This window comes from Onychomys torridus, chromosome 13 (genome assembly GCF_903995425.1).
Source record: "Onychomys torridus chromosome 13, mOncTor1.1, whole genome shotgun sequence".
NCBI classification, from domain to species: Eukaryota; Metazoa; Chordata; class Mammalia; order Rodentia; family Cricetidae; genus Onychomys; species Onychomys torridus.
This window is the reverse complement of record NC_050455.1, coordinates 35,398,042-35,470,130: the sequence shown is the minus strand read 5'-3', so window position 1 is coordinate 35,470,130 and position 72,089 is coordinate 35,398,042. Positions and strand designations below refer to the sequence as shown.

The 72,089-nt window shown below is 41.8% G+C and overlaps 1 protein-coding gene across 1 annotated transcript; it reads left to right on the top strand.

Annotated features, from left to right (window-relative positions):
- Positions 1 to 23,076: 23,076 nt before the first annotated feature.
- Positions 23,077 to 50,416, top strand: Fem1c (fem-1 homolog C). Its single transcript, XM_036205049.1, has 3 exons — positions 23,077 to 23,441; positions 24,246 to 24,977; positions 47,085 to 50,416. The coding sequence occupies exons 2-3, from the start codon at positions 24,434 to 24,436 to the stop codon at positions 48,392 to 48,394; spliced, it is 1,854 nt and encodes a 617-aa protein (XP_036060942.1). The 5' UTR covers positions 23,077 to 23,441; positions 24,246 to 24,433; the 3' UTR covers positions 48,395 to 50,416.
- Positions 50,417 to 72,089: the final 21,673 nt, after the last annotated feature.

Below are 72,089 nucleotides of genomic sequence, written 5' to 3'. Positions count from 1 at the left end.
CAGACAGACAGCCCGCCCAAGCTCTGAGTTTGAAATTAGAGGCTCTTTGCTTTTACATATGGGATTCAGTCTCCATGGTAGTCTTTTGGGGGTCCCCGAGACCTGGGCATGACAAAAGCTAATCTGTCCTAGTCCTGTTCATTTGTATAATTCTACTCTATTATACTTGGCTTTTCACTATTGCATGTGAATGCTATTAATTTAAATACAGTAATATTCAAATATGCTGTGGTTGCTATGAAAATCTTTTTATTGTATTCAGGAGCTAGAGAGATTGGCTAAGTGGTTAAGGGCACGTGTTGCTCTTGCAGAGGGCCCGACCTCAATTCCCAATGCCTACATAGGGGCTAACAACCACCTGTGACTCTAGTCCCCTGTGATCTGACACCCTGTTCTGGCCTCTGCAGGCACTGCACATACGTGATAGACAGACATACACACAGACAAAATGGCCCTTTACTAAAATTAAAATAAATAGCCAGGGGGTGGTGGCTCACACCTTTAATCCCAGCACTTGGAAGGCAGAGCCAGGTGGATCTCTGTGAGTTCTAGGCCAGACTGGTCTACAGAGTGAGGACAGGCTTCAAAGCTACAGAGAAACCCTGTCTCGAAAAAACCAATAAATAAATAAATAAAATCTAAAAAGAAGAAGAAGAAGAAGAAGAAGAAGAAGAAGAAGAAGAAGAAGAAGAAGAAGAAGAAGAAGAAGAAGAAGAAGAAGAAGAAGAAATTATTTAGATCCAGGCTTAGTGGTGCTTTCCTTTAATCCCAACACTTGGAAGCAGAGGCAAGAGGATCTCTGTGAGTTCAAGGCCAGCCTGAACTCAACACAATGAGTTTCATACACAGGGTCCCACTCTGTACTTTAGATGCACCTTGTCTTTTTTTTTTCCAGAGCTGAGGACCGAACCCAGGGCCTTGCACTTGCTAGGCAAGCGCTCTACCACTGAGCTAAATCCCCAACCCCTGCACCTTGTCTTTTTAATCAGTACCTCAATGCAAATAAAACAGGAAACCCAACATTCTTTTTACAAATAAGGAAACAAGGCTGTGGATGACAAGAGACAGTGCTACATTTCTATACTAACACCATGCCGTCTAATTGTTAGTAAACTGCTGACCCTCTGGAAGTGGCAGCTTTCTTCCTGAAGGGGGAATAGAAAAATACCCATGTGTGATGCTGCCTGCTTCTTCCCCAATAACTACCCCCTTTTTCTCTCCTTCTGAGGAGTCTACTGTTTGTTACAGCAGCAAATTCCAGACCCTGGTATACTGTAGAATATTATTTTAAGATGTGATACATTTGTTTATACTGTGGAACATTTGTTTAATGACGCAAAGATGTGTTACATTCTTTTTGTTTGTTTGTTTGTTTTTCGAGACAGAGTTTCTCTGTGTAGCTTTGTGCCTTCCCTGGAACTCACTTTGTAGACCAGGCTGGCCTCGAACTCACAGAGATCCACCTGGCTCTGCCTCCCGAGTGCTGGGATTAAAGGCGAGCGCCACCACCGCCCTGTGTGTTGCATTCTTTTATGTGGCATTTATTTAAGTCTGTGATGCTGTGTTACTTTTTGCCTGTGTAAAACACCTGATTGGTCTAATAAAGAGCTGAATGGAAGCTCTGAAAGCTCGGAAAGGCAGGAAAAGGAAAGGCAGGGCTGGCAGGCAGAGGGAATAAATAAGAGGAGAAGTCTGGGAAAAAGGAGAATGAAGGAGTGAGAAAAGAAGGGGCCAGCCACACAGCCACACAGCCACACAGCCAGCCAAGGGGTAAGATGGAAAGAAAAGATATACAGAAATAGAGAAAGGCAAAAGCCCAGAGGGAAAAGGTAGATGGGATAATTTAAGAAAAGCTGGCTTGGGCTGAAGAGATGGCTCAGAGGTTAAGAGCACCGACTATTCTTTCAGAGGTCCTGAGTTCAATTCCCAGCACCCACATGGTGGCTCACAACCATCTGTAATGAAATCTGGCACCCTTTTCTATGTACATAATAAATAAATAAACCTTAAAAAAAAAAAAAGAGGGTTGGGGATTTAGCTCAGTGGTAGAGCACTTGCCTAGCAAGTGCAAGGCCCTGGGTTCGATCCTCAGCTCAAAAAAGAAAAGAAAAGAAAGAAAGAAAAGCTGGCTAGCAACAAGCCAAGCTAAGGCTGGACATTTATAATTAAGAATAAGCCTCTGTGTATGTGTATTTATTTGGGAGCCAGGCAGCGGGCCCCCAAAACAGTCAAAGAGTAAAAAACACTGGTCCTCTCAATTGCTCATGCAGTAACACAAGACTTAGTCAAGGCCACTGGAAGCCAAGCGGGGCATCAGAGAGAGGAGCGTTTCTTTCACAGTGAGAATTAGTAAGAGGAGAAGCTGGGAATCTGCTTTCCTCACATAAGCTGCTCAGAAACCTGATACTACTGATGTGGAAGAAGTATGTCCTGGACACTGAGGGCAGCTTCAGAAGGACAGGAGTGACTGAGCCAAGGACATCACAGAATTATGAAATGGTAAATTCTCCTTATTTCTTAAGCCACATTTAATTGATCATTGAGGGCTGGAGAGATGGCTCAGAGGTTAAGAGCACTGACTGCTCTTCCAGAGGTCTTGAGTTCAATTCCCAGCACCCACATGGTGGCTCACAACCATCTGTAATGAGATTTTGGTGCCCTCTTCTGGCCTGCAGTCATATATGCTGTATACATAATAAATAAATAAATAAATCTTTAAAAAAAAAATAAATAAAAATTAATTGGTCATTGAGTTACAACTTTAGAGGCAACAAACATTACTATGAAGCCCTCTTTTGGCCTCCCCAGGCACCAGCATATAGGTAGCAAACACACATGTAAGTAATAAATAAGTTACAAATAAAATAATCACTTCTAAATTTACCAAATTGAAAGAATTAAGTACAGTCATAGTGTAACACAAATCTTAAAAGGTCTTATTAATAAAACACCTGGGGTCAGATATTAATGTTTCACACTTAGCTTTCAGCTACAAGATCAGAAACAATACAAGCCACAGCCAACCTCACCTCACACCTCCTCAGCCTTCAGAGAGAGAGCTACTTCCTGTATATTCATACCTATATACCTTTCTATGCCCTGCCATTTTACTTCCTCTCTCTGTACAGATCTCCAGACTTCTATGGTTAATTAGTGCTGGGATTAAAGGTGTCTGCCATCATGCCTGGCTCTGTTGTTCCCAGTGCGGCCTTGAACTCACAGAGATCCGGATGGATCTCTGCCTCCCAAATGCTAGGATTAAAGGCAAATGCTTCCATTTCCTGAACTCTGTGTTTAATATAGTATGGCTGGCTTTTTCCTCTGATCCCCAGGCAAGCTTTATTTGTTAGAGCACAAATAAAATATCACCACATCATGGCCTGCACACTGTTAAGGGCATTGTTTGGGTCAAAGCCTGGCCCTAACAGCCCTAAGGAGCTCTGTTCAGCCACTGATCCTCAACAGGCCAGCTACAGAGGCACATGACAATGAAATGTGAAGAGATAGTGATTCGATGTTGTCACACAGGGGAGAGGGATACATAAAGAGGTCCAGTGACACCACCACCAGGGCCACATTCTGGGTCTTAGCATGAGGTTGAGGTCTCAAGAGATGGCAAGAGGTATGCATAACTAAGCAGTGCTGGTCAAGGTGTGGGCCTGACTATCTCTGACCCACCATTGCCTCAGCTCCAATCTTGTCTACAACTTGTTGACTGTGTAAAAATCTCTTCAGGAGACTCCAGTTGGCACCAGGCTTCTGCTTTTTCCTTCACACAGCATGAGATTCCTGGGAAAACTCCAGTTCCATGGGGACCATTGTTTCAATAGTCTGATACCTGAAGGGAGAGGTGCAGGGTCTCTTTAGAGTATCTCCATTCCTGCCAGGAGAGTTAATGTCTGTGTGATGCTGATCCCCCAGGGTTGTCACAGAGGGCCAGCGAGATGATTTAGCAGGTCAAGGTGCTTGCGAAGCAAGCCTGACAACCTGCGTTCAGCATCCAAAAACCATGTGAAGGGCAGAAGGAGCAAACTGAGTACACAGTCCACCATGTTACATGTGTTCACCCCCCACACACACTCAAACAAACAAACAAACAAATAAATAAACACAAAAGAGAGTTGAAAAATTCTGATTGCCCAGTAGTATGGGGTTTGGATAGAAAGCATTTCTCCTAGATTGAGGTGCTGAAGCGTTGGTACCCAGGGTAGCACTTTCAGAGATGGGCTCTGGGGAGGTAATTGAATTGAATTTGAGGACTCTAATTTCATCAATGGATTAATCTATTAATGGATTCATAGCTGAACTGGCAGTAGAATAGTCACAGAAATTTCAAGAAAGAAGGGTCCTTTCTTGATTGGAGGCAGTATGTCCTCGTGGGCATGAAGGTTAGTCTTGATTGTCAACCTGATGGGATTTTAAATTAACATGGAGGTGATGTCTGGACCAAGGTGCTGCCAAGGCTATGTGTGAGTCCATGTTCCTGCTGCAGCTGGGGTCTGTGATGCTGTCCATGGCCTGGGTTGACAGAGGGGGTCATAGGAACCATGCGTGTTGAAATCTGTGGGCCATGCTGAACTAGCCCTGCCCCTCACTGGCCCTGGAATTGCTGGCCCTGCCCCTCGCTAGACACTGCAGTAGGAGAGCTGGCCTATCCCCCCATGGGAGAGCTGCCCCTACCCAGCACTTGTGAGAGAAGGCTCCACTCCTAACCACGGGTATAGAAGAGCTAGCCCTGGTAGTATGGGCCTAGGACAGTTGGCTCTGCCCCTCGCCTGAGGTGGTGATCCCAATGACCCAGACCGGCCAGCTCAGCTACCACCCACACCTACATCCTGGGCCTTGGGGTGGCCCACTCTAACATCTACTCCACCTATGACCTGCTGGAGTGCGTGAAGGGACTGGTCCTGTGGAACAATACCTGCAGGAGCTCCATGACTTGGGGCAACAGCAAGATAACCAAGAGGAGTTTTGGTGAGGGTCCAGCAGTGGTGGTGTGTCAGAAGCCTTGAACCAGACCAATGACTGATTGCAATGAACATGTTGTGGGTGGGCCTGACTGGACAAATAAATGGGTATACTGCTCAAACACCTCAGCTCTCGATGCCACTAGGATGAATGACAAGGAGTTGGAAAGACAGGAGCGAGGTGTGGTTTTTGTTTGTTTGTTTGTTTTTAATTAATCTGTGGAGGCATACGGCAGGGATGGGTGAGGGGTAGATATGGAGGGACTGAGAGATGAGCAGGATTGGGGGTACATGATGGTGAAATTCCCAAAGAATCAATAAAGAATTATGTTTAAAAAATTACCATGGAAACAAACCTCTGGTCATGTCTGTAAGGGAGCGTCTAGATCAGGTTAGTTGAGGTAAGAAGACATGTCTTGGGCTGGAGGGATGGCTCAGAGGTTAAGAGCACCGGCTGCCCTTCCAGAGGTCCTGAATTTAATTCCCAGCAACCACATGGTGGCTCACAACCATCTGTAATGAGATCTGGTGCTCTCTTCTGGCATGCAGGGATACATGCAGGCAGAACATTGTATACATAATAAATAAATCTTAAAAAGAAAAAGATGGGTCTTAAGTCTAGGTGGCGCCATCCGTGGGTGGGATCCTGGACTGAGGAAAAGAAGCACCGAGCTGAAGGGCAGCTCCATTGCTCTCTACTTCCTGAGTGTGGACTCAAGATAACCAGCTGCCTGATATTCCTACAACCACAACTTCTCCGCAACAATGGGTTGTCAAGCTTTCAAAGAGTGTATTTTGTCTTTGGTTCCAGTCTCCACTTCCTGGTTATCATGAGGTGAACTGTTTTCCTCTCTCACTGGTTTCTGCCATGACCTGCTGCCTTGCCTTAAAGCAACCTGACTAAATGACTACATACTAAATCTCTATAACCAAAAGTCAAAACGAACCTTTGTTGTTGTTGTTTCAAGAAAAGGTCTCACTGTGTAGCTCTTGTTGTCCTGGAACTCACTATGTAGATCAGGCTGGCCTTGAACTCACAGAGCTCCATCTGCCTCCCTAGTGCTGGGAGGAAAGGCATGCACCACCATGCCCAACTTCATAGATTTTAACATCCTTTAAGTTGTTTATCTCAGACATCTTGTCATAGTGATAGAAAGCTAATACATCTAGTGACATTGTAGTCATATCATTTTACAGTGAACTTCTCATGCTTAATGACTATGCTACCTGTAGTGCCCTGGAACTCCCAAGTTGGGTAACTGCCGCCCTGCTTGCTGACCTTGACCAGATGTCCTCCCTATGCTGATTCCCTGCCAGTCTCCATCCTCCTGAATGCTCACCCGAGGTTCTTTGTCTGTGTATCCTGCATTTGGTGTAAACAGCTTAGATGCAAGAATGTAGAACATTCAGTAGCAAACTTCTGCCCTCCAGGGGTTCTTCCATTGTGCTGTAAGCCTGTATTTAGGTTTCCTCCCTTCTTCAATAAACGGCATTCAGCATCTTCTGGCACAAATGACTGCTGTCTTTTGTCTCTGTTTTTCGATTTACAGCCCCTCGCTCAGACAGTGAATGGGTGGTGGTAGCATGGGCGCTACCACAACAGACTCTGGTTAAACCAAACTTACTCTTCTGCCAGCAGCACATACAGTTATGTATGGCACATGCTGCTTGATGGAAGGAAGCACCCATGCTTTGGGTTCTGTATGCACTATACTTCACTGTACATTCTGAGATGTTTGCACAGTGACAAAATCACCCAATGGTTCATTTATCAGAATGCATCTCTATCATTAACAATGAGCCAGGTAGTGGTGGCACACACCTTTAATCCCAGCACTCAGGAGGCAGAAACAGGCAAATCTTTATGAGTTGGAGTCCAGCCTGGTCTACAAAGTGAGAGCTCCAAAGCTACACAGAAACCCTGTCTCCAAAAAACAAAAACAAACAACAACAAAAAACCAAAAATGAGAATGATACATAGATCAAAGGGCCAATGCTGTTTGGCTCTGCAGAAATAGGGTAACGGTAAGTATAGAGGGAGCAAAACTCTTACTTCTACTGATGGTTGGTTTGATTTGGTTACAAAAGCAATTTCTTTCATTTTTCATCCCATACAAACACTTTCCTGTGAGAGGCATGAGTGACTTCAGTGTTCAAGTTAGAATCTCCCACTGCTTGTTTGTTTGTTTGTTTGTTTGTTTGTTTCCCCCTTTTCTTTAGTGAATAGACTTAGCAAATTACTTACAATGAATTTTCTCCTCTTCTGGATCATAGTCCACTGGGTCTTGTTCCTTCAGTAATAATTTATGATCGATTTTAACTGATACTCTTAAATTCTTATTAACATATGCAACTCAAAAGTAACCTGCTTTAGAATACATCTGGGATGAAAGCCAAGGTATGCAGAGTGTCAAAACTCCAGGCTGTTGGTCCAGTGACATGTCTTGTTGGAGAGACTCCCATGTGGCAATAGAAACTGGGTCTTGGATAGCCTCGTGACTCTGTGGCTCTCGGGTTGCTCATTAGCAAGCACTAAGTGTGAAAACACTGTCACTGTGGCTCTGAAATGTTATTGCATACGAAAGTGACCAACAGGGCATGTTAGGACAGAGATCACCAAGCCACGCCCCCATGGATATTTGACTCTCTAAGCTCCCTCGTGCTGCTGAGACAGCTAGAATAGTAACCACACTGGAACCATGATTCAATAGAAAAAGGAATTCTTTCATTTCTGTCCGTTGAAGCCACCCAAGGTGTGTTACGATCCTCATGTCAAGGCTGATCTTTGAACACTCTGACTTCAGTGGGCGGTGGCTAGCTTCTAGTCCCCTCTTGCCATGCAGAGATCGCTTGCTTCCTGCATCTCTGATCCTGGATCCCAGTATTCTCAGGCTGACTCCACGGTCATTTCACAAGCCCTCTCTGTCTTAGTGGGCTCACCTTGACATTTCTCTTGGCCTTCCTGCACCCATGCATCTTGTCCACACCTTCTCCTCCTGCTGCACCAACCATCCCAGTTCTGTGGTCACCTAAGTTCCTCATGAAATTAAACATGTGTGATTATTTAATTAACTCCAATGTAGTTAAGTTTCTTTGATATCGTGGGTAAAATAAATGAGTATTTCCCTTCAAGGTTAAAGGAAAACAGGAATGCTTACTGGATCAAGCTTTAAGGTTGGGCTATGTAAGTTGATAGTGGCTGAATTGTTAACAACCAATAGCACAATAAGCCATTGGTGATTTAATTAGTAAATTGGCTTCAGTTACACAAAGGCATATTGTTTTTTAAACATAGCCAATCAATGCATTTGTTTTCTCTTGCTGTGTGGATCTCACAGAGCAAGACTGCTACAGATGACTCCTTTACCCCAATGATTGACATCAGCCCCAAACTTTTGGACTATAATGATGCCCATTCATTCTTTACAGTTCTGTTGGTTCAAGTCTAGCATAGCAGGGCTGGGTCCCTTGCCTGGAGTTACAGAAGACTAAGGTCAAGCATCAGCTGGCTACATTCTCCTCTAAAGGCACGAATGAGGAAGAATCTGTTTCCAGCCTCATCTATGTTGTCCACTTAGTTCCTGTGTCCACCTCCTTGCTGTCAGTCACACACCAATTTCCACTCAAGGCCATTCCTTCTTACAGGCCTTCTTCCAACATAGTAGTATCAGAATCCTTTGACGCTAGCAGGAGTCCCTCCTTCAAGGCCAATGTCTCTCATGCTTCTACTGATTTCTGCTGTCTTTGGTGAGAGAAAACTCTACTCTCTGCTTTCCATGGCTCATTTAATTAGGTAGACAAGATAGACCTATATAATCTTATAATCTTAATAGATTGCTTATTCACAGATGACACGTGCATTTGAAAGGGGGATGACTATAAGGCTGAGTTACTGGGGTACAGTTTCAACTGCTACAGTTTACTCCTAGGCCCCAGGGATCCACAACTGTCCTCGCGTAAAATATGGATCCAAAAGATTCATGGAAATCTTTTCCTGTCATGGCATCACTTCAAAGTCCAAAATCTTCTCTAAATATCAACCAGCTCCAAATGCAGAACAGCCATCTGTATCAGGTCCAGATGAGGTCCCTCAGAAGAATGAATTCCAGGCAGATGTCCTCTCTATTCACAGGCCTAGAAACCTGAAAAGATAAGCTACCTGCCCCATACTGTTAACGTACCACAGTGAAAGAGGCATAGAAAGATGACAGGCATTTCAGTTTAAAAACAAAACAAAACAAAACAAAACAGAAAAACAAGTTTGCATGGGGCTGGAGAGATGGCTTAGTGCATAAGAGCCCTGCTGCTCTTCCAGAGGACCCAGATTCGATTCCCCGCACCCACGTGGTGGTCCACATTTGTCTATTAACTCCAGTTCCAGGGGATCCAATGCCTTTTTCTGGCCTCTTAGAGTATCAGACACATAAGTGATAAACAAACAAACCTGCAGCAGAACACACATAAAATAAGTAAATTAAAACACACACACAAAACAAGGTTATAGATAAAGTTTCAGTCTAACACAAGATGTTAATCCAGCTAGGCCAGCTCCATTAGGTTTCAAAGATCGAGACTATAGCAATTCTCCTTGACTCTGCTTCATTTATTAGGCTCCTGGCTTTTCCCATAAAGGTTTATGATCTGGCCTTGGGAAAGGTCATGGGAGGGGATGTTCATTGTGCAGCCCACATTTGCTATATCCTGAAGATCTATAGCACATGTGCAGGAATGCATGATGCAGTGACAAAGCACAATATAAATCAACATTTATAAAGTTAATGAAACAGCACCTCATTTTCAAAGCATGATAACACTAATCACCATATGCCACACTATGAATAAGTCCCTTGGTCATTTCTCCCCAGTAGTGATTTCATATCCCTAAGTGATGACTCCCCGAGGCTTGGAGCATTTAATGCTGATGGTGATCTAATAGATAATTACATCAATAAACAAGTATGAGGAAAAATCAGAGAACTAAGAAAAACATCTAAAATAAATGTTTTAAACAAAGCCCATTGGCATTTAAGTTAAGGTTTCTTGAGAATATTCAATCTCATTAACAAGAAAAAGTCTAGACAAACCTCAATTGCACTAGTCAATCGGTTTCTAACTAGAGGAAAAAGAGATTCCCAAGACCTAATCCAGGTACAATGCCCAGCACTTAAGAGTCATCTGGGAGATTTTAAATCATTCAGCCTTGGAGAGCATATCCATGCAAGGCTTTCCTGCATGGGACCTGTGGGAAAGATTGTAAGGAGATTGACTTGGGTGGAATGGAGAGGATGTCTTTAATGAATTGTAGCAGATGAGCAAAGGGAAGGGCCAGCCAGGACCAAAGCTTAGGATAAGCTTATGCACCTGATTCTGGCTCAGGGACAGCCTTTCAGATTTCTGAGCAGAGGATTAATATTGTTGGAACAGCAAGCCAGATGTAACCTTGACAATAGAGTAGTCAATGGACCAGACCAGGATAATTGCAAGAAGAGGACGGGGGAGAAATTGCAGGATAATGTGGACCTTTTGTTCTTCACACATTAAAACAACGGTTCTGGCCTACCGTCAGCACAGAGTGTTCTCTGGGGCATTTGTGAACAGCAGTCATGGGTTTGTGCTGATGTGATCACCATTGCTTGTCCAGACTTGCTTGTGAGCAAGGGCAAAGATTATAGTGGGCTATTGTTACAGTTACTACTGTGGATAGGGTTATGTACAAGTTAATATAATAAAATAGTTTTCCTAGTGATGTCTGTTGTCCAGAATGATCTTAGAAGTCATGTAGAGAGAGAGTGAGTGAAAGTTTTGTGGGCAATAGACCTATGTTGAACTGAGTTTTCTGTATGTACAGCCTGTGCTGTTTATCATCTGGCCTGATGTGCTAACTACGTAAACTCAGTAGCCATGACAACACAAAACTGAAGCTGGAGCATAATTAGGCCTGGAGAGCACACACTATTAGCAATAAAGGGGCTTTTTAGAAGATTTCATTCTCAATATTTCTTCAGAAGATTTCATTCTCAATATTCTATGATCATGGAAATTCTTCCTAATGAAGAGAAATTGGACTTCATGAAGAACACTTAGAAACTATTGTAAAAATTCTTTCTCTAATTTTCTCTGTCCTATATGAAGAACACATGGAATAATGATAGAAATTCAGCAAAAGTTAATATGTGCCTCCTATGTCCCTGGGACTATTGCTTGGCATTTGGGTACAACAAAAAAACACAGGTGCTCACGGGTTCTCAGAAAGCAAACAAGTAGTGGTGGTTTGAATGATAGATGTCCCTCATGTCATCAGGCATTTGAGTGCTTGGTCCCCGGTTGGTGGTGCTGTTTAGGGAGGCATAGGGTGTGTGGTGCCATTGGCAGGAGATTGTCGCTGGGGGCGGGCTTTGAAGTTTCAGCACCTCACACCACTCCGTTTGTTCTCTACTTTCTGCTTGCCTTTTAACAGCTCTCAGCCAGGCAGTGGTGGTGTAGGCCTTTAATTCTAACACTTGGGAGGCAGAGGCAGGAAGATCTTCGTGAGTTCAATGCTAGCTTGGTCTACAGATTAAGTTCCGGGGCAGCCAGGGTTACACAGAGAAGCCCTGTCTTGGGGTGGGTGGGGGGATGTGAGGTCTCAGCCTGTGGCTCCTGTCTGTATGCCTGCTTGCTGCTATGATTCCCTTCAGCCCATGGTGATGATAGATTTATCCCTCTGGTACAATAAGCCCAAATAAATCCTTCCTTCTGTAAATTGCCCAGGTCTTGGTGTTTTATCGCACAATGGAAACCCCAACTAAGACATAAGTCATGGCAATAGTGGGGAGCACAGGGCTGTGATACTAGGCCAGGGGCCCCACCAGATCTTTGGGGGAGAGGGGCAGACATTCCAGTAGAGCCCTGAGGTGACATGGTTAGCTAGGGTTGAGCCACCAAATTTCACAAGTAGGAAAGTCTGACACTGGAGAAGGGTGTATCACTAACAAGCAGATGAGGAAACATGGAGGAGGAGAGAAAAAAATGTCGAAAGCGTGGAGGAGGTTTAATCTGAAGCGCCACACACAAATATTTAAAAAGAAAAAGAAGCATCTTTCTCAGTGTACTTTTTATTGTTAAATAACCGGATCGGGAAAAGAATCAGTTCTCAACCATGATAGTGATCTGAGTACGAGGACTGGAGTTCAGAATCCCAGCATCCACATAAAAGTCTGCGCACATGTCAGCCATCTTGCAACCCCAACACTCAGGAGGAGGAAGGAGATCTCCGGGGCATGTGCCACAGCTAGACTAACCAAATGGTGAGCTCTGGATTCAGCAAGAGACTCTGACTCAGTGAAATAAAGTAGAGCATAATTTTGGAAAACACTAGATATCAACTTAAGCCTTCCATGTGAGTAGTTACTACACACGCACGCACGCATGCACTCACTCAGTGGTGGTTACCATCATCATGATTATTTCCATTGCGTCATATTGGTGATGGGAACAGTTGAATCTGAAGATAGTTGACAGGAGGTTGTAAACAACAAAAGCCGGGCTTCACCATTTGGCTTTCCAAGGACACCGATGGAGGGGAGCATGGCTGTAGATAGTAGAGAATCCACTGAAGACTCTAGCTCTCAACCTAAATCTTCTCATGCCAACAAAAGACTTAAAAGCTCTTACCAAAGAAGTTGCTCTAATTCTATCAAGTCCTATAAATGAGTCCAAGAAAAATGCTGAAGGACCACTGAACTCGATGTTGTATTTACATGTCTATATCTGTATAAAATGATGATTATAAATGTTTGTTTAAAAAGGTGAAGTGCAAATGTGAATTTAACAAGAAGGTGTAGATTTTCAATACTCTACACAAACTCCTTTGTTACAAATAAGTATTTATGCTTCTAAAAATATAAATAAAAAATAAATGACTCTAAGAGCAATAATAAGAGTGCCACGAGGGGTTGGGGATTTAGCTCAGTGGTAGAGCACTTGCCTAGCAAGCGCAAGGCCCTGGGTTCGGTCCTCAGCTCTGGGGAAAAAAAAAAAAAAGAGTGCCAAGAAAATCAAAGCCAACTTAGGAACCCTACATTAGGCAAAGATACTCCTCTATTGGTCTGTTTACCCCTCCAGAGAGGTTTCAAAAAATTAGACCTTTCTTTCTTTCTTTCTTTCTTTCTTTCTTTCTTTCTTTCTTTCTTTCCTTCTTTCTTTCTTCCTTCCTTTCTTCCTTTCTTTCTCTTTCTTTCATTCATTCATTCCTTCCTTCCTTCCTTCCTTTCTTTCTCTTCCTTTCTTTCATTCATTCTTTCTTTCATTCTTTCTTTCTTTCATCCTTCCTTCCTTCCTTCCATACTTTCTTTCTTCCCCAGCTATGGAAGCAGGGCACTGCCCAGAGTATTGTACTTACCCAATGTTAGTATCATTTCACTCAGAATTGTAGCATCTTGCCTGATTTCCCAGGAACAGTAGGTGGGGATTTCACACTGTGGTAACATGGGGATCCAAACTGGTGATTTTACTAAGACAAACACACCTTGAGAATTGCTGTTTATTCTAGTATCAAGATGAAGAATTGTAACAGGCAGGGCTCTTCTGGTCAGGACAAACAGGCTTCTACTGCCAGAACCTGCTGTATATACACACTGGATTAGCTGGGTGTGTACATTATTGTTTTTGTTTCAGTTTTATTTTTTGAGATCTAATAAAGGCAAATTATATATTTTTTAAAACTCTCTGTTCAAAGGCAAACTTTGAGATCTATAAAAGCTTTGTGATCTGGTGGCTGTGGAACCCATGGCTTAGCTAGGCAGATTCTAGCACTGTGTCTGCTGACTTTGAGTAAAGCGGAAAGTTGATTTTTGTGTGATGCCATCAAGGATAGCAGAAGCCAGGTGTGCCCTGCCCTGTCACTCAGGTTCAGGTGAATTCCTAAGATGTTTCATGGCCAGCCTGCTTCGAAAACTCTCTGCCTTCCATTCCCACTACTTCCCTGGTACCTAGTATTATCCAGCCATGAGTAGTGTCTTTCAGCTCTAGGGGTTTCATTTTTCTTGAGGGTGTGTGTGTGTGTGTGTGTGTGTGTGTGTGTGTGTGTGTATTTGAGACAGGGTCTCATGTAGCCCAGAACGGCCTCAAACTTACTATGTAGCCAAGGACGGCCTTGAGGTCCTGATCCACCTGACTCTACCTCCCAGTGCTGGGATTGCAGATGTGTGCTGATACACCTGCTGGGGCGTCTTTAAATTCCTAAGAGCCAGTCCCTCTCTTGCCTCGGAGCGTCCCTCTACTTCTTCCTCTCTTTTCTTTGTCAGCGAAAACATCCTTTTACCCTTCAGCTTCTGCTTAGTCAGCACTGTCTCTGGAAGCCTTCTTCCTCTACCCTAACCCAGCCCACATGCCATGCTTCAAATGCCCCAGTAGAACATGTACAGCATGATCTTGCTCACACATACTGTGTTCCCAGGCTTCTCACTGGGCGATGCACAGAGTCAGCAATCAATGTCCGTTGATAGATTGAAGTAAGGTGTGGTAGCACAGGGCTGTAATCACAGCTCCTCAGCAGGGTGAAGCAAGAGGATCACAAGTCCAAGTCCTACCTAGAACACAGAATAGGTTCAAGTTTAGTCTGGACAACTTAGTGAACTCCTGTCCTAAAGTAAATGTAAAAGGAGGAATGGGGTTATAGCCCAGTAGTAGGATACTTGCCTGCTGTGTGCAAGGCATTGAGTTCAACCCTTAACACCACACACATGCAGCTGAGTGGCTGACTGAGGAGTGAATGAACAGACAGATGGATGTGTGGATGAAAGATGCCTGACTTCCATTAATGAACAATCAAAGGGCTACTTTTAATAGGGACTCAGAAGGCAAGGGGTACTTCTAATCCTTAGATTAGATGTCTAAAGGATATGGAAAAGTGCTTTACTGTTTAGAATAGCAATAATAATGAACTGATGTAATGAAAATAAATCATGCTAACCTGACTGAACCAAGTCCACGTACGATGGATGCCCAGCAACACTCAGTTTCAAAGACACATCATCTAACCTGCTCCTGAGGATGTATTCCAGGCTTCTCAAAGGGAGCCCCTTAGGACTATTTTACAGATCTCTGTAATGTCAGTCTTTAAATGACACCTTGAGGGGCCTGCGCAAAGAATACACTCAAGATTGACTCTCCAAGTAAGAATTGTGAATTAAGACTGGACTGGATGTGTGAGAAGCTACTCTGGGCAGGAAGCAAGGACAAGACTTGGCGTGAAGCCTCCTTACTAGCCACGTAGCAGGGAACAATGGCAGGACCAGACAGGAGTTATTCTTATCCAGAGGCTCGGCAGCCTCAGGCAGAAAACAACGCGTAAGGGATTTTCCAACCAGAAATGCTAGGAGTTCAAAAATGTGTTCTGCTTGGCTTTAGCAAAAAAAAAAAAAAAAAAAAAAAAAAAGTCAAGAGGAAGTTCCCTACTATTAGGTCAGGTCTGGCATAAGAATAAAGTATGTTACAACAGCAGGAGAAAGAAGCCAGAGGCAGGTAGGGCTTGGAGGGGAGAGGAAGAGACCCTGCTGAGGTCTCAAGAGCGGTCAGCAGCAAAACCTGCTGGGTCGGTGTAGGAAGAACCTAAGACAGAACAGGAGGTACAGAATCAGGGAAATACAGGCTCTAGACCAGTGGTTCTCAACCTGAGGGTCACGACCCCCTTGGAGATCAGCTGGCCCTTTCACTGGGGTCGCCTAAGACCATTGGAAAACACAGATATTTACATTATGATTCATAACAGTAGCAAAACTACAGTTATGAAGTAGCAATGAAAATGATCTTATGCTTGGGGGGGGGGTGTCACCATAACATGAGGAACTGTATTAAAGAGTCGCAGCATTAGGAAGGTTGGGAACCCCTGTGCTAGATGCTCAGGAAATCAGAGGGACTGGGGATGAGATAGATGGAGCTGATCCTGGGCTAGAATCATCTTATAGAATTCCACACCGGAGATGTTGTGGATTCCACTGAGAGGAGGGATGGCAGGATGATCCTAGAGCTCTGAGCACCTAGGGAAGTGAAGGAGTTCTAGAATTTGGGGTAGTCATCTTGTAGAGGGCACAGCATCAATAATGATTCATCTCAACCACATGGTGGGAAGAAGGCTTTCAAGCTGAGTGTCTGAGGAGGTGGCTAGGAGTTTCTCTGTGTGTGTGGGCATCGTATTAGTGATATGTGGGAAGATAGCTCTGTTTTTTCCTTTGCTTTTTGTTTGTGTTTTTTTTGTTTTTTGTTTTTTTGTTTTTTTTTTTTTTTTTTACTTTTTAACTTTGCTTGTCTTTGCTTTTCTCAGTGCTAGAGATGACACCCAGGGCTTTGCCCATGTTAGGCAAGTGTTCTCCCACTGAGCATTTCTTCAGTCTGGGTAAGCAACTTTGAAATTAAGTATAGAATTGGAGAAGGATGTGAAAACAAAGAAGCTGAATTTTGCAAGACAAGTTGATCTGGAAGGCTCTGAAAGAAGCACCAGAGGATTGGTTGGTCAAGCAGTTAAAGATGGGCCACAGGGCCTCTGTAGCAGGCATTCTCCCCAGGACCTGGACAAGGCCTAGAAGTGTTCAAGACTCAGGGAGGGGAGGCAGTAAGTATTCATTGTGTAGGACCTCACAGACTACCTGGATAGACCACAAAAGATCTGACTCTTTTCCAACAGTCTGTTTGTAACTGATGGTAGCCTGGGCCCATCTGACATTCATCTGGGTGGTGGTCGAAAACTCATGCCTTGAGTACCACATTTAGGGTGTCTGTCAGGCCATAAGCTAATAAACTCACCGTCTCAGTCACTCTTCTATTGTTGTGAAGAGACGCCATGACCAAGGCAACTCTTTTTTTTTTTTTTTTAAAGATTTATTTATTTATTATGTATACAGAAGAGGGTGCCAGATCTCGTTACAGATGGTTGTGAGCCACCATGTGGTTGCTGGGAATTGAACTCAGGACCTCTGGAAGAGCAGACAGTGGGCTTAACCTCTAAGCCATCTCTCCAGCCCCCAAGGCAACTCTTATAAGAGAAATCATTTAATCGGGGACTTGCTTCCAGTTTCAGAGGCTTTGTCCATTGTCTTAGTGGTGGGGAGTGTGGTAGCAGGCATGGCAGGCATGGTGCTGGGGATGGACTTGAGAGCTACATCCTGATCCACAGGCAGAGAGAGTAAGACTGAGTCTGGCCAGAGCTTTGGAAATCTCAAAGCCCACCCTCAGTGACACAGTTCCTTCACCAGGACCACATCACCTAATCCTTCTAATCCTATCAAACAGTCCCACTCCCTGGTGACTAAGCATTCAAATATATGAGCCAATAGGGGATATTCTTATTCAAACCACCACACTCACTCAGGGGCAATCTCACAACATTGATGGGGTAGTCAATCATCCATAAAGCCTGTGTCTCTGAGGACAGAATAGTGAACTCTACAGCAGTCCTAGATTTTTCTCTCCTTCTCATCAGGTACTAACTTAATAAGAAGGAATCATGACTGACACCCACAGCAACCAATCAAGGGACTGGGGTTCACAGAACCGACGTCTCTTCTTTAGAAAAACAGGGGGGGGGGGCTGGAGAGATGGCTCAGAGGTTAAGAGCACTGACTGCTCTTCCAGAGGTCCCAAGTTCAATTCCAAGTAACCACATGGTGGCTCACAACTATCTGTAATGAGATCTGGTGCCCTCTTCTGATGTGCAGACATACATACAAACAGAACACTGTATACACAATAAATAAGTAAATCTTTAAAAAAAAATAGGGGCAGTGATCTTATATAGGCCATGGACCTTAAACTTAGCTGGGATAAGAATCATTTCTAGAATTTATTAAAAATGCACACTTTAACTAGTTCTATTAAAAAATGCACATTCAGAACTAGTGGGTCTGAATGTCCAGGGAGCAGTAATGCAGCAGCCAACTCTGCTGCAGGGAGTGGAGGCAGAGTTTTCTTTTCTTTTTTTTTTTTTTTTGAGCTGAGGATCGAACCCAGGGCCTTGCGCTTGCTAGGCAAGCGCTCTACCACGGAGCTAAATCCCCAACCCTCAGAGTTTTCATTTTATGAGAACTCAGCAAATAGCGGAAATGTGATTGTGAGGCATTTGTGAGAGATGTGGTCAGTCAGACTGCATAGCAAATGAGATCTGAGACTAGACAACGTCTGCCTCTCTCTTGCCAGCTAGAATGGAGCCAAGGCTATAGAATTACTGGCACGGTTGGAGTGAGCCCTGGTGGCATAGGCATGGAGGGCCAGTCAGGGTCATGGCCAGAGACCATGGAAGGAGGGATGACTGGTGTTCAAGCTGCAGCCAAGGCCAAGGACACCCAGAAATCTTTTCTAGCAGTTCTCAGTGTGCTGGCAGGTGTCTGATACTGATAGTAGCCTTGTATCTGGGAGTGGCTCTGGCTGGCTCTCTCCCCCAACTTCTCCACCTTCCCTACTTTAGGAGGCAACTCCTTTAAGCTATCAGGAACAGATCCCCAGTCACCAAGTGCATCTTCAGCCCTCTGAAGAAACCCGAGATCGGATGGCAGAAAGGCTGGACAATCTTGGGGCAGGCTGGGGGCCAAAGTTGAAGATGCTTTCTCACTGTTTACTCCTAGGAAGCTGGAGTTGGGGGTGTGGCAGCCTCGAGCAGTTAAGACAGCAAAGGAAAGAGGCCAATCCTTTTAAAACACAAGATTTCTACCCCACCATAATGAGAAAGTGATTGCACCTTACCAAAGGTAGAGTCGGTGCCAAGAGAAATTATCAGAATCTGGTGAACAACATCTGTTACATGTTTTGTCTTATAACATCCAGAGATTTAGAGACAAAAATCAAAAGCTAAAAGGGGAACCCAGATTCTCACTTCTAAAAGAATTCTGCCCTGCATATTTCTATAATTTCATGATAATTTGGGGTTCATAAATTCTTTATTCAGACTACACTCCTCAAAACTACAAGAGAGCAGCAGCATGGAGAGAATGGGATTTTGGATTAAGCCGCAGAGAGAAGAAATGGGTCAGTAGGATGTACTTGGGGCGGGGGGGGGGAGGGAGTCAGGGCTTTGGTGCATTCATAAGGTAGCTTGGGGGACCACTGCATGGAAGGAAGAAGACACGGAGAAGGGACCACATCAAGGCGTCTCTTGCTCTCTGCTTTCAGTATTGTGTCTCTTTACTTCTCCTCCTTCCTTGCAGCTGGGGCTGTCCCCACTAGTCATTTAAGGGTCAGCTTACCCATCATCACCTTCTTCCCAGATTTGCCTCAGTGCAGTTAGAAGCTTCGAATTGTAGGCTTTTACTCTTGTTTATGTACATATTTTGCATTGATTATCTATCTCTATCTGTCTATCTATCTATCTATCATCTATCTATCTAGAGACAGGGTCTTACTATGCAGCTCTGGCTGTCCTAGAACTCACTATGTAGACCAGGCTGGTGTCCAACTCACAGAGATTTGAAAGCCTCTGCCTCTCAAGTGCTGGGATTAAAGGCATACTCCACTATGCCTGGCTTGCATTGGTTTGTTTATAGCTAGAAATAGCCCACAATCAGTTTTCACTCACCCCCACCTTCCAGCTCTCCCCTCCCCCAGCTTGGTGGAGCAAAGCCAGGACCTCATGCATGCCAGGTAACTAACTGTTCCATCATTAAATTTACCCAAGCCTTCCAACTATCAATTTCTTGAAATCAGGAAAGTAGGCGCCTTTCATGTTTTTCAAAATTGGTCTGTTGCCCAGTTAGTTACTAAGAACTAGAGATATTTTTGATTCATCTGTGCTCTCCCCAGATTATACCTCGTTAACAAAGTTAAGCAGTACTGTGCAGATTGCTTCATTGAGTCTTCTGGTTCAAACAAAAGCTGCAGGAGGATCTAAATAATTGAAAATTCTCAGGATAATGTAGACAAAATATGCTACCAATTAAAGATTATATAGACCAAACAGAAAACAAAACAAAGCAGAAACCCAAAACAAAAGGATGACCAGATGAGTCTGAGAAACGTTGCTGTATCATTTTACATATACTGTGCTAGCAAGAATGAAAACAGAACAGAAACATCAAGAGACATTTTGCAGGAGGCAACATTCCCTTGTGGTATGGCACATTGACCTAACATTCTAAGAAGTAGCATGAAACTCACTTCCTGTGATTTATAACATATTGTTGAAAGCAACTATTTGGATGTCATTTAACAAGATAAGTTGTTACCCAGTTAGTAGACAATTTCTTAATTCAGCTCAATATTTTCAACTGATAAAAGAATTGACAGACTTCCTCAAGGTTCTTGCATTTCAGAGTAGTGTATCACTTTATTTATTTGTTTATTTATTTATTTTACAATTCTCAGTGAGTAAAAGGTATGCCTGTGGGTTTTTTTGTTTGTTTTTTTGTTTTGTTTTGTTTTGTTTTCTTAATGAACTGGGAAAGATGAAGCTATTGGGGAAGAGCTGGGAAGTGAACTAGCAAGATAGCACGACACATTGAATGCATTTCTCTACCAGCACATAGGTTTTAGAACACAGTATAGACATAAATTAAAGGTTCAGAAACCTGAATTGGCCTTAAAACTAAGAGTCTGCCTATCTTGTAAGAATCCTATGAGGAGCCAGACAGTGGGGGCACATGTCTTTAATTCCAGCACTTGGGAGGCAGAAGCAGGCAGATCTCTGTGAGTTCAAGGCCAGCCTGGTCTACAGAGTGAGATCCAGGACAGCCAAGGCTCCACAGAGAAACCCTGTCTCAAGAAACAAAACAAACAAAACAAAGCCCTATGGGGATATACACTCAGAGCAGCAACTATGTAAACTTTCACATCATCTTTTTTTTGGTTTTTTGAAACAGGGTTTCTCTGTAGCTTTGGAGCCTGTCCTGGAACTGCTTTGTAGACCAGGCTGGCCTCAAAGTCACAGAGATCCACCTGCCTCTGCCTCCCGAGTGCTAGGATTACAGGTGTGCGACACCACTCGGCTCACATTATCTTATTGTAAACTTATTTACATCATCTTACACGATAGAGGCTATTTCGTGAAGTTAGCCTTCATTGGGTCAAGCATATGAAACGGGGAACTATCCTCTTAATTTTTATATGTGGATCATCTGTCTTAGATTGTCTTTGTAGTAGTATTAATCACACTTGTTTTTGTTTTGTTTTTAATATAGGGTCTTATTTTGTAGTTCTTGCTGGCCTGGAACTTGCTATGGAGATCAGGCTGGCCTTGAACTCACAGAAATCTACCTGTGTCTGCTTCCCCAGTGCTGGGATTAAAGACCAGCATCACCAAGCTTGACTAACTTCACACTTGAGGATCTGATAGTAAGTATATATACCGATTCCCTTGGCCAATGTGCCCCTTTTCAAAATTAGTATTAAGACTGTCAAAACAAGATGAGACAAAAAGGCCAAAGGATCAGGAGTTCAAGGTCATCCTCAGCTTTATGGAGCTCTGGTCTTACGGAGCTCTGGTCTTACACACACACACACACACACACACACACACACACACACACACACAAGCTATATATTAAGTCCCAAAGAAAGCCAAGGCAAGTCTCCTTCAAGGACGTCTCACCCTGCCCCCTACGTCCCTTTCCCTAGTTTTCGATTCCTATATAACTCAGTCATTTTGGCCATGGGCTTTCTTGATTCTTCTCTCTCTTGGCTCAATCTTGATCTCTTGGTCCTCAGCTCTTTTATTTGGCTTGCCCTCTCTTCTCTTCCTCTCTAGCTCTTCCCACTCCCGGTGTCATGGCCAGGTTAACTCTGGACCCTTCCAGACACCTCTGCCTGAGTTCTTCCTTATACCTCTAATATAATCCTTCTCCCCAACCATACCTAGGAATGGTCATGTCCTCATTTTCATGCATATACATGTATTAAAATGTCAAAAAGGTTAACAAAAATTAAGAAGTGGAAGAGCATGAGAAACGTTTAGATTATGGCAAAGGAAAAAAGCAAAATGTATTTGTATGAAAATTATGATTGGTCATGTGAAGGTACATCAACTTCTAATAACATAAGCGACTATGTGCAAACTAAGTTGACTATTTTTTTAAAGATGTTTTTAGTTTTGCGTAGTTTCCGTGATGAAGTTTACATTGACGCTGAAGCTCAGGCTATCTACTCTAGTAATTTTCTCTTTCCCAGTGCTGCTAAGGAATTGTGTGGGTTTAAAGTCTGGCCATATAGTTAGTGTTCAAGAGGTTGAAGATCTGTTTCAATCCTGCTTTCTCATGATTCATTGCTTCTCAGGACATAGTTGAAACGCTTCTCAACTTAATACCACAGATTCCAGGTTTTAATGTCATGAATTCTGTAAGCTTATTTCTTGCTGTAATCCGTTTCATTCACTTTCCTTCGTTTTCTTTCGTATTTTGATTTTTAGTACTCAGAATTCAAGAACTCGACCTCGTTGGTTTTTGCCGGTCTTCGTACATAATATTCATGTCTCTCAGTAGCCGTGGGAAAAAAAAAAAATCATGTTTGGCCAGCTCCAGAACGAGCTTCAGTTTCGGGAACGTTTGCCTGGAGTTTGTTTTGGACAAAGCTCGGTATGTTCTCAGCTCATGGACAGATGGACAGAAAGGGTGAGTCTGATGTTCTGGTGAGTAGGCTAGTAAGACAGGGTGTTCCCAAGCTGTACTCCGAGACTTCCGGGGAGCGCTGGGGGGGAAACAGGAAAAGACTGAACACGCGAGATCCCCGTAGCTCCCCAGTCAGGGAGCCCCGCTAAAGGCTAGACGGCGCGGCCCCGCCCCTGCCCGTACCACGCAGGCGCGCCTTCGTCTCCCGCCCAGGACGCCCCGCCTCTCCCGCAGCACGCAGGCGCATTCTCTTTGGCGCTCTCGGAGGGAGGGGGGAAGGCGCCCCAGCCTCCCTTCAGGGTGCCCCGCCCCTCAACAGCACGCAGGCGCGTCTTCCGGGTAGCCCTCTCAGGTCCCCGCCCCCTCCCAGGGAGCCCCGCCCCTTCCGTAGCACGCAGGCGCATTTTCCGGAGCGCGCTCTCAGAGGGCCGCCCCCCCCCCCCGCCCGCCCCCCCCCACCTTTCCCGTAGCACGCAGGCGCATCCTTCTCGGAGCTCGCGCGGGCCCCGCCCCCTCCCCTGCCGCCCCGCCCCCGCCGCCCTGCCCTGTCCCGCCCCTAGGCGGTTGCTGGCGGCGGCCGCCGCCCTCCCTCGACCCAATGGCGCGGCTGCGGCGTCAGTAATGTGAAGCAGTGCACTGGCTTGTCCGGCCCCCCGGGCCTGCAGCCCATTACACCATCGGCCGCGGCAGCCGCTGCATCCCGAACGGCCTGGGAGGGCGGGTGCAGACAGCTCCGCGGGGCGGGGCGGAGCGAGCAGCGCGGCCGGATTCATTCCTGTGGGGCGCGGGGCATGGAGGAGCTGTGCGGCCGCAGGCGGAGCGGGGCAGCCCGGGCGACGGGGACAACGGTTTCCACTTGAAGGGGCGGCCGGAGCCGGAGCAGCGGACGGCGGGAGGACCAGCCCCGGGGCAGGTAGTGGCGGCTGCGGCCTGGGGCCCGGCGGGGAGGCCTGGGCGGGAGGAGGGCGTCGGGGCGGAAGGCGGCCGGCGGGGTCGTGTGGGCCGCGGGGCCCGGGGCCGGCGGGCGGCTGGAAGGGGTGGAGGCTTAGGGGACCGGGCGATCGCGGCCGCGGAGCAGCCGGCGGCGGGCGAAGTTAGAGGCTGGAAGGGGGCCGGATTTCCTGAGCGCCTCGCGTAGTTGGAGGGGGAAGAACGCCTTTCCGGCGAGGTTTTAGCTGGAGCGGGCCGAGGCTTGGTGCGTCTGACCTTTTTGTTCCTTGGCGAAACCCATCCTGGCCACAATGGGGCCTTCCAGCCTCGCGCCCTTGGCGGGTTCTCTGCAGACGCGAGAAAGGTTTCTGAACCCGCCGCCTCTCCGGCCTCTTTCGGTTACTCGCTGGGCGTGTGCAAAGCAAAAACCAGAACAAAGCTGGGCTGGCTAGAGCCGGACACGAGGAAACCTATTGCCTGGAGTGTCTCCCCCACCCCCCTCGCACATGGGGAGAAACTGCCTGCCACCGAAACATTCTGGTCTCTGTGTGAACCCTTTTGTATTTTACTTTCGCATCTCTTTTGAAGGAAGCGGGAGAATCGTTCCTAAAGTACGGCCTTTTCCCCGTTTCTTCCCCAAATTAGAAAATAGGGAAACCCACATCGTGTTTTTCTTTCTTTTTCTTTTCTTTTTTCTTTTTTGCCTTTACTTGTATGGAAAATCCTAAACTGCTTTTTCTTTCTTTCTTTCTTTTTTTTTTTTTTGGTTTTTGCTTTAATTCTCTAGTTTGGTGCTCTGCTTCTCCGATGTTGGAAAGCGGTAGGAGAGAACATACTCTCTCAGTGGTTTTATATCCGTTCCGGGGCGCGGTGACTAACATTGAACTTTGGCTCCTGTAACTTGCCTTCGTGGAGAGTTAAGCTGGAGCTTCGCTTTGAAGGGTATATCAAGCTCAGCCTCCCGACTGGACATAAATGGATCTAAAGACAGCCGTGTTCAACGCAGCTCGCGATGGCAAACTCCGGCTCCTCACCAAGTTGCTGGCCAGCAAATCCAAAGAGGAGGTTTCCTCCTTGATCTCGGAAAAAACAAATGGGGCCACACCACTCTTGATGGCCGCCAGGTATGGACACCTGGACATGGTGGAGTTCCTTCTAGAGCAGTGCAGCGCTTCCATCGAAGTCGGGGGCTCTGTCAATTTCGACGGGGAGACCATCGAGGGGGCCCCCCCTTTATGGGCCGCTTCAGCAGCAGGACATCTGAAGGTTGTCCAGTCTTTGTTAAATCATGGAGCATCTGTCAACAACACGACTCTAACCAACTCAACTCCTCTTCGAGCGGCCTGCTTCGATGGCCACTTGGAAATAGTGAAGTACCTTGTAGAACACAAAGCCGATTTGGAAGTGTCCAACCGACATGGCCATACATGCTTGATGATTTCATGCTACAAAGGACACAAAGAGATTGCTCAGTATTTACTGGAAAAGGGGGCAGATGTTAATAGAAAAAGTGTTAAAGGTGAGTTCAGCTTTTTTTTTTTTTTTTTTTAAAGTGACTGCCTCTTATTTTCAGGAAGTTTGATAACAATTTTTAGCATCGTGTTGAGTAGGCCTACGCTGACAGACCTGTGTTTATTAGGTAACCCTTCCAGTATTTCCTTGACTCGTTACTTGATAGTGCATTAAACAAATGTGACAAACGATCTCAGACACTGTTAAGCAGCGTTTTCTCTAAATAGCATTTTCTCTCTCTTCTCTAAAGTTACAGATCATATTAGTGGCAGATGAGCTGAACCTTTCTGTTTGGAACTATAGTGAAATGCAATACATTGTTTTGAACTTTTTTTAGAATCACTTTGGAGTAGTGAGTCACCATCTTATTTATTCTAGGTAGGCATTTATTTGTTACTCTGTTATAGAAGGCTAGACCACACAGCCTTGAAAGGATTAAATCTGAAAGGGTTATCTGTTCTCTGATTCCACTTACTTGTAGCCAATAGAAAATCCTTTTATGTAGAACATGTATTAAATGTAGCAAGACAGAAAATGGATTCTAAAGACCTGTTTAGGGCTAAAAAAAAAAAAAAGCTAAACAGGGACTTGGTTAAACCAATGTAGATTTGTTGGCAACAACTAAGGATCATTGTGAGGAAGAGCTTAGGTTTACAGACAAGTATAACTTTCACTATTGTATGAAACTAAAGACAGTAATGGGTTAGAAATCCCTCAGACTTTTAAAAGAGGCTTTTCCAGAACAGTTTTGATAACCTGAAGATTTTAAGTAAATCTGCATAGCAGCAGTAAAATAACTCACTACCGGATTTAAAAAAGCTGATAAGATTTAAAAGTGAAGAATTTTTCAAACATCATATTGGCTTGCATTGTTTACAATGAAAAATGTCTTACTACTCCTGCATTTTAGACTTCTATAGTTATAGTTTGTTTCATTCTTCTAGAGGTAGACTGCATCCCTCCCTCCCTGCTTTGCTTTTGCTGTTGATTGACAACCCCACTGGGGGGGTGGTGGTGGTGGTGGTGGTGGTGGTGGGTGTGGGTGTATGTGGGTGTTTGTGTGACTGTACACAAGTGGATCTTGATCCTAGGTTGTGTCATTCAATTTCAGCAAACATGGCTGGCTCATTCTTGTTTGATACAATTTTTCATTGATTGTATATAATTAATTGATCTAGCACTGTGCTAGGATAAACAGTCTTGCTATGAATATTCTTGTAGAAAGATGTTTATTAGCACACTCTGAGAATAACTGTAGTGTGAAGCAGAGGATGTGCTGTGGTTGTGGGCACTGTATTGTTCCTGAGCATGTTTATAACAGTAGTAGGGTTTTTTTTTCCTAAAAGAGTCTTAGGAAAATGATACAAGATCATTGAGATTTTTTTTTTGAAGTTTTTCAGAGCAAATGTAAAACTCTTTAAAAAAAAAAAAAATCCCAGTACTCAGACAACCCTTCCAAGGATACTTCTAAATTTTGTACAGATATGTGTATGCAGATTTATTTTATGTCTTGTTCTATAACCTGTTTTTTAATTAGTAAGTTATTTTTAAATTCTTAATCATAGCTCCGTAATTTCAAGAACTAAACAGTCTCTTTGTACACTAATGAGATAGATGTGCTTATTCATTTTTATAAAATAATTAAATCTTGTTAGGATAGTTGATACTACAGGATATACAGTATCTTTAATATTTTTCTTTAAAATTTTTTTCCCTTTTACTGAAAATAGATTTTTTTCTCATATACTATATATATATATATATATATATACTATATATATATATATATATATATATATATATATATCCTGACTGTCGTTTCCTTCCCTCTACACCTCCCAGTTCTTCCCCATTTCCCCTCCTGGTATTCAGATCCACTCCCTTTCTGTCTCTCAGTAGAAAACAATCAAGTTTCTAAATGAATAATAATATAATATGCTATGATAAAACAAAAACTAACACATTGGAATTGGACAAAAACCAACAAATAGAAGGAAAAGAGTCCAAGATAAAGCACAAGAAACAGAGACCCACTTGCACACTTGGGAATCCCATAAAAACACTAAACTAAAAGTCACAATATATTTGCAGAGGCCCTGGTGTAGACTTGTGCATGCTGACTCAGTCTGTCTCTGTGAGTTTATATGTGTGTTGGTCATGTTGATTTAGAGGGCCTTGTTTTCTTGCTTGTCCTCCATCTCCTCTGGCTCTTACACTTTCTGCCTCCTCATCCCTGAGGTTCCCTGATCCCTGAGGGAAAGAATTTGGTGGAGACATCCCATTTAGAACTGAGTGTTCCAAAGTCTCTCACTCTGCATATTGTTTGCTGTGAGTCTCTATTTCTTCTCATCTGCTGCAGGAGGAAGCTTCTCTGATGATGTCTGAGCAAGGTACTGATCTATGAGTATATCAGAATATCATTAGGAGTCAAAGACAGGAGTATTTGGTTTTACCCTAGGTCTTTGGGCTATCTAGTCTCAGGTTCATGGTCACCCCAGAAGTGTTGGATATGGGTTCAATCTCTTGGATTGGGTCTTAAGTCAAATCAGATATTGGTTAGTTACTTTCACAAGTTTTGTGCCACCATTGCAGTAGCATATCTTGCAGGCAGCATACCATTGCAGATCAAACTGTTAGTGGCTGCCTTGGTGTTTACGTTGTTACCCTTTTGGTAGCGTGCATAGCATCTACTGGTACTAAAGATGCTAGAACGTAGTGGTGAAAGCTTTTTTTTTTTTTTTGGAAAGCTCTCTTATAGGTACCAGCTAACTTCTCCATGTCTGGTGAATTGTGTAGGTGTGGTCTTTTAACAATGGACTCTTGCCATTTCTTTGTGGAGAGCAACATACAGTCTTGGCAACAGCCTGGGTTGTTTGGGGATTCCCATGGGACTCACTTTGACCAACAACTTAGATGTAACCCAATCCCGGTACTGGAAGCTTCATTTGGTGACAAGAGATGGTCAGTTGGGGCTGTCTCCCCAATTATTTGGCTACTTCATTTAGCTTGCCTTCATTTATGAGTATATTTTAGGAAGTTCTGCTGTATTAGGTTTCCATACTCCTCAAATGGCCCTTATCTCCTTATATTCCCCCTCATCCCCTTTTTTCTTCCCCACTTGATCCTCCTGTTCCAGCCCACCCATTCATCCATAACTATGTTCCATTCCCTTTCTTAATGAGATTTAGTGGTTTTCCCTAGTCCTTTACTCTCTGTTTCACTTCTCTGGTTCTCTAGATAGTAGTTTGGTTATCATTGATTCAACAGCCAGTGTGCACTTATAAGTAAACACATATCATATTTGTCTTTCTGTGTCTGGGTTACCTCATTAAGAATGATTTTTTTTCTAGTTCCATCCTGTGAATTTCATGGTTTTATTTAAGAGCTGATAATACTCCATTGTGGAAATGTGCCACATTTTTTAATTCATTCTTCTGTTGAGGGACATCCAAATTGTTTCCAATTTCTGGCTATTATGAATAGAGCAGCAATAAACATGGTTGAGCAAGAGTCTCTGTGGTAGGATGAAGCATCCTTTGGGTATAGGCCCAAGAGTAGTATATATAGATGGATCTTGTGATAGGTCATTTTCCATCTTCCCCAGGAACTGCTGCACTGATTTCCATCGTGACTGTACAAGTTTGCACTCCCACTACCAGTGGATGAGTGTTCCCCTTACACCACTGCCTTCTCACCAGGAGCTATCACTTATTTTATTAATTTTAGCCATTCTGATGGGTATAAGTTGAAATTTCAAAGAACTGCATACTTGCCTCTTGATGGTGGTACACACCTTTCCCCCCCCACTTCTAATTCTTTTTATTCAAATAAAAAAAAAAAAAAAGCACCCATACCAGTTGCTGTTTTTCTCTGGTTGCTCCCTGAGCTGAGTCGCTGGGTCCCCCAACCCCCATAAGGAATCCTTTCTAGGCTGCGCTGGAGGAGTCAGAATCCCAGCACTCCAGAGGCAGAGGCAAGGTGATCTCCAAGTTTTAGGCCAGCCTCATCTACAGAGCAAGTTCCAGGACAGTCAACGCTACACACAAAAACCCTGTCTCAGAGAGAGAGAGAGAGAGAGAGAGAGAGAGAGAGAGAGAGAGAGAGAGAGAGAGAGAGAACACAAACTGCATACTCCTTCTAATGGAGGTTGGAGCTTTACATTCTGAGTTTTTGATGATAAACTGTTTTTGTAAGCATTCTTCAGTATGGTTTTTTGTTTGTTCGTTCCTGATTGTCTTTGCAGGTAGGTTAATGAGTTAAAAGACTAGGCTTTTTTTAAAATCCTGGTGAAGTATGTTTAGTCATGTCAATATTGGGAATGCTTCAAGATAATTAAAAGTAGGTGATCTCTTGGTGAGGCTTTTTGATGTTTTGTTCCTTTGGTTAGGGTTTTTTATTTATTAATTTAATAATGTCTATATTTTTGATACAGTCAGACATTGAAGTCAAATGTTTTAAATTAAGTGGAGAGATGAGTACTGATACTATTTGCATTATATAAACTTGATTTAGATACCTCTGTAGATAGAAAAGGAAGGTCCCTTTTTCATCACCATTATCACAGCTTGTGTGAGGATCTGTGCACTACCTCTTTTCCTAGGTGATCTGCTAAGTCTAAGTTATGTTTTCTTTGTGTGTGAGGATCTGTGCACTACCTCTTTTCCTAGGTGATCTGCTAAGTCTAAGTTATGTTTTCTTTGTGTGTGAGGATCTGTGCACTACCTCTTTTCCTAGGTGATCTGCTAAGACTAAGTTATGTTTTCTTTGTGTGTGAGGATCTGTGCACTACTTCTTTTCCTAGGTGATCTGCTAAGTCTAAGTTATGTTTTCTTTGGTATCGACATCTGATATGTCTTTAAGACAAGTAGGGTCAGGTGATGATGGCACATGCCTTTAATCCCAGCACTTGGGGGGAGGTGGCAGGTGGATCTTTGAATTTGAGGCTGGCCTGGTCTACAGAGTGAGTTCCAGGACAGCCATGGCTACAAAGAGAAATCCTGTCTTGGACCCCCTCCCCCCCCAAATAAGACAAGTAGGGAAAGAATTATACCAAATGTTGTTTCAGATACCTTCAATTTTAAATACATACACAGAAAATTTTTATCATTTTGTGTGTACTGATTAACCTTTTTTGTGAAGCCACTTTTGGACCTTGATATTTTTTTTTAATCAATGTTGGTGACAGATTCCATTAATACACACACATTCTTGCCCTCCTGTACTCTGATCCTGAAGCTTTGATTCTTTGATAATTGTAGTTTGATTGATCCTTAGGTTCTTGGGTGAGGGCATGGGGGAAGGGGAAGAAGTCATTTGCAATCAGAAAGGAGGAACATCTAAAACTGATGTAGCGCTGGAAGAGTATCATACCTGACTTAGCAGTGAAGAAAGATTTTCTTCCAATTTGTAGCTCAGCTTTTTTTTTTCCTTTGTTTTGTTTTTTGAGACAGGTTTTTTTGTGGAGCTGAGGATTGAACCCATGGCCTTGCGCTTGCTAGGCAAGCACTCTACCACTGAGCTAAATCCCTAACCCTAGCTCAGCTTTCAATGCGACTAGGTGTAGAATTGAACAGTTCTTTTTAGTGGTGGTGGGGAATCCAGGGTCTCATGCATGCTAGGCAAGTGCTCTGCTTTGGAGCTATATCTTCAGCCCCATTTATCAGAACATATTATGTGTCATGCATTGGAAAGTATTCTGAAAAAAAAAAATACCAATAGGTTATGCTTGGTTTTACTTTAAAATGCATGTGAGTCCTTTCATTCCTTTACTTTTTAACAAGTAGTTGACAATTGACTATTACTTAAGTGTTTTCCATTACTTTTTAACAGGCTGTTGGCATTTTTTGAATATATTTAAACAGAAAGTGGAATTCATTCCTTAGTTGAGAGGGCTCTCTGTCCCTCAGTACATCACTGGGCTGTTAGACTTACTCTGTCCAAAGATGAGTACGACAAGACACCCTGATCTTGATTCCTGCCTTTAAGGTTTGATCTCAGAGACAGCCTCAGAGGCAGATACTATTAGATGTATGGGAAAAACTTTATCCCTAACAACACTCTACCTAAGGGGCAGTGGGTTCCTTCTTTTCCCAAAGCATTCCATACGGGGAGAAAATATTTCAGATACTCAGGAGTATCTCGCTAGTTTAACTTAACAATTGATTTAAAAAATTAATCTTTATTTTTGTTTTATGCATATGAGTGTTTTGTCTGCATGTATGTCTCTGCATCATGTATATGTTGTGCCTATGAAGACCAGAAGTGAGTGTCGGATCCCTCTGGGACTAGAGTTACAGACAGCTCTGAGTTGTCTGAGTTGTCATGTGGGTGCTGGGGACCAAACTCAGATCCTTTGGAAGGGCAACCAGTGCTCTTAACCACCAAGCCATCTCTCTAGCCCTGTAACAGTTGATTTTTAAGTGTATTTCATTTATTTTATGTGAAGGTGTCAGATTCCCTGGAACTGGAGAGCTGCCATGTGGGTGCTGGGAATTGAACCTGGGCCCTCTGGAAGAGGGGCTAGTGCTCTTAACCACTGAGCCATCTCTCCAGACAAGTTGGTTCCTATTTAAAACCAGTAACCTCCAAAGCTGAAGAGATTGTATTGACCCCAGAACTACCACTCAGCAGTTCATCTTTAGCTTCCTTTGCTTCTGTTTCACTTGAGGTTGGTTTTGTTTATGCTTGGAGTTTTGATTTTGCAGCTCTCAAATGAAGCTCTTCACGTCTGCTTTTAGATCCAAACTGCTGGGAATTTAGCAGGTGAGGGTGCTTGACTAGATACTGCAGACCAGCAATAGTAAATCTCCAGGTTGGCTTGGAGATTGGGCCTCGAAGACGCCAGGTAGATGTTCAGGTGCTGAAGTAAATTGGTAATAAAGTAATTATGGTGGCACTTGGGAGGCTGCTAAATTTAGTGCACTGACTAGAAGTGCTTTGTGGAGAAAGACCAAAGTGTGGGGAGATAGAGAGAGATCACTAGTTCAGAGTTGCTGCTGTGCTCCTTCAGAGGACCTGAATCTGATTCCCAGCACGTGATGGGCAGGGCACAACTACCTGATACTCCAGCTCCAAGAGATCAGATACAGTCTTCTGACCTCTGCAGGTACCTACAAACACCTCTTAGAGAGACACACACTTACTTAACTTTTTTTAAATCCTAAAGCATGAGTATAATTTATAAGGTACAGAATTTTAAAAATAAATGTCCCTTGATGTTGGGTTGAGATGTAAGGTTTGGATAGTTTTTCAGGCTTAGGAAATGATATGGAGAGGCACACTGAAAACAATGCCCCTAGAATCCAGGAGTTGGGATGTAGGTTTATGCATAAGGACCAAAAGCCACTCGGGGTTAGATTATAAAAAGAGCAGTAAATTCAGGTAAAGAAGTTTAATTTTGAGCTGGACAGGGTGGTGCATATTTTAAATCCTAGAATTCATAGCCAGGAAGGACTAAGAAACCTTGTTTCCAAAAAGGACGGGGGTGGGGGGAGGTGAAGAAAGTTAAATTTTGTTTGTCATGGAGCTGTATCATATATTGCTTTTCAGTGTTGTGGTAATCACGACCAAAAGCACCTTGGGGAGGAAAGGGTTTATTTCAGCTGATGTGTCTCCATTATAGTCCATAATGAAGGGACATTATGGCAGGAACTGAAGAAATGTGGGGTGTGCTGCTTACTTCTTACATTCATTGATGAAGAGAATATGTCAAACTACAGTGTTCCTAGCATCTTACTTTAGCAACTATATCCGTATTTTAAAAAAATGTATCTCTTCCTTTTTCCTTTTTTTTTTTTGGCTTTTCGAGACAGGGTTTCTCTGTGTAACTTTGTGCCTTTTCTGGATCTCACTCTGTATGTAGCCCAGGCTGGCCTCGAACTCACAGAAATCTGCCTGCCTCTGCCTCCTAAGTGCTGGGATTAAAGGGGTGCACCCCCCCACACACAATATATCTTTTTCATTTGTCTCAAAGCAAACCCAAGGCATTGTTTCATTCTCTCCCACAGTAAAAACATTTTAGAGTGTGGATGTAGATCCATCAGGGACTTAATTATTTTTATCTTTTTTTTTAAATAAAGCCCTAGCTGTGTGGCGGTGCATATCAGTAATCCTAGCGCTGTTGAGGCTAAGTTGGGAGGACCCTAAGTTTGAGGGTTGCCTGGCTATGTGTTGAGACTATGGGAGGAATACTTTTTCCACACCCTAATAATAGGAATCTCAACTGGTAAACGCTCTTTTGTAAATTAAAAACTGTTGAAGAGAATAGACTAGAGTAGGGCTTGTTATTGTGCTAAGTAGGTTGTTTTAGTGTACTTGAATACTGAGTTGAAAGCAGTTCTTTGTTCTTTTGAGCTGGAGGACATTTACCAGCCATTGGTTATCTTTAGCACACCTACTTGCAGAATAGAAGGACCTAAACCTTTATTCTGCCCTGGTGTGTGTGGTTTTAATTTGGTTTAGTAATGGTTAAATAATTTACTAGTTTAATTCATTAACATTTTAATACAGATCTTCAAGTTGTTCCCAACTTGCTTTTCCATTGTCCTCATGCCCCTATTATCTTCAGGAAGACTTGACATGCTACTTGAAGGGTAGCTGTAAAGCTGTGTAAATAGCTATGTGGTTAGCTTTCTCTGGAGATAGAACCTTGAACTTTGAATTCTCACAGGATTAAACTAAGCTTGGAGAGAGTGAAGAGTATGGGCTGTGTCTGCCTTTTCCCAGTTGTTGGCAGCCCCATTAACTCAAGACAGTCTTCCCAAGTTTTATGTACTTGCTTTTAGGTATATATGTGGTCCCCTCATGGTATTCATTTTGATCAGATTTTCAATGATTTGTTAAATCTTTTTGCTTTAAAATAAAATTTAGGAATTCTTGATATTTTAGAGATTTGTGCCTTTGATGTATTAGGACAATGTGTGATAGAAGACAGGTGGAAAGGCCTAGTTTAAGAAGGCACTAGGAGTGTACCTGTCTAAAACATCTGTACCTTTCCCTTCCTTTGGGAAGAGCTGTAGTTAGATAGGAGCCCATGGAACTTGGAACATGGAAAGGGAATTGTAGTGAAGTCTGGATGTAACATGGGTGTTTTCAGTCTTCCAGTGAGCTTTTTTACAATTGGGAGCTGGTTTCTGTTCTCATCCCTAAGCTCCAGGAATTTTAGTCTTGAAAACTCTACTGCATATTGAATCTTCTTCTGGAGCAGTTTCTCATTTATCCTACATCTTACATTGGCAGATAGAAACAATAAAGTACTTAATTTTGTTGTAAGCTCATTGGCTTGTGTTGTTGAGTTTCTATGTTTCTGCTCAGGGCCTCATACAAACAGTTAATGAAGGGAGGGCACACAATAATTGTGGCAGTTTGTTATTAGTTCTTTTTATTTTTATTTTTTCCTGCTCTCTGTTGTCTCCCATGATAAATATATATGGAGAAAGGGAAACACAGCAGAACCTTCTAGTACTCCTTTAATATTCTAAATCACTTGTACATTTCTCAGCTCCTTCAGTGCATGCAAATTACATAGGGCATAAAGGAATCTGTCTAGATCTCTCCTGTCTAGATCACTGCTAAAGTAGGTCCAGATACAAAATTGAGGAAGAATGAGTCGTTGGTCAACCATAGTAAGCTGAAGAAGAAAGATTTTTTTAAAAAAAGATTTTATTTATTTATTATGTATACAGAAGAGGGTGCCAGATCTTATAGATGGTTGTAAGTCACCATGTGGTTGCTGGGAATTGAACTCAGGACCTCTGGAAGAGCAGTCAGTGCTCTTAACCTCTGAGCCATCTCTCCAGCCCCAAAAGATGAATTATTTTTATGTATTTTCAGACACATTCTACAATATGGTCTTTGTTCTTGTAGATCAAAACTTATGTTTTACCAGAAAAACAAATGTTTTGATTGTTACTGGAGTTTCAAACAACTTTATTGAGATCTATTTCACATAGCATTCACTTACTTAAAGCATACAGTTCATTGGGGGTTTTTAGTGTGTTAAATGAGTTAGGTAGCTACCACTGCAATTTTTCATCCTTCTGCCCCAAACACATGTTCATTGTCTACTGCATTAGCCTCAAGTGATTACTAAGTTTCATTCTGTCCCTGTAAATCCACCTGTTAGACTTATTGTATAAGTACAGCTGGAACATATGGTTTCTCATGACTTCTTTCACTGAGTATAATGTGGTCAAGGTTCATTCAGTTGTAGCATGTAGGTTTAATTTTATAAAATAATAATGCCTTTGTATAGATCAGTGGTTCTCAACTTGTGGGTCGTGACTCTTCTGGGTTGAAGAATCCTTTCACAGGGGTCGCCTAAGACCATCAGAAAACAGATATTTACATTATGATTCATAACATTAGCAAAATTAAAGTTATGAATTAGCAACAAAACAATTTTATGGTTGGGGGTCACCACAACATGAGGAACTACCTCAAACATTAGGAAGATTGAGGACCACTGGTATAGGTACTACCACTTTTACCCCTTCAGAATTGATGAACACTTGATTGTTTTATTTTTCAGCATTATGAGTAGTGCCATTTGTATAAAAATCCCATGGTATATGTCTTCATTTCTGTCCAGTGTATGTGTTGCTAGGAGCAGAATGGGGTTAGTAATCACTGTTTAACTTTTGAGGAATTAACAAGCTGTTTTTCAGAGCAGTTGCATAGTTTATATTCCTCAGTATAGGAGGGGCCTAATTTTTCTGCACTCACCAGCACTTGTTCCTTTTATATATACCCATCCTAGGGTTGTGATTGTGGTTCGTATTTTCCCATGGCTAATAATGTTTCATATCTACTCATATGCTTACTTCATGTATTTGTTTGCCATTTCTGTGTCTTAGTGTCTTCATATATTTTCGTATGTTTTATAGTTGAGCTATTTAACTTTTGTATTAGCTTTGTTTTTTTGGTGGTTGTTTTTTTGGTGGTTTTTTTTTGTTTTTCGAGACAGGGTTTCTCTGTAGCTTTGGAGCCTATCCTGGACTATCTCTGTAGACCAGGCTGGCCTCAAACTCACAGAGATCCACCTGCCTCTACCTCATGAGTGCTGGGATTACAGGCGTGCGCCACCACCACCCGGCATGTATTACTTCTTAGCTTTAAGAGTTGTTTATATAGCTGGGCCTGGTGGAGCACGCCTTTAATCCTAGCACTTGCGGGGCAGAGGCAGGCAGTTCTCTGTGAGTTCAAGGCCAGCCTGGTTTATAAGGTGAGTTCCAGGACACCTAGGGCTGTCTTGAAAAATCAAAAAAAAAAAAAAATTGTTTATGTGTTTGATATACAAGTCTTTTATCAGATATATATTTAATATATTTACAAGTATTCCCATTTTGTGGACTTTTTTCATATTTGATGGTATTGTTTATAGCAATTTGAGTTATTTTGCAGATTTAAAATTTTTCATTGTAGATCAGTTGCATATGAACAAGATAATTTCTTACTACATTTTTACTTATTTTGCGGTGTGCTCGTGCTGTGGTATATGTGTACCCATACCATAACATACCTGTGGTAATCAGAAATAAAGCTGTAAGGTTTATTGACAGTGTTTATGGCTTAAGAACTTTTCCAAGGATGAAAATTGTGACTTAAAGACTAAATAGCAGGGCATAGTGGAACACATGTGTCTATATCTTTTATTATTATTATTATTATTATTATTATTATTATTTAGGATGGTAGTATTTATGTTTCAAAATTGCATTCTATCCAAGTAGGGGAATTATAAGTCTGTACCACCAGGCAGGGCTGAATACAGAGTATTCTTGAGCCTCAAAAATAGTTCTTCCCCAGAGTACTGGTGTATTTTGGGTTACTGACTTTGAGAAACACAGTGACTCCATGGCTTGCCTCAAACTTTCATACATCAGCATGAATTCTTTTATGTGCTTGTTATCAATTAATTATAGGAGTCTTTAAAATTTTATCAGTTAAAATGCTCCTGCCAAGTACTTCTTAAGGAATATTACCATGCTTTAACACATGAGCATACGGCAGGTTGCTGATCTTAATATTTATCCCAGAAGCATCCCACTGAACATGGCTACTATTCATTCTTCTAAATTTTTTTGCTCTGCTTTTGAAGTTTCATAGCTGAAGATTAGTCACATCACATTAACTTTCTACAGAAAGTCTTTGAGTTGATGTTTAATATTATGTTTAATATGCCATTAACTAGCTAGCTTAAATTTGAAAAGGATGCCCACTTAATAGAGGTGTATTTTGAGAAATTATAGGGTTTCCATTATGAATTTGGTGAAGGAAAATTGTTTTCCTTAAAATGAAGTTGCTCAGGCATTGGAAGTGGTGTAATACAAAGTGCTTTTCTTTTTTTCCTGTAAAGGTCAATTCATGAAATTTCAATGTCAAATACTTTTATTTTAAACCATTTCTTAAATTTTATTTTTATTTCATGTGCATTGGTGTTTTCCTTGCATATATGTCTGTGTGAAGGTGTTGGATCTTCTGGAACTGGAGTTACAGGTGGTTGTGAGCTGTCATGTAGGTGCTGGGGATTGAACCCAGGTCCTCTGGAAGAGGAACACGTGCTCTTAACTGCTGAGCCATCTCGCCAGCCCCCAAATACCTTTATTTTGAATTAGGATGCTTGGTAGCATTTATGTTTAAAAATTTCATTCTATTTTTCACTGTTTCTTAGTAACCCTGCTAAATCGTTCGGAAGTACAATCATTGTGTTGTGGGGGTGTTTAGGAGCTATAAAACACAGGAAATTCTTGAGTCGAATATGTAGTAATTAGCATATATTGTTTAAAATCAGTGATGATAACTGTCAAAAAGATGGTCTTTGGCATGTAATTGAACATGGATGACTAGAAAGAACATAATGATTTGATCTTTATAAAATTTGAGTGGAATAGTGACTTTTTATAAAACATTTAGCAGTATATTTAATACTTAAATGACTGGTAGTAACAAATAATTGTCTATCAGATTATAAAATAAAGAGTTTATGTATAGACTGATCTCAGACTGAAATAGATGGCTTTTCTTTTTTTTTTTTTTTTTCTTTTTTTTGAGACAGAGTACTGTGTAGCTCTGGCTGTCCTGGAATTCACTGTGTAGGTCATAGATCAGGCTGGCCTTGAACTTACAGAGATGACTTACCCTTTTCTTCCAGAATGCTAGAATTAAAGGCATGAGGCACAATTCCGGCCAGCTTTCATTAATTTTTAATTTTAATTTTTTTTGTTTTTTTTCAAGACAGGTTTCTCTGTAGCTTTGGAGGCTGTCCTGGAACTCGCTCTGTAGACCAGGCTGGCCTTGAACTCACAGAGATTCACCTGCCTCTGCCTTCTGAGTGCTGGGATTATAGGCGTGTGCTACCACCACCCAGCTAATTTTTTAAAAGGAGAAAAAAATTTTGTGAAACAGGATAAAATGTTCATTATTTAGGAACAGAAGTCATATAAATTAAAAAATAATTTCAGAATATAAAAGTTGAACTTACTGTGTTTTTTTTTCTCTACTTCAAATTTTAATCTTTTTATACAATGTATCTTAACCATATCTTTCGTAATTCTTGGGCAACCTGTCTCCCTCATCCTTTCATGTCCCTTCTCTCTCTCTCTCACTCTCTCCCTTGCTCCATAACCTACTGAATCTTGTTAGTACTGCCTGCTGGAGTGTTTTGTTGGGTTGGTCTTGTGTAAGCAATCGTAACCAGGGGTCCATGAGTGTAATGGCTATGGCATGTTCAGAAATCGGCATTTTGTGACATGTCTTCTCCATCCTCGGGCTCAGATGTTTTCTGAACCCTGTGAGGTTCTAGATTTCTCATTTAGGGTTGAACACTCAATAGTCATTTATTCTTAGAACTTTGACCAGTAGTTGTCTCCTGCTTTAACTACTGACTACTAATCTATGTGTATGACCATGAATGTTTAGAAGGCAGTCTGACATTTAGTAAAACAACAGTAATAGGTCCCCCCTAGGCCACATGACTTCCTGAGCCATGGGCTTGTGAGCAGCTTTTCAGGATCTGACTTAGATTCCCTCTTGGAGAGCAGGTTTCATACCTCATCAGAAAGCAGTGGTTATCCTCATACAGCAGTGCTTCTGTTGCCCCACTGTGCACGTTTGCCTGGCAGGTCAGTGTTGTAACACTCAGGCTACATTGAAGACTTTGTAGGTCCATTGATGACTTTGCTCTTCCAGCAGCCTTTATAGGACTTTCTGGCAATTGAAAGGTAGCCATCGGGGAGAAGTTTTCATGTTAGTTCCACCTTGATTTTTCTGTGTCCTACAATAAAGTGTGTTGTGTCTTCAGCAGTGGGATCTTACTATCTAGTTATTGTGGGCAACCTAGAGCAATGGCAGGAGCCTGTATTGTTTCGGGACCCTCTATAACCTCCCTGGCCAGTAACTTGTAAGGGAGGTACTGCCTTGCTAGAGATTCCGCTTTAATAGCCTATGTCTTCTAGGAGAAGCATTGTCAATACCATATAAATGTAAGAACAAAAAGTTACTACATTTCCCTTTGTAGTTCATTGTTTTTTCAGACCCCAGCCTCTGGTCATCATTGGTCTTCTGTTTACTCTGTTGTAGGCACTGTTTTAGAAGTGAAAATTTTAAAGCAACACAAATGCCTATCGACAAGGAAATGTTTATATGAATTATGGCATATCTCCTTACTTTAACTTTTATTGTAAAACCATTAAGAATAATTAAGCAATATCAATTTGATTTATAGAGGATATACAGACTTGAAACTTTGATAGAATTCCAGATCCAGGTGAAAAACAGGAATAGTTGTGTATACCAATCACAACTTTGTCAGTATAGTATTTAAAGACTTGTAGAAAGAACACAAAAATTATGGTTGCTTTCAAATTCTGCTATGGTTTTAAAATGTTCAGTAGTTGAGGAAAAGCAAATGGAACTTTAGATATGTGAAAATGAGGTCTTGTCCATTAACTTACATATTATCTATGGATTCTTTGATGCTGTGTGACAGAGTGCACAGGTTAAGGCAGTAACTCTGTGAAACCTAAACTGTTCTGGCCTTTGCTAGCTCTGCGTTTGACTCTGCCTGTCACTGAGAAACAGGGCCAGAGAAGATAGTGGGACATTACTGTCATGTAAAGTCCATATCCCATAGTGCCTGTATCCCAGTTAACAAATAAGATACTTTAATATTTAAAATAAAATAAAGCCAAGATTTTATCTGCACACAGTTGTGGTTTCAGAATCATGAAGGTTTTCTACTGTTTCTGAAGAGGAAGCATAAATTAGGGAGTGGGGTTGGTTGAACTTTTTGGGTTTTCGAGACAGGGTTTCTCTTTGTAGCTTTGGAGCCTGTCCTGGAATTCACTCTGTAGCCCAGGCTGGCCTCGAACTCACACAGACTGCCTCTGCCTCCCTAGTGCTGGGATTAAAGGCATGCGCCACCACTGCCCAGCAGGGTTGGTTGAACTTGGATGAGAATGTTTAACTTCTACTAGACACAACCTTCAAGTGTAGTATGGCTGACTTTTAAAATGAGATCTCAGAATGATGTCATTGAGGTAGCATTTGGAGCTGTGTATTTATGTTTTACCACTAAACTTTGGTTTTCTGTTGGTGTGGAGGATTGAATTTAGCTCTCTGCCTTGCATTGTTATACTTAAAGATTAAAAGTGATAACAGCTAATACATTTTAAGAAATCATACTCTTAGAATTTCTGCATTTTTTATGTGCTACTTTCTCTGGGCTTAATTCACTTCTTCATAGTTTCTGGAAATGGTTCTTTTTCACTTCTGCATATTTATGTATGCCTCCTTTCTCAGTTTAATGTGCTACTTATTTTTTTCCTCCTCTCATAATTTCTTGAGGTCAAACTTAGCTATTTTAAAACCTTTTTGTTTGTTATATGTACATCTAAAAGTATGCATTATTCTGAGCACAGTTTTGACTGTAGCTCCAAGATTTGTTATTTAGTTCTTTCATTGCAAGTCAGTTAATTTCCTTTTGACTTTCTTCTTTGATCCAGGGGTTATTTATTAAAATGAGTTTTAAAATTTAATATGTTAAAATATAATGTATATATAATTTAATATTTAAAATATATAGGATTTTTAAAGTTATTGATTTGTTTTTTGTTTTTTGAGATGGTGTTTCTCTGTAGCCGTGACTATCCTAGAACTCGCTCTGTAGTCAGGCTAGCTTCGAACTCAGTGATCTGGCTCACTCTGACTCCCAAGTTCTGGGATTAAAGGCATGTGCCACCACTGCCCATCTATATGTCAGTCTTTTGATACTCTTTAAAACTAACTTTTGGCTTAGATTATGATCAGTATTTGTATATTCCATGTATCTTTGGGGAAAAATATTTCATACCATTGTTTCCCCATTTTCAGATCTAGTATTCCTCTGTTTTTATATTTAGGGTGTGTATTGCATACATACAATGTGCCATGGATTTCTGTTTGCATTTTAGGCATTTTTTTTCTTCTAGTAGGATCATTTAATTCATTTCCATTTAATAGCATTTATTCTTGGAGTTGGATTTTCATTTGGCTCCCTTTAGGGTCTACCTGTTTGTTTTTGTTTCTTATTATTTGCCTACTTTTTGGGGGAGATTTCTGTTTTGTTTTTGCTCTTTGGATTATTCCTAATTTTCTTTTATCCCTCTATAATTTAGGAAAAGCCTTGACTCATCATTTTTTTAAAGATTTATTTATTTATTATGTACACAGAAGAGGGCACCAGATCTCATTACAGATGGTTGTGAGCCACCATGTGGTTGCTGGGAATTGAACTCAGGACTTCTGGAAGAGCAGTCGGTGCTTTTAACCTCTGAGCCATCTCTCCAGCCTCTTGACTCATCATTTTTAAAATCCTTGAACTATTTTTATAATGGTTACCCTTGTTATTGGACTTTGGCATACATTCCTCTTACTTTCCAACAGTGAGACCTTAGGATTCTACTACAGTTGTTTTCCTTATTTTTGGTGATATTGCTGTCAAGTTTTACTTCCATGTGTAGTATTTCAAGCCCACAAGATATTGTTGAGAAAGTTATATTTACTTAGATTTATACCCACAGATTTCCCCTTTTTGTGTATCTATGCCCAAGTCTCCTGGCTGCCATATACTTATTCCTTCTGCTAAAAAAATACTCCAAGATATTTAGACTCTTCCTAGTAATATATATTTTAGTTTCTTTATCTGATTTTTTTATTTATTCATGATATGGATCTAGAATTCCAATTTGATAGTTTTTTTCTGTTAAGGATTTTCACAGTGATTCCATGTCTCAGCTATGTTCCTAATGAGATTGCTGTTGATGTTATTTTCTAGCAGAGAATGAATAGGAAGCTTTCTGTGGTTTAATGCTTTTCTCTTTGACCTTAGTTGTCCTGTATATGAAACACACACACACACACACACACACACCCTTAGCGAACCCTAATACAGGTGTCCTCCTCTTAACTTTTGGAGATGAGGTCTCTCCACAGCTTTGAAGGTATTAAATAGGCTGGGCTGACTGTCTAGCTCCAGGAATCTCCTTGTCTACTCCCTTCCTAGTGCTAGGATTGCAAGTGAGTGCCACCACACTCAGCATTCTCCACTAAAGTTCTGGAATCAAAGTCATTGCCTTGATTTCAGGGCAAGCATTTTACCAACTGAGCATTCTCCTCAGCTCCCTCCAATCATTGTTTGCTGTCATCAGAGAATGCACAGAAGAGAAAGTGGAACATAGAGCTGATGGAAAAGCCCAGTAAGGCATTTAGTGAATACAGTTATTGACATAAATTTATATATGAGGTTTAGCATATTCAAAGAGATTTTAAAAAAATTGGATACTCAAAGGAAACCTGAAAACTACAAAAACCAAATAGACAGTCTAGAACTAAAAAAATTTAGTGGGTGGCATTTAAAAATGGATTAGTCATAGCAGACTAGAAAATTCATGAACTAGAAGATGGGTTAGGTGGAGATACAGAGAAAAATCACACATGAGAAAGGGCTACAGGAAGCCTTCTGTGGTTTAATGCTTTTAAACCACACACACACACACACACACACACACACACACACACACCCTTTCCCCTAGCGAACCCAAATAACAGGTGTCCTCTATTGGTGAAATTATTAAGGCCACTCCATGTAGTTAAAAGGGAGGTTTATTTTGTGGGGTAACTTACAAATGAATAGATAGGTTGTAGGGTCTGGCAAAGGTATCACACAGTCCGGCAGTGTTCTCTGGAGAACTCTCCTCGTTCTACCTCCAAGCGTCCAGCCCTCCAAGCGTCCAGCGTCCCAGCACCAAGAGAAAGCCCTCCTCCGCCCCGCCTTGTGGGCGTGGCCATCACCGAAGCCTCAGTGGGGGTTGGAACTTCCAGGCCAATGCTGGGATGGCTGTCCACTGCAGTCCTCCTCTTAAGGAGACAAAGGGAAGAGTGACAAAAGGTCAGCATGCTTAAAGCCATAGTTCAGAGAATGAAAATGAGCCACAGCAGAGTTAAGAAGAGAGTCTTAGATGTCAGTTCAGCAGTGGCTGTCTGAGTGTGCAGAGAAGTTGGTAGCTGCTCAGTCCAGGAAGCTAGATTGCCTCTGGAGTTCCAAACCATCTGGAAATGAAGGCCTGGAGGATTCCTGGAGAGCCACTGGCCTTCAGTCCCTCTTGGAAGGCTGGAGAAACTAGATTCTATCGTCAGCACAGGCTGACAGTAGCAGTGGTAGTAACAAGATAGATGTACTGATGAGCAAGGGTGAAAGCAAGCAGCAAAAATAGCCTGCTCTCCCTCCACCCTCGTATCTGGGAAGCCATCAGAAGATGCTATCTGCTCAGGGGTGGTGTGAGGATCCTGACTCCTCACTTAGACCTTCCTGGAGTACCTAAATAGACATGCTTAGAGGCACGTTGATTCTAGACCAACCAGTGACAGCCAGAATTAACCATCATAGTACTTGAAGGATGATACTTCTGGCTTCCACAGGCATGCACATTCACACACATACATGATTTGAGCTCTGCTATGACAGTCTCATCCTCCAAGTAGTATCTATATTTGCTTCTGGTTTGAGTACATGTGTAGAACCCTCAATTATTTTACTAATTTGATTTACTTTTCTGTGATGGCTTATCTATTTGTAGTTCATCTGTGCCCTGTGGAAGTGTAACCTGAAGTTAACCTCAGTCGGTAGAGCATGAGACTCCTAATCTCAGGGTCATGGGTTTGTGTCCCACATTGGGCGCCAATTGTAGACAAAATTCTAAACGATCTTATTAAATAAGAAACACAGCCAAATACAGAGTTAAAAGCCCAAGAGATCAGAGCACTAGTGAAAAGCCAAGACCACCTTATATTACCACCTGGCTGCCATGGCTTCCCCAGAGAGAAGTCCTTCTGTGTGACTTGTGTTTTATTACTTCCCTGTTCTGCCTTCTCATTGGCTCTAAGCCCAGCCGCATGACTTCCTCATCACTGCCTGTCTATACAGACCTCCAGGTCTCTATGGTTGGTACTGAGATTAAAGGCTCGGGGTCACCACACTTGGCTGTGTCCTTGACCACACTTGGCTGTGTCCTTGACCACACAGAGACTTTGCCTGCCATGTGATCGGATTAAGGGCATGTGCTACCACCGCCTGACTTCTGTTTAATGTCTATTTGACCTTTGATCTCCAGGCAACTTTATTTATTAACATACAAATAAAATCACATCTCAGCACAAATAAAATATCACCATTTGTGTGAGTTTCCAAAGCTCTCTTCCCAGTCATTTGTGACTATAGTCTTCTCTAGTCAATCAGTGCAAGGCTGTTGAGAGGCCTGGTTTTTAGCTGTCTTCTATAACCACTGAAGACCAGTGGGAAAATTTTGCCCGATTCTAGACTTTCCTAGTCTTTCTCATCCTGGATTACTCTGTTGGCTCCTAAGGGCTTTCAAGGCAGAGTTTTAGATTCACATTTGTTGTAAGGCATGATGGTCCCTACCTATAACCCCAAACTTGGGAAATAAATACAAACAGCTCAACAGTTTGAGAATAGCTTGGGCCTGTATCAAAACAAAAACAAAAATGAAGAAAGGGCAGATGGACTAAAGAAAGTGGAAAAGTATTCTGCTTTGTTTATTGGAGCATGGAGCATGCTGGCCTGGAATTTGCATTCTTCCCACTCTGCTTTCTAGGTGGTGGATTAGAGATGTGCTCATGCCTGGCTTTCCTAGTCCTTGGTCTTTGAGTGACCAGACTGCTTTGTCACTGCCATTGCTAGACAAAAGGCCTCCTTTTCTCTTTCTTTAAGCACGATTTTTTTTTTTTTTTTTTTGCCTGCACATGGGTAGATTCAGAATACACATACTCTAATTTTTTCAGTAAATACAGTGATGTCAAAACAAGACACAGCTAGATCATAAGGGTGAGGTCTAGGGAGCATGTGCAGACTTCTGTGTACTTTCTTCCTTTCATGAAGAGCACTCTTCCCAAATAATGAGAAGACATATGCTATTTTGGTATAAGACACATACTCATGGCATTCAGCACTCAAGGTTGTAATTGAGGACTGGGTCACAAAGGCATCATTTGCCTAACCATATCCCAAATTTCAAACACCTAGACAGAAAGCAGCTGTTTAACATAAAATTCATAAACTACAGTTTGGCACAATGAGCCACCCCTGTCATTTAGGGAACATTTTATGCTTGTATAGAGAACAAGTTTCCAGATGATGCCAGTCTGAGGTTAACCATGTCAGCATCTCTCTGTGAATGGCAGTTTTAGACTGCTTTGTTAACTTCCTATAAATATGCCCAGAATGATGCTCTGCGGACACTTCCTGCAAACATTGTATATACATACCAAAGAGCTGCCTGATGGCTTCACTTGTGATCAATGGTCACATGGTTATTGTTACCCTTAGATATGATATCTAATTAATGTTTATGTCATACTATTTCTATAGACTGTTAGTAATATGCTAGTGCCTTTTGTCAGTTTTAATTCATGTGTAGGGTGACAGGATAGTGTTAAAACATTTAATACATCTAAAAAATGTTTAAAAAATTAAATTATAACAGGAAATAATTTATTATGAAAACATTTTGTGTATCATATCTCCTTTGGATATTTATATTGAACCACCTGTAGCATGAATCCTAATTGATCTTAATAAAAATCTGGAGCCAGATATTGAGGTAAATGCTGAAAGATTAGTAAAGGAGCCAGCCACTAAAGAGACTTCCTACCTCTATCAAATCCTCAGACAGCTGAGTTCTTGTCTCCTCCTGCTTTATATTCCTCTCTCCGCCCATTCATATCACTTCCTGTCTCCATCTCCCTAGTGCTGCAATTAAAGGCATGAGGTTCCAAGGGCAGGGATCAAAGGTGTGTGCCACCACCCCTAGCTTTGTTTCTCTTTTAGACTGGATCAATCTTGTGTAGCCCAGGGTGGCCTTGAACTCACAGAGATTGTCTGCCTCCTGAGTGCTGGGATTAAAGCTTCCAGGCCTCTTAGTGGCTTAGTTCTGAACTCTGATCTTGAGGCAAGCTTTGTTAGATCAGAAACAAAATATCACCACAACCACAGCATATTTTTCAGATTTTAGTGGACTTATTTTTCCTATGAGAGCAATGTTTTGAATAATACTTTGTAACACATTTTGACTTTAACAGTTAAAACTCATTTGATAATCAGTCATTTTGAAAAAAAAGATTGCCCCATACTAAAATCAAGTGGAAGAATCTTAGCTCCATTTATAAATGGAGAAACTAACCCAGAAAGTTGATTGTCAGCAAAGCTACAAATGGCTTGATTTTATTTCATCCATTTTTGTTCAGAGAATATCACTTTCATTTGAATATGAATGAAAAGTGCCAATGGGCCATTGATTAAGGAGCTTTATCTAGTGATTTTGGGTGGGTTGTTTTCCTTTTCATACTCATTTTAGTCGTTTATTCAAGAATTTTTGTAAATACCTTCCGCTCTTGCTGTGTATCAGACACTTAATATTAGGTGCTGAAGGTAATTGTTTTCTTCTTTGTAATTATAGTATGTCCTACTTATGGTTGACTGGAGTTGCCTGTGCTTTTTTTTTTTTTTTTTAAAGTTACATTATAGCCTGGTCTTTCAAATTGTGTTCTTTTCCTTCTCTTTAAGGCAATACTGCATTGCATGATTGTGCAGAGTCTGGAAGCTTGGACATCATGAAGATGCTGCTTATGTATTGTGCCAAGATGGAAAAAGATGGCTATGGAATGACCCCTCTTCTCTCAGCAAGTGTGACTGGTCACACCAATATTGTGGATTTTCTCACACACCATGCCCAGACCAGCAAAACAGAACGTATCAATGCTCTAGAGCTTCTGGGAGCTACGTTTGTAGATAAAAAAAGAGATTTACTTGGGGCTTTGAAATATTGGAAAAAGGCAATGAACATGAGGTACAGTGATAGGACTAATATAATTAGTAAACCAGTTCCACAGACACTAATAATGGCTTATGATTATGCCAAGGAGGTAAACAGTGCAGAAGAGCTAGAAGGTCTTATTGCTGATCCTGATGAGATGAGAATGCAAGCCCTGTTAATTAGAGAACGTATTCTCGGTCCTTCTCATCCTGATACCTCTTACTACATTAGATATAGGGGCGCTGTCTATGCCGACTCTGGAAACTTTAAACGATGCATCAACCTATGGAAGTATGCTTTGGATATGCAGCAGAGCAATCTGGACCCTTTAAGCCCAATGACTGCCAGCAGCTTGCTGTCTTTTGCGGAACTATTTTCCTTTATGCTACAGGACAGGGCTAAAGGCTTGCTGGGTACTACTGTTACATTTGATGATCTCATGGGCATACTGTGCAAAAGCGTCCTTGAAATTGAGCGAGCTATCAAACAAACTCAGTGTCCAGCTGATCCATTGCAATTGAATAAGGCTCTTTCCATCATTTTGCACCTAATTTGCTTATTAGAAAAAGTTCCTTGTACTCTAGAACAGGATCATTTCAAAAAGCAGACTATCTACAGGTTTCTTAAGCTGCATCCAAGAGGAAAGAATAACTTCAGCCCTCTGCATCTGGCTGTGGACAAGAATACTACATGTGTAGGGCGGTACCCTGTTTGTAAGTTTCCATCTCTGCAAGTTACTGCGATACTGATAGAATGTGGTGCTGATGTGAACGTCAGGGACTCTGATGACAACAGTCCTCTACATATCGCTGCTCTGAACAACCATCCAGACATCATGAATCTCCTTATTAAATCAGGTGCACATTTTGATGCCACAAACTTACACAAACAAACAGCTAGTGACTTACTGGACGAGAAGGAGATAGCTAAAAATTTGATCCAGCCCATAAATCATACCACATTGCAGTGTCTCGCTGCTCGTGTCATCGTGAATCATAGAATATATTATAAAGGGAATATCCCAGAAAAGCTAGAGACCTTTGTTTCACTTCATAGATGATAATTCGAACTGTACGTCAGCACTGTTAAAGCACGAATTGGTAACAGTTGTTTCATAACTGAGCACTGTTGTGATAACACCAGCATTCATTTAGCTTGATATCATTGTGCTCTCACTGGCTAAAGCATTGTAAGCATCAAATTTGCAGGATTGGTTTCCCAGTATTTAATATAAATATACCGTATAATATATTGTTTGTGAATTATTGAGAAATGTGATGTCATATTCAAATTTCTAAAACTGTCTGCCAAAGGCCATTCTGGTTTTGTTTGCTGTTGGGTGTCAGGGACGGAGTTAACTGTTTTCAGTGATGTCTTTATACTTTATTAGTTTGTGAATTTTATACAGTTGAAAGTCATCCTCCCCGGCTCCCACTTCTTCAGTCTTCAAGTTTTGCCCGTTTCTCCTTTTTTTTTCTCCCCAGCCATTTCTGCTACAGTGTTCCCCGAACCTTTGGATTCATGCTAGGTCATAAACCTTATGGACTTCTTCACCATTGCAGTTACCATAAGTGCTTTATCTTCTCTATGCACCGGCTTAAACTGGACTGTTGTGTGTTGGCATATTCTCTATGCAGCAATTGGTCAACTTAACTCAAAACACTGTTTTCTTAAGTTAGGAAGTTCATTTCACAAAAGTACTCTTAGAGCATGTCAGTTTCTAGAGTTGCCGGTAAGCTATTTGAGCTCAAGCTTTTTTTAGTTTTATGTTTGATTTGGTTTTGCTTTGTTTCTTCAACATGTGAGGTTTCTTTCTTCAATCCACAGAAAGTTTTTGTATGCTAAATTTGGGAAACAAATCTCTTACAGCTCATTAGCCCAGTTGAAATTTAGGTCTGTCATCTTAGTCTGTCCTGCAGTAAAGGAAGAACTTTCTGAAGTGACCTGCCTTTCATACTGCTCCGGCGTTGTCCTGCTTGTGCTGATGGTGTGACTAGGTATAGAGAATGGCTTCACTTTAACCTCAGAGTCTGTCCACAGCTTACTGAGTCACACTGAGCTATCCAGTCATTGAACTGCAGACCACTCTTAGTTACAAAAAGGCTAAAGCATGTCAGTGGCATGATGCTTGCCCAGCCAGATCTAGGCATCTCAGATAATTAAGGTATTTTAGTATGCAATTTACTGCCATAGTATCAAAGGTCAATAACAGTGTTCTTTCTTTCTTCAAGTTTATGTATATCTTTTAAAGGAAACGTGCATGAATTATTTTGATCTCAATTATTTGTCACCCTATTAAACACAAAAAATTGCACAGTGATTTCTGTCCCCTTAATGAGAGCGCCTCCTTTCCTTCTCTCTCCCTGCCCCTTCCCCTCCTCCCAGCTCTTTCTCTCCTCTCCCACTTATTTTTTTTTTCCCTATTATAGATTTGTTTATGCCACAGAAAGGGCTTCTTTGACTTAAGATAAGTGAAAATTGAAAAGATTCAGGTAATCACTCAGCACTTTACCGTACTCAATAGAATTTACAATGGTACATTGCCCTGCAGATGTAGTAAAACAACAACAACAACAACAAAAACTGTTCTGGATGAAATGCTCCTTATTGATTCTAGAAAAACAAGTCAGTTCCCCTGTGAACTTGACGATCTGGGTCACTTGGGTTTAGGGATGACGTTTATTCTGAGGGTTGATGTAATGTTATTTAAAGAATTGTCATTGCAATCACATTCATCTTTATCCAGTAAAAATTTGTAATAAAGAGTAGTAAATAAAGAACATTAGACTTTTTCATTAAACAATTGAGGTTTAATTTTTTAAAAAGGTATCTTTACTCATTTTACTACATTTTAAATTTTACCATTGGGTAAATGGATTAGTTATCATTGGGCTCTTTTCAACTTTATGAAGATGTTTTACTGTTTTATTTACTGTGGGCAAGTCTGATAAAATATTTGAGCTGCTATACATAAGAATAATATGTCATTTAGACAGATATTCTAGAAATATCAAACTATTTTGAAATCATCTGCCTTTAACTTTATGGTATGAGAATTATATATGCTTGAACTACTTTTTTTTTTTTTTTTTTTCAAAGAAAAGAAAACTTGGCCATTTTCGTGAATCATCATTGGTTGATCTCACTTTTGGGGTAAAAGATGACAATTTGACTTTAAGGGATTTAATACTTGCATTCCCCCCTCCCCCTTTGCCTAGCAGAGTCTGGCTTACATGTTCTTAGAGCAAGGCTCATCCTAAGGCTCACTGTTGTACAAGTGGACTTGACTCTCATAACCCTGTGTGAAATAGGATATCCTCACGCAGTGGAGCAGCTAACTTGGACCTGGCCTCTAGTCTTGAAAACTGCAGTGCTGTATTGCAGGCAGGATGTGGCTCTCCCTTTTTTGTTTGTCCACTCCAGAAATGCCATTGGGAGCTCTTGAAAAGGCAGGTAAGTAGCTCAGAAGTAGCCAGAATTTTATTTTAGATAAGTTGGTTCAGGAGTGCAACCTCAGATAACTGTTAGGGCCTTCATCAGAAAATCGTGAGACTAAATAAAATACAATTCCTAAGTTTGTGGGTTTGTTTTTGTCCATGATGAGCAAATGATCTAATTGTACTCATTTGAATCAAACTAAACTGGAAACTGTAGCATGGTAGTATTAGCTGGTATTGATGTGTAAATCTCAACAATGTTTCTCCAGAAGTGCTTCTGAATTTCAAGATGTTCTACAATTTTGATCATTTTTGTAAGAGAAATGGTTATTTTATTCAGATACGAGTCTCCTTTCCAAAGGCAAATGAACTACAGGCTTACAAATGTCATTTTTTTTTTTTTTATTATTCTTAAGTCTGACAAGCATAAGACCCATCAACAAGATAACTTGGTTCCCTTTATGATTTTGAAGTTAAGTGATTGCTCATTTGCAAAGAAGTAATTTGTAATATTTTTAATATCCCCATTTACTATAAGTTGAGAAATTGTTTAGATTATATTTGGAAATTTGGCTTCTTAAAATCAAATTGCCCAGCAGAACCCCTCAGCTGAATGCACGGGTGTGTTGATCCCTGTGATAGTTCTCAGCAGGGTCTGGGTGAGGAATAGTATTCTTACACCCTACATAGCAGCACCATCACATGGAACTTGGACCACTTTAAAGTTAGGTACTAAGGAAACTTGAGTTGCTTGTCATCTTCTTTCTTTTCTTTTCCCTCTTGTGTATCACTAAACAGCTAGTTTCTCTCCCTTTTGTTGGTTCCCATTGTGTATCTTTTAAAAGAAGTACTGTAATCAGATGCCAGCCAATCAATTGTCACACAATGGAAAAACGATATGCCACAGCATTGTAAGGTTTAATAAAATTAAATTTGCACCAAACTTAAGTGTGCTCTTATTAACTCTTAATTCTTAATGAGTGTTACCTGGAAATATATTACAGTGGATTCCTGGATTCCTTTTTAGAAGACTGCCTACTTGGTAACTTAGAGCCAGTTAGAACTTACCCATGCCATTTACTAGTGGCCTGCTGTGTAAATAAGACTTGTGTACAGCTGATGGATTTTTTTTTTTTCTAGTAAATACCATAGGAACTACAGACTAGGAAGACTAGTGAAAAGCACAGAAGGACTACTTTTAAGCTTGTGCTTGTCTTTAATATTCCGTATTATTAGAAACATGTACAGTGATAATGCATACAACAAAGGTAAGTTTTCTGTACTTCTATTTCGCGTACTAAGGTATAAGTTCCTTGCCGTATGTCTTAAGTTATCTAAAACAAGATTTTTTTCTTTTTACCTTTTTAGAGCTTTATTGAGAGAGAGAGCGAGAGAGGAATAGAGGGGGGGGAGGAAGAGAGAGAGAGACCACGTGGAGGGTGGAAAGAGAGAAGGGCTAATACAAGATTTTAATTGACCTAGAAAGTTGACCATAATTCTAAACTCATGAGTATAAATTAGAATCCAGTGTCATGTCTTTTCCCTTTTGGAACATTAATGTGCCTTATTCATGACAAGTGTACATCCTTTTATAGGGGTCTTTTTGACCGTTTGTCATTATTCCCATCTGTGTGTTAACTATAGGTGTCCACATCATCACAAATATTTAAAAGAAAAATCTTACCAAACTTAAAAGGAAAAGGGTATCCTATTTTTAAGGGTTTGAATAACAAAATGTTTATGTCAAGATCCTCTAATCACAATGCCATGTTTTGTTGAAGTTTAGGCTTTGTGAGTTAAGAGGCGTAATTGGTTCCTGAGTATCATGTTACTTTATGTTTATCATAAAAGGTCCATTAAATGAGATTTTCTCATTAAATCACAGCTTTACATTATTATTATGTGAATTGAGTTTGTTTTCCTCATGAGTCTTTTTTCTTGTCAAAATATTATTATTTTTATTAATATATTTATGTTTTAATTTTACACATCTGCCATGGGTTCCCCTGTCCTCCCCCTCCCGCCCCCACCTCTACCTGCCCCCCAGCCCTTCCCCTCCATTCCCATATCCTCCAGGGCCAAGACTCCCCTGGGGATTCATTTAAACCTGGTGGATTCAGGTACTGGCCAGGGCAGGTGCTGCAAGACAAGCCAAGGTGAGACTATTGCGAGGGACATAAGAGTCCCGTATGAGGCCCACCTGTAGTAGCCCGAAGATGGGACATTTCTCTAGCACTAGGTGCGCTCGGCGAGAAAGGAGGAGCTACCACCCGATCAAAGCCACACGTGGTACTCGTCTCCTCGACAACCAAGTCTCAGTCGGTAATTCATAATGTGCTCCTTCCATGGGTCTCTACTATAAGTACTTCCTGCACACTGCCTGATCCCAAGATATCGGCGTCTCCACAAGGGCCTCCTCTAGGTTCATAATTTATGTGAGTTTGCTTATGTTGTGGTAATTGTTTCCTGTAAACTTTCTCCCCAATGCGTTGTCAGCTGTACCTACGAAGTTCCAACCTTTGAACCCCGCCACCTTGTCAAATCCTCCTTTTACAGACCACTGTGGAATGGCTTAGCCACCCTTGGGGCTGGCTGAGGTCTGGTGAGTCCGACTCTATCCCAATCGCAATGATCACAGCTAAATTGGTTTAATGAAGCATAAGCTCAGTCTTGCGGCAGCAATCTCCGGACCTGTTTTAAGTGAGGGGTGGTGGTATTGGTCGCAGACTTAGGAGTGCGAAGCAATTGTGCGTGCTTTTCCTTCCCGCTTTCCGTTACGTATTCGCACGCAACCGTTACCGCTCCCTATCAAAGAAAGCGATGAGTAATCATGGTTGAGAGAGTATCTGCGGCGAAAACAGCCCTCTCTTCGGCTCTGGCCGGAGTTTAATGTCCCGTGTCTCCTGATGTGGGCCCTTCCAGTTCTTAATTTCAGATCGAGGATTGATCTCTCATGTTCGATTCCTTGTTCCTTTCCCTTGAGTCCCACGCCAGATGCGGACCATTTCCTTGTCACCGATGATCGAGCCTACTCCTTCACCTCATCAAATCCCTGTTGGCCGCTGTTCATTTTCACTCTCCGTTAATTGTGTTCTTTTTTTGTTGGAATGTTATCTCCCTTTCTTTTCTTGATCCAGCTGGGATTTCCTGCTCCCCTAAGGTTTCTTTCCCTCAAACCTTGTCCTTCATTACTCCCACTGTCGTCTAGGTTGTTTATGTAGATCTCATCCATTTCTCTGTCATTGGGTGATCCCTGTGTCTTTCCTAGGGTCCCATTTTCTAGGTAGCCTCCCTGGAGTTGTATAGCAGTCTAGTCAAATTTGTTTTATATCTAGTATCCTCCTATGAGTGAGTACATACCGTGTTTGTCCTTCTGAGTCTGGGTTACCTCACTCAGGATGATTTCTTTCTAGATCCATCCATTTGCCTGAAAACCTCATGTCACTGTTTTTCTCTGCTGAGTAGTACTCCAATGTGTATATATACCATATTTTCTTAACCCATTCTTCAGTTGAAGGGCATCTAGGTTGTTTCCAGGTTCTGGCTATTACAAACAATGCTGATATGAACATAGCTGAGAAAATGCACTTGTGGTATGATTGGGCATTCCTTGGGTATATGCCCAAGAGTGCTACAGCTGGGTTTTGGGGGAGATGGATTCCTAATTTTCTAAGGAAGCGCCATATTGATTTCCAAAGTGGCTGTACAAGCTTGCATTCCCACCAGCAGTGGAGGAGAGTTCCCCTTGCTCCACATCCTCTCCAGCATAAGCTGTCTTCTGTGTTTTTGATCTTAGCCATTCTTACAAGTGTAAGGTGGTATCTCAGAGTCATTTTGATTCGCATTTCCTGGATAATTAGGGATGTTGAGAAATTCCTTAAATGTCTTTCAGCCATTTGAACTTCTCTGTTGAGAATTCTCTGTTTAATTCTATAGCCCATTTCTTAATTGAACTGTTGGGCATTTTGATGTCTAATTTCTTGAGTTCTTTATATATTCTGGATATCAGCCCTCTGTCAGATGTGGGGTTGGTGAAGACCTTTTCCCATTCTGTAGGCTGTCGCTTTGTCTTGTTGACTGTGTCCTTTGCTCTACAAAAGCTTCTCAGTTTCAACAGGTCCCATTGATTGATTGTTTCTCTCAGTGTCTGTACTACTGGTGTTATATTTTACAAAGTGATCTCTGGTGCCAGTGTATTCAAGACTACTTCCTACTTTCTCTTCTATCAGGTTCAGAGTAACTGGATTTATGTTGAGGTCTTTGATCCACTTGGACTTAAGTTTTGTGCATGGTGACAGATATGAATCTATTTGCAGCCTTCTACACATTGACATCCAGTTATGCCAGCACCATTTGTTAAAGATGCTTTCTTTTTTCCATTGTACATTTTTGGCTTCTTTGTCAAAAATTATATGTTCATAGGTGTGCGGGTTGATGTCAGGGTCTTCAATTCGATTCCATTGGTCCACATGTCGGTTTTTATGCCAATACCAAGCTGTTTTTATTATGGTAGCTCTATAGTAGAGCTTGAGGTCAGGGATCATGATGCCTCCAGAGGTTGTTTTATTGTACAGGATTCTTTTGGCTATCCTGGGTTTTTTGTTTTTCTATATGAAGTTGAGTGTTATTCTTTCCAGATCTGTGAAGAATTGTGTTGGTAATTTGATGGGGATTACGTTGAATCTGTAGATTGCTTTTGGTAAGATCGCCATTTTTACTATGTTAATCCTGCCTATCCATGAGCATGGGAGATCTTTCCATTTTCTGACATCTTCAATTTCTTTTTTCAGGGACTTAAAGTTCTTGTCATATAGGTCCTTCACATGCTTAGTTAGAGGCATTTTATATCATTTGTGGCTATTGTAAAGGGTGATGTATCTCTGATTTCCTTTTCAGCCTGTTTGTCTATTGTATATAGGAGGGCTACTGATTTTTTTGAGTTGATCTTGTATCCTGCTATGTTGCTGAAGGTTTTTATTAGCTGTATCAGTTCCTTGGTTGAATTTTTGGGGTCACTCATGTATACTATCATGTCATCTGCAAATAGGGAGAGCTTGACTTCTTCCTTTCCAATTTGTATCCCCTTAATCTCTTTATGTTGTGGGGGCAGGGCGTGGAGAGGGGGAACCTTCCTGATGGCTGTTGGCTTGCTGTAGATTGCCTTTATTATGTTTAGGTATGTTCCCTGTATTCCTGATCGCTCCAAGACCTTTATCATGAAGGGGTGTTGGATTTTGTCAAATGCCTTTTCTGCATCTAGTGACATGATCACGTGGTTTTTTTCTTTGAGTTTGTTTATGTGGTGTATTACATTGACGGACTTTCGTATGTTGAACCACCCTTGTGTCCCTGGGATGAAGCCTACTTGATCATGGTGGATAATTGTTTTGATGTGTTCTTGGAGTCTTTTCGCCAGAATTTTATTGAGTATTTTTGCTTCAATGTTCATTAGGGAGATCGGTCTGTAGTTCTCTTTCTTTGTTGCATCTTTGTTTGGTTTAGGAATCAGGGTAATTGTAGCCTCATAGAAGGAATATGTGGTCGATTTTAGAGAAGGTTCCATGGGGTGCTGAGAAGAAGGTATATTCGTTTTTGTTTGGGTGGAATGTTCTGTAGATATCGATTAAGTCCATTTGAGCCGTAACATCAGTTAAGACCATTATGTCTCTGTTAAGTTTCAATTTGGCCGATCTGTCCAGAGGTGAAAGTGGGGTGTTGAAGTCTCCCATTATTAATGTGTGGGGTTTTATATGTGATTTAAGCTTTAGTAATGTTTCTTTTACATATGTAGGTGCCCTTGTGTTTGGGGCATAAATGTTCAGAATTGAGACTTCATCTTGGTGGATCTTTCCTGCGATGAGTATGTAATGTCCTTCATCGTCTCTTTTGATTGATTTTAGTTTGAAGTCTATTTTGCTGGATATTAGGATGGCTACACCAGCTTGCTTCTTAAGACCATTTGATTGGAAAGTCTTTTCCCAGCCTTTTATTCTTAGGAGGTGTCTGTCTTTGAATTTGAGGTGTGTTTCTTGTATGCAGCAGAAAGATGGGTCATGTTTTCATATCTATTCTGTTAGTCTCTGTCTTTTTATAGGTGAATTAATTCCATTGATATTAAGGGATATTAATGACCAGTGATTGTTCATTCCTGTTATTATTTTTACTTTTTGGTGGTAGTGTGTGTGTACTTCTCTTCTTTGGGGTTTACTGCTGTGGTGTTATCTATTGCCTGTGTTTTTATGGGTGTATCTGCCTTCCTTAGGTTGGAATTTTCCTTCTAGTGCTTTCTGTAGGGCTGGGTTTGTGGATAAGTATTGTGTAAATCTGGTTTTGTCTTGGAAGGTCTTGTTCACTCCATCTATGATGATTGAAAGTTTTGCTGGGTATATCAGTCTAGGCTGGCATCCATAGTCTCTTAGTGTCTGCATTATATCTGTCCAGGTCCTTTTGGCTTTCAAAGTCTCCATTGAGAAATCGGGTGTTATTCTGATGGGTTTGCCTTTATATCACTTGGCCTTTTTCCCTTGCTGCCCTTAATATTCTTTCTATATTCTGTACATTTAGTTGTTTAATTATTATGTGGCGAGGGTTTTTTTGGGGGGGGTCTAGTCTGTTTGGTGTTCTATAGGCTTCTTGTATCTTCATAGGCATTTCGTTCTTTAAGTTGGGAAGGTTTTCTTCTTTTTTTTTTCTTTTTGAGCTGAGGATCGAACCCAGGGCTTTGCGCTTGCTAGGCAAGCGCTCTACCACTGAGCTAAATCCCCAACCCGGGAAAGTTTTCTTCTATGATCTTGTTAAATATATTTTCTGTGCCTTTGAGTTGATATTCTTCTCCTTCCTCTATCCCTGTTATTCATAGGTTTGGTCTTTTCATGGTGTCCCAAATTTCTTGGATATTTTGGGTCATGACTTTGTTGGTTTTAGTGTTTTCTTTGATGAGTCTATTTCTTCTAATGTATCTTCAACACCAGAGATCCTCTCTTCCATCTCTTGCATTCTGTTGGTTATACTTGCATCTGAAGTTCCTGTTTGTTTACTCAGATTTTCTATTTCCAGCATTCCTTCTGCTAGTGTCTTCTTCATTTTTTCTATTTCCCTCTTCAGGTCTTGGACTGTTTCTCTTGCTTTTTCATGATTTTCTTTCAGGGACTTATTGTTTTTTTCTGCTTTAATTGTCCTTCCCTCTAGTTTTTTATAGTGTTCTTCCCATTTTTTGTTTGTCTGTCCCTCCACTTTATTTTTGATTTCTTCTATATAAGGCTCTAGCCTCTTCATGATGTTACTTATAAGGTTGTTTTTTTCTTCTTCCATTCCGTGATGTTCAGGTCTAGCTGTTGGAGAAGGGCTAGGTTCTGGTGATGCTGTATTGCTCTTTATTTTGTTGTATGTACTTCTGCCTTGACGTCTGCCCATCTCCTCTTGGGTTCATTCTTGGTCTTATCAGTGTACTTGGTCCAGACAGAGCTGACAGATTTAGGGATCTTCTCTCTGGTCCAGATGGGAGCTCTGGTCCAGATGAGAGTGCTGGGCGGATAGGAGCTGGGGGGCTGGACTCTGAGTCTCGGAAGTCCCTGGGGTCTCCTTATCTTGTCCAGATGGGAGTTCCGGGACAGGATGGATGCTCTGGTCCAGATGGGATTTCCGAGGCAGATGGTAGCTGGGGGCTCTCTGGTCCAGATGTGTGTTCTGGGGCGGATGGGAGCTGGAGGCTGGTCTCTGAGTCTCAGGAAGTGGCTGGGGTCTCGGGCAAATGGGTGTGGGGGCAAGGTGTGGAGACTGCAGGGTCTGCCTGCAGTCTTGGAAAAGGGGAACCTTCCCGCAGGGTCTGACGAATGGCCGGAAACTGGGGCCAAGTTGGGCAGGTCCTCCCGGGGTGGTTGCCTCTCTGACTACAACCCCAGGCACTCACCTCTGGTCCAGATGGGGCAGGATGGAAGCTGGGGGCTGGTTTCTAAGTCTCAGGAAGTGGCCGGGGTCTCGGGCAGATGGGTGTGGGGGCAGGGCGTGGAGGTTGTAGGGTTCACCAGAGGGTCCTGGAGAGGGGGAACCTTCCCGATGGGGATGGGGGGTCCTGCCCTATGGCTAGAACCTGGTGCCCAGTTGTGCAGGTCTTCCCCAGAGTGGCTGGTGCCTTGGGGGCCTCTCTGGGTGTGACCCCAGGCACTCACCTCTGGTCCAGATGGGAGTTCTGTGGCAGATGGGAGCTGGGGGCTGGTCTCTCCTCCTGAGTCTTCTTAACGATTGGATGACAAGTGGTTTTGTTAGTGCATTTGGGGTGTACTTATTTTGAGTGCTGTGGTGTGAACTGAGAGGTACCCAGATTTGGCACAATGCCAAAACTAAAAATGGAAAGATCATTCAGTCTACTTCATTTATGAACCTTAAAATTTCTCTGTATTCTTTAGTGAAGAGAGTTTCTAATACAGGATGTTTGAGTTAGTTTATCATATATCTGTTTTCTTTTTCCACTGCTGAGATTACAGAAATGAGCCCAGTTAATGATTTAGTAAGGGATCTACCCTGCAGTGTACATTTCCATTAGCTATCTATGAACACTTCAGATTTAAGCACTAATGTCCTTTTGTCTGAACCCATTCTGAGATCACTTGCATTTAGTCCTTTTGTCTTCTTAACCAATCTCTATCTTTCATTTTTTCTAAAACAGTGCTTTAAAATAGTTTATAGAGCAGTCCTTAATTCAGGTTTATCTGCTGTTACACCAGGGCTGTAGTTGTCTGGAGGTGTATGTCACCCTTCTTGTTTTCTTTGTGTGTGTGTGTGTGTGTGTGTGTGTGTGTGTGTGTGTGTGTGTGTGTGTGATTTCAACCTGCCATCACTGATGATGTGAACACCATCACTTAGTTAAGAACATAAGCACCAGATCTTTATATATTTTAAAGTTACTATTTTTTCATTCCACATCCTATTTTCTGTAAGCAAGTCACTAGGTTCAAACAATGCTCAAGGGGAGAATTAAACAACTTTCTAGAAAGTGCTGTTTGCATATGTTACTTGGAATTCTAATGTGAAGGAAATTTGATCCTCATTTATTCAATCATGTTTCCATATATGTTATCAATACTTTTTGTTGTAACTCAAAAATAGTATTTTGCTGCTTAAATTGTTCCAGCTTTTGCTAAAATGAGTCACTACAAGATACTCAAGGCTGGAGTTGTGCTCAATGGTGGAATACTTGGGTTCAGTCCCCCACCCCCACAACACCAGACAGTGGGATCTCATGGTATGCAGACAGTAGAAATGAAGCCAAGCCATACTATGAACAAGACAGAGCTTCTTCACTAGGGGTTCAGTTTTTTTGTTTTTGTTTTTTTTTTTTAAGAAAGGGGTAAGGTGATTGGGCGACTCCTGTTGTTCAAGCTTACATTGGGAGCAAGGAGTGGAGACTAAGTTTGGTAAATTGTCATTATCCATGGGCTGCTTGAAAGGATGTTTTCCTTTGTAAGTATTCTGGCCTTCAATTTGTAGGGTAACTTGTGGCTGATTTAACCTAAGAACTACTGACTTACCGTTACAGATGTATCACCGTAGTACACAAACATCTTAGTCATGGTTTGGTCTGGGTCTTGTGATAAGGCTGAGGGGCTTTAGGTACTCTGGCTGCTGAGAAAGCAGTAGGGTGGAGGGAAAACATGCCAGCTCCAATCAGCAATAGGCCAAGTTTACCCCGAAGAAGAGTTTGGGATCCATATGTAGAGCCAAGTAGGATCTGAACCCGGTAAGACTTCAAAGAGGCAGATACCATATGTCAGTCACCCACCAGCATTTTCAGGTTTGAGTCAGTTCAGCGTATGTAGTGCAAGTGGCCTTGCAAAGTAACAGAGGCAACTATTACTGTAATTCAAATGTCAGGTGTGATCTACAGCAAAGCTATTGGGAAACCAGTGTCTTACTATCTATAACCTCCAAAGTCAAGGGCACTGAGTTGTGCTAGCAGACTTGACTTCTGTTTGTATGAGGGTGTATCTGGGGGCTGTTTTATGGGATGAAGCTTTTCTTCCATTCCAGTCCCTGCCTGTTTGTCTTTGTTTGCCCCATAATCTTGAGGGATTTGGTGTCTGCATGAAGTCATTTTCATGACCATTACAAATGCACCTGTTTTGCCTGGCCTGTGGCTTCTAGTCTTCAAACATTCCGGCCTACTTTGTTGATGAGTCCAAGAATGAAGACAAAAAAACACACCATGTTTTTAGTGAATAACACATTAAGAGATCAGAGTTTCTTTGCTGCATGTGGTCACTATCTCAATCCTAGCTGCTACTACCACTACCAAGTCCTTTAGGTTCATCTTGTGTTTTGTCTATGCCAGCTCTGGATTCAGTTATTGCCCCAAAGAATCATCTACCTCTCATGGGAGAACAGTCAGTCTGAGGTATATGTGCTGGATGTGCTTGTTGCCATTGGAACATCACTACTTCTTGATCTTGGTGAGCCAGTCTAGGAAAGCTAGGAGTGTGTCCTAGCACACACCTCTGAAATGTCTTTTATGTTTGGTTTGCCTTGGTTCAGTTTAGTTTTGTTGAGTACAGTTTAAACAGGGTCTGATCATGCAGTTGAGGGTGACCTGAAATTCCCAACCTCTTGCCCCAGCTCCCCCAGTGCCAAGTACTATAAGCAGCCATTATGTGCAGCTATTGATATAGATATGATAGGATGAAAGGGTAGATTAATGAACTTACTTCTAAAGAGCAACAACTCATTTGAAATGTTTTACATTGGTATAGATTTTAGTCTGTTGATACAAATTTAAAGTTAATTTTGTTATACTGTGTGTATATTTCTACTCTTGTTTAAGGTATTATGTTTGTACAGCTCATTTAAAATTGTAATGGATAATTAAAAATAGATTAATAATTGGCCATCTATGATAATCATACTCATAGCCATGTTAGTTACGTCTTCTAGGTATACACAGAGATATTTCAGATAGACAGGTAATCTTCAAACACTTCAAAGGTCTACAAAATATGACATTTAAAATATTTTTAAAATTTAGACTGGACAGTGAGACATGTCTGCTCCTGGCAGCACCGTTTTACTTCAGAGAGGAGGATGGGCATTAAAGACACTTCATATGGAGTTTATCTTCACCTTGACAAAAATAGCCATTTGGGCAAGTAACTGTTCTTACCTGGACTGCTTGATCAACTGGATGTGCAGGACCCATAGAAAGGTGACCACTAAACTTGGCTTGACAAAATGGTCCTTCAGGTTCTTGCTTTGCAGAAGAAACTGCCAGACATTCTACAGGACACTAAAAAAAAGTGACCAAGAGACTCTAGCCCTGTGGACTAAAGACAGATGCCCCAACTTTACAAAGGAACATTAGGTGACAGTTTAGGCTGCCAGCTGTCTCTGTCTACCCTGCAAGACTCCTGAAAGTTTCTTACATCCTTCTCCCGGTTCTCAGATAATATTATATCCTTCTGAGGTCTTTGATGTGGTTGAAGACTAGATAGTTATAATTTTCTCAGTTATGGTAAAAGATAAGTTAGATTTAAAACCTTGGACTCACAAATATAAGATAGATAGGATATCTTCTTTAATATTGTAACTGTAATTCTTGCTTGATAATTGTTTTGTTATATGTAATTTTACTATGTAAAAGTTAAAACCTTCCTTACAAAAAAAGAAAAGGAAAAGTGCTGTGGATATCACTCTGTATAAATAAAATGCTGTTTGGCCAGTGGCCAGGCAGGAAGTATAGATGGGACAAGAGAAAAGAGAATTCTGGGAGGTGAAAGGCTGGGGTAGAGAGACACCGCCAGCTGCTGCCATGAGAAGCAACATGTAAAGACACTGGTAAGCCACAAGCCATGTGGCAAAGTATAAACTAACAGAAATGGGTTAATTTAAGATAGAAGAAGCAGATAACAAGAAGCCTGCCAAGGCCATACAGTTTGTAAGTAATATAAGTCTCTGTGTGCTTACTTGGTTGGGTCTGAGAGACTGTGGGACTGGTGGGTGAGAGAGATTTGTCCTGACTCTGGGCCAGTCAGGAAAACTCAAGGATCGAGCTTGGCAGCAAGTACCTTTACTCACTGAGCCATTTTGCTGGCTCCATTAATGACTATTTTTAAATAGGCACCATAGGAATCAAAATGATTAACTTAAATGATAAAAAATTCCGACTACCAGCTATAATTTGATATAAAAAAACAAGGAAGCATATTAAAGACAGGTAAAGTAGAAACCTGTAGATTTTTTTTTTCTTCATTAAGAAATTTTTACTCATTTTATATACCAACCACAGATTCTCCTCTCATCCTTTCTCCTCTTTCCCCCTCCCCCCCTCCAGCAGTAAAGCCTCCCATGGGGAGTCAGCAAAGCCTGGTATATTCAGTTGAGGCAGGACCAAGCCCCTCCCCGCTGCATTGAAACCTGTTGTTTCTTAAAAATTATTCTCTTTTTCTCAGCTGGGTCTCGTGTTACCCAAATTGTCCCCCAACTTCTGTGAATAGGGCATAGTCTATTAACTGAATTTTCTTCACTTATTTTTTAGACATCATCATTATGCTCAAATCTGTGCTTTGTGTTTGTAATTTGTATTTTGTCTTAGATAAAATTGTAAGCCTTGATGGTGTGTGCCTTTAATCACAGCAATTAAGAGGTGAGGGCAGGAGGATCAGAGTTCAAAGTCATCCTCTATTATACAAGTTCAAGTCCAACCTCAGCTACATGAAACCTTGTTTCAGAATAGCAACAAAATCATAGAACTATGCTGTGAGTGTATGTTTGCAAATGACTTAAAAAAATCAACTCATTAAAACTGGTTCATCTTGTGTAGTCCTAAACTGTGTTCACTATGGCAGTTGGAAATTACTCAGATCTGTTTGTTCTTTGCAGTCTGGGATTTCAAGGAATTTATTAAGATGTGGAATTGGCTGAAGAACAAAGACAGGAAGAGATCAAAAACAAATGTTAAGGTCTTAAAGTTTTGTTAATCTTTTAAACCATCTAGAAATAATTAAAACTTTTTTTTTTTTAATCCTTGAAATTGGTCCAGGAAGAAACAGCTCCTTAGCCACTGCCTGTAAAGGAGATTTTACGCCGGTTGTGGTGGTACATGCTGGTAGGATTTGCTGAAGGAGGCGGAGGCAGGAGGATCTTGAGTTCAAGGCCAGCCTGGGCTCCACATAAATTAAAAAGATTTTACCTTCAAAAAGAGTGCTTTTCCTTTTGTAAAAATCAATTTTAAAATTTTTATTCTGTAACGTCTGTGCCCGACATTGTCACATGGTGTGTTAGTTACTTTTCTTGCTGCCATAGCCAAATACCCAGCAAGCACCTTGGAGGAAGGGTGTATTTGGGTTCTTGGTTTGAGGGTACCGTCCGTCATGGAGTAGGTAGAGAGGCTGCTTGCTTGCATCAGGGTAGACCAGGAAACAGTAGGGGATGCTGGCACTCATCTGGCTTCTTCCTTTCCCTCTACATACTCAGTTGGAGCCCTTCTATGGATTGTCCTTCCAAACAGACACATCCAGAGGTGCACAGTTAGCTCGAGGCCATCGTAACCAGAAGGTGATGGAGTTCCTCTGTCAGATAGTACACACTTCTGCTTGTTAAGCCAGGGCACTGAAGCCGACATTCAAGAAGCTGAGACCGGAGCCTTTCACTGTTGAAAGCAGCCATGCGTGTTGTTCTGCTTAGTTTTTTGTTTTGTTTTGTTTTGGTTTTTCTCTGTGTAGCTTTGCGCCTTTTCCTGGGACTCACTTGGTAGTCCAAGCTGGCCTCGAACTCACAGAGATCCGCCTGCCTCTGCCTCTCGAGTGCTGGGATTAAAGGTGTGTGCCACCACCACCTGGCTTCTGCTTAGTTTTTAATCTGACAACAATTCTATCGTAACATTTCAGGCAACTTTTAATGTATTTACAATTTGTTGCCACTATCATCCTAGCTGCCTTTATTTGGCTTTTGTTTCCTTTCCCTACCTGTAAGGAAATTGCTTTCTGTGGATGCTTTTCTTCTTCCTTCTGCTTAGAGCTTACACAGTCTCCTTTTTAGGTTTCTTACGTGCTCTCTTTGTATTTTTAATGTGAGTACTGGGATGAATTTTGTTTGGACCCTGAAGATTTGCCCACTTAGAACTTCAGAGCATGAATGTATGTGGAGATATAAACCCTAGCACCTTGGTTTGGGACTTCTGGCTTCAAGACTAGTCAACAGATTTTTTGTTGTTTTAAGCCATTGAGGTGGAGGTTGTTTGTTCTGGTGGTCCTTGGAACTTGATACCAAGCATCCTGGCTTGGCAAAGCTATGCAAGGCACCATAGAATGGCTTCACTTAACCACAACCCCCTGGTTATATAAGTCTAAGGTGTTTGTCCACTTCGTTTAAACCCCCCAACCAAGGAATGGTTCTGTTGTGGCTTGTTGGTTGTAGTTTGTTGACAGTAGTACCCATTGCTGGAGTCCTGTCCCCATGGTGAAAAGTTTTCTTCCTTCAGTGTTCTTCTGGAGGGAGGGAGTGGAGTGTTACACTGTGTTGGCCTCTTTGTGACTGTGTTTCCCCATCACTTGGAGGTTGCGAATCCATTGTCTTCTTTGTCCTGGGCATTTTGCAGTTGTGTTGTGCAATGACCAGGGTTGGTTTTGTTTATTTTGCCTGCTTGACAGTCCTTCTGTCAGCCATTTGCTTCTCTGGCCCTGTTGGTGAGGCTGTTAGTACATGCACCTCTGGTTCCCCGCAACCCCCCTCCCCCCGACTTTGGTTTTAGATATCAGCCCTCATCTCTGTGTATTGATTCTTCCTTGTTCTCTTTATTCTGTGTCTGAAACTCCTACTAGACACATTGCTAGACTTCTAAGTCTTAGCTTTTCTGGTGCCGTCCACTTCTGTTTACTGGACTCCATGACTTTCTTTAGTCTTTCTTACTTTCATAAATTCTATCTCCTACCTAGACTACTGTCTGACATATTAAGTTTCTAAATTTCATTGCTTTTGTTTTCATTTCTGGAAAGTATGATCCCTCCTTAATTTACTTGTTTTGTTTTGTTTTATGCAGGTCTGAGCATCTCATTTTAAACACCCACTACATGTCCTCTTTGCCCCCTGGCCCAGGTTCTCAGGGGACAGGAGGATCCTTTCTTATGTTGGATACACCTTTCTCACTGTATTCGGTTAATATTTTCCCTGTTTAAAGAAAAATGGTCTGTGTCCACAGGGATTTGTACATATAGATCCATCAGGGCCTAGGGATTCCCAGAATCAAAGTTTGTGTTTGGTTTGTTGGGTGGTTTGGTTTGATTTTGTTTCATTTTTGACATAGGGTCTCAAGTCACCAAGTCTCAATTGAAACTTGATATACAGCCAAGGATGACCTTCAAGTTTTGCCTCTACCTCCTGAGTGCAGAGATTACAAGCATGGTTTATGTGGTACTAGAGATTGAATTCAGGGCTTCCGAATGCTAGGAAGCACTCTACCAGCTGAACTGGTACCACCAGCTGAACCCCAACCACCAGAATCAAGTTTTCAAAAAGTTTCTACCTCAGACATCCTGTATCAAGAGAATTTTGGATTCTATCCAAGTCCAGGCCCATAGCTGTAGTTTGTCATGTGAGCATTTGGGTTTGAAACAGTCCAGAGGAATGGGTCGACAGCTTTGGTTCCTGTTCTTTTTCTAGAAGGCTAAGGTTCTCTTGGCCTCCTTTACTGAGTCTTTCCTGGCGTGGTGTGTGGATTTCAGCTCCAGCTTCTTGTCAGACAGGGACTCAAGGAGATTCCTCTTGTAAATGCTAAGCCAGCAGTCCTCCTGTCAGCCATTTGCTTCTCTGGCCCTGTTGGTGAGGCTGTTAGTACATGTACCTAAGACTCTGGCTTTGAATTCCTTTCATCTCTATAACTTAAGGCTTTTTCTTTCAAGATCAGTTACATGATTAAACTTGTTTGCATGTTTATCCAGCATCTCTATGCCTGCTTCTCTGTGATTCTCATTTCCAATTGTGTTGGGTTACTACTATTGAAGCCATTAATTGTCTCATAAATCAGAGCTGATTCAAGGCCACTCTGAACACTTACCCTGATATTCTCGCTAGAATTCAGTTCTATTTTGTGAACGTAAAAGTGAAAAATTGTAATTGTGCTGAGAATCATGCATGACCTTGGGTACACTCATGGCATTCAGTTCTGAATACGATCATTATCTTTCCTCTGCCATAGCAGAAAACAAAGTTGCTTGGAGCAACCCACATTGAGGCCAGTATTTGGAACTGAAAATACTTTGAGACACAGTCTGTCTGCATTTTTTGGTCACAGATGTAGGCTCAGCTCAACTAGACCTTCCTGCAAGGTTCAGGGTGAGGGTAAGGGGGGAGAGTTTGCATAATGCTTTTCCTTTCATTTGCTAGGAAAACTCACTCATGACTATTTTCAGGTACAAAGTACACTATTTATTCTTACTTGCTTGTGAAGATAAAAATGTTAAAAATGTTAATGTTCTGTCTCTACTAGTGAGTGAATGTTGTAAAGCAACTAAAAGAAGAGGCGTATCGTAAGTATGTCCTATCATAAGCTGTTTGTTTAATACATTGACCCCCCAATACACTCCATTTAATGCATAAGCAAATAATGTGCATATATTTTTATTCTGTATACAGGCACTATTTCACATATATGTCATGGTAAAGCGTACTGCTGGGTTGAGTATTAGAGATAGTGCATTTGCTGGGGTTCTCATGTTATGTAGGAGGTTATTAATCCATAATGGCAAGACTGCTTTTAGTCATAGAAAATGCAAGCCATTGAATGTCAGGTGTCTAGAAAGTTAAGATCCATCAGATAGGAACACACTCTAAATAATTGTTACCACATTGGTTTTGCTTGCTTGTTACCTAGTAACCCACAGGGTAGGGCATGACAGAGTTGCAGTCATGGAGAAGGTATGGTCAATTACTCTGATTATCAAATAGCTGAAAAGTTGCTTGGCTCTGGTTGGTAAGAAACTCATCTGCTCGAAAATAGCTCACAGCTCATAGGTTCATTTTTACTACATTGAATTCTTTCAAGCTGTCTTTGAAAATATACAGTAGAGCATAAAAGGACTCATTGTTAATTGTGGAAATGTTACGTTCTCTTGGATAACTACTAAAGGATGTCTTTTCTAGAAGCTTCAACTTCTGTGTAACTTTAGCTATTTGTTTAATTAGAATCAGCAAATTAAGTTGAAGGAAGTGATGGGCTGAATGCAGCACACAACTTTAAGGTGACTGGTGGAGAACGTCTCAGGAAACAAATGTGACACCATTGCTTCCTTGTCTACTAGCTGTGCGACCTTGAAGTCTCAATGTCATGTGATGAGAATGAGAGTTTTATGAGGTGTAAATAACATAGCAGATCATCTGGTGCACAATGTTTCAAGTGTGGTAGCTAGTAGAAAAGTAGATCATTAAAATATTTTAGCTACTAGATTTTTTTTTTTTTTTTTGCTTTTAACCTTTAAATGGACTTTACATTCACAAGGCACCCATTTTATATTTGGAAAGACATAAAATACTTTCTGTAGTTCAGAATATCAAACTGAAGAGTGCAGCTGGTATTTGAAGCAAGTAATTGATAGGCTTCTTTGAAAGATGAACTAGGGAGATGGTAGGAGGAAATAACTTAGAATTAGAAAAGCTTCATTCTTAATTTTGAATCATGACAGTCAAGGCCATGAGGCAACATCAAAATTCTGTAATATCTGTTAAAAAATGGCTCTCGAAACAACATAACCTAGAATGAGAAAATGAGTTAAAATTTTAAAGGCTTTCATTGAAGGGTCTTAATTGTGTTCTCTTTCATAGGTAGAGAACTGATTTGTAATTTGCATCTAAGGGGAAACTGGCCACATTTCCAGTATTATGAGCAGATTCCTAATGCCCAAAGGGAATTATGTTCTGTCTTCTATTGCCTGTGGGAAGGGTGTTGCTAAGAAACAGGATTCCTGATCCATTCTGAGGAAAGCAGCTTGTCATTTGTCAGAGCACAGGCCATGAAATGCAGCAAAGGCAATGTGTTTTCAAAAACTAAGGCTGTTAGTGGCCAGGGCATCTCTTGTTGGTTGGGTGTAATTCATCTGATTGTGAGCCTCTGTGTTGGCTCCTGGAGCACATACAGCATGCAGGCTGTTCTTTAGTGGTTGGCAACTACAGGGGAAAGAACTACAGAGTTTGAAGGCTGGAAGGAAGGGCACAAGCTATGAGTGTTTCCATGTAAGCCAAGCCCTTTAACAGCCATAGCTTAAGGACTGTCCACCATACCCTGTGAAGTAGGTGTGTTATTTCCCCCTTCGGATGGAGAAAATGAGTAACTCATCAGAAACTACAAGGCTAGAAGTGCCAGGCCAGTTAACTTTAAGCCTGTATTTTCTGAATCCAAATGCAGGGTATTTAATACTTCACTTCCCAAGCATCCACCTCCACTGTCAGAGGCTAGACCAGGGCCGAGTCAGCCCACCACTGGCCAAGAGATGAGACAGTGTGTCCTCAGTTGAATAGGCATCTTGCCAAAGATCTGCAAGATACCACAAGCCGGGGTGCTGTTGCAGTCTGGCACCCTGATGGGGACTGCCTGCAGAGAGCTGGGGTCTCCGAGGTCCCACACGGCTGCTGTTCTACCCCCTTGCTTCCTGCCTTTCATGCTCACCTTTTCAAGACTTAGATCTGCTTTCTCCATTATGATAGCTTGCTTCATAAACAGCTTGTGGGAATCATTGTTGTATTCAGAAGGAGTAGGGTTCATTCTTTTCACAGGAGTCAGTTGGGATAGGCAGCATTGCAGGAAATGAAAACTCAATGCCATTAAGACAGAGATCCCTGTTCTGATGGAAGCTTGTTCTCCCGCGGAAGACAGACACAAGACACTTTTAGCCTGGTGCTCTTTAGTCGGGTTCCTATACAGTGGAGAGGGGTGGAGAGTGAGTGGGAATGGGTTTGTAGAAAGGGTGATGAATCACCGAAGGCTGGCTGGGGACCTGCCACTTAAACTGAGACCTGAAGGAGGTAGGAAGAAGCAAGCCCTGAAGCCTTGTGTGGGCTGGGAGCGGGCAGCACAAGGAGTAGATTGAGGAACGGGAAGAACATAGCTCAAGAGTGGGGAAGGCTGGTGGGCATTATCAGGCTTCGCTGGCCATGTAGAAGAGGGTGGATTTTATCCCGAGTGTGTCAGCAAGCCTGACCCAAAAGTGGCATGTCCTGTGTTATTGAAAGATAAGTCTGAGTCCAGGCTGAGTCCATTGCTTCGACTGAAAGCTGGGAAGCCTCAGGAGAGGCTCTTACTGTGCTCCATGCCGAAGATGAAGGAGATGGAGGCTGGGAATGCTGGGAAGAATGCAGGGAAGTGCAGGGGTCAGGGCTGTGCTCAGCAGGAATTCCTAAAAGCTGCTTGGAGGATTGAATGTGAAAAGGGAGGACATGAGGAATCAGAGGTGCTAGACAGATGTCACTGTCTTCTTTGTAAGTTTTATTTTATGTATATAATATTTGGCTGCATGTGTCTCTGTGCACCACTTGGCAGAGGAGGCTGGAAGAGAACATTGAGTCCCTAGAACTGCTGTTACAGACTGTTGGAGGCTGCCCTGTGGGTGCTGGGAACTGAGCCCGAGTCCTCAGCAAGTGCTCCTAACTGCTGAGCCATCTCTCTAGTCCCAGATGTCATTTTGTTAATATTAGAAAATGTGCCTCTCTGGAACACAGCGGCAGTGTATAACCAAACCAAGATGGCTAAAAGTTGAAGAACTGAAATGCTTCATTTAAATTATTTTAATTTCGTTTCAAAAAAGCAGATATTGTGAATCACAAGATGAAAGACAAAAGAACCTTAAATAAATGAGTTCTATGTGTGAGTGTTCACGTGGAACACAGAAGTCAACCTCACAATAAAGTGTGGGTCTGAGCCCGCACGCCTTTAATCCCAGCACTTGGGAGGCAGAGCCTGGCGGATCTCTGTGAGTTTGAGCCTGGTCTACAGAGCGAGCTCCAGGACAGGTACCAAAACTACACAGAGAAACCCTGTCTCGAAAAAACAACCCCCCCCAAAAAAGTGGGTGTTAGAGACTCCAGCGGGGGAACATTCAGGCATCTGTGGGTGGAATGTGGTTCTTCAGGACACAGCAGCAGTGCTTCTGGGGCAGATGGTAGCAATGTCTGATGGCTAGCCAGAGGCACAGAGGCTATAAGTGTTCAAGTGAGACTCCTCATTCGGGCTGCTGCTGAAAACAGCAAGACTACAGAATAACCACATGGCATGCGCACTGAGAAAGGAAACGGGCACAGAACTCACTTTTCCCAGGGTGAGTCCACTACAGTCAGCAGTCTATCCCCTGTCCTAATGTAATTCCATGTTAATTACATAGTTATATACTATCGGTGTTACGAAATTAGTATATATGATACACGGTGAAGATGGAAACCACCTTCCCAACCAGTCACCTGATAATGAAGATGGGCACCCATCCCCCGCCCCAACCAGCATCCAGGATCATCTGCTTTCATCCTGTGACGAGAGCTTCCCGATTCTGTCTGGGAGACAGTGGCTACAGCTGTAGTTGGATCGTCTTGCCCACACTGACTGGGGTGAAGCAGTCTGATGTACAATCCTTGGGATTCCATCTGAATTTAAGATGACCATTAGTAAATGGTCGACGCACGCAAAACCTGGCACTGACCATTTTAGGAGCCTGCTGGCAGTTCCCCCACCTCAGCCGACAGAACAGCCCGGTCCCACTGCTTCTTGGCTCTTCAGCCATTTCTCAGCATGTTGTCAGTGACTGCATTCTCCTAATGACTCCTGCCTCCCTTATGGTGGTGAGTTAGCAGGGGTTCGTTTCTATTGCTTACAAATGGAGAGCACTAGCCGAAACAGTGAAATTCTCTCTTTTCCATTAAAATTCTGATCTTAATAACAACTATGTTCAAGCAGAAGGATGTGAGGGCAGACTTCTGTGCTCTGCACATCTCATTCTAGCTGTGACTTCAGTGTGATGTGCCAAGCATCTGTGTCTTTAGAAATGGGTTGCCCATCAGTTCTCATGACTCCCATGGAGAGACTCTCTGTGGTGTAGCTGCTCATTTAAAGCAATGATGTTCTCATGCTCCAAGCTGCCTTTATATAGGGTTTTGAAGCAACTGCTCCGTCTTACCCGATTATCTTGAAGGTCCGCACTCACCTTGCACTGCCCCTTTTGGTTTTGAGTTCGCTCATGATTCATTGTCATTCTGTTCTGTAAGTCTCCTTTAAGAGAATTTGTAGTAGATTGGACTTCCAGGCACACCGAGAGGCCATGCAGACACGGTTGTTTGGCAAGGCGCGAGTAGGGCCTGTCC

Excerpts from the sequence above, each read along its gene's own strand:
- Fem1c (XM_036205049.1), top strand. The coding sequence starts at position 24,434 with ATGGATCTAAAGACAGCCGTGTTCAACGCAGCTCGCGATGGCAAACTC. Across the intron at positions 24,978-47,084 it reads TAATAGAAAAAGTGTTAAAG|GCAATACTGCATTGCATGAT; the intron begins GTGAGTTCAGCT and ends CTTCTCTTTAAG.